This window comes from Lynx canadensis, chromosome C2, assembly GCF_007474595.2.
Source record: "Lynx canadensis isolate LIC74 chromosome C2, mLynCan4.pri.v2, whole genome shotgun sequence".
Lineage (NCBI taxonomy): Eukaryota > Metazoa > Chordata > Mammalia > Carnivora > Felidae > Lynx > Lynx canadensis.
This window is the reverse complement of record NC_044311.2, coordinates 56,698,086-56,759,033: the sequence shown is the minus strand read 5'-3', so window position 1 is coordinate 56,759,033 and position 60,948 is coordinate 56,698,086. Positions and strand designations below refer to the sequence as shown.

General features: G+C 34.8%; 1 pseudogene; it reads right to left on the bottom strand.

Moving 5' to 3' along the window:
* Nucleotides 1–1,702: 1,702 nt before the first annotated feature.
* Nucleotides 1,703–34,069, bottom strand: LOC115522840 (annotated as a pseudogene).
* Nucleotides 34,070–60,948: the final 26,879 nt, after the last annotated feature.

Sequence of the window (60,948 nt, the reverse complement as noted above, 5' to 3'; positions counted from 1 at the left end):
TTTTTAACCCTTCATGAGAGTTTTATAAAATTTTAATTTAAGAAAATGTTATAGTTTTTAACTGGTGCTTAATAGTTTTAGTTGGTCTTTCTCAGATTACTAAAGAAGTTGAATAAATTCTGATATATTAGTAACCAATAAGATTTCTTATACTATATATACATATATAGTATGTATATATATATATATATATACATATTATATACATATATATACATATATATACATTATATACATATATATATATTTCTTTTGATGATTTGTAGAAGTTATTTATATATAAATAAATACTTGATAGTAATTATTTATTTGTTTTATTTGTTGTAAATAACTTTTCATGGCTAGGATTATCTTTCAAATTATTTTTGGTAATTTTTTCATTTTATAAAAGATAATTTAATGTAAACAAATGCCAGTATTTATTTTTCTGGATTGTATTTAATGTTAGGAATTAAAATCACTAGCCTCCACACAACTTGATTATCAGGATTAAGAACCAAGATCATCTATGTCAACATGACAACTATTTGTTTCAGAAGATTCTTGCCCAGAAAGCTAAGGCTATAAAGGAATAAATGACTTTATTGTCAGAAAACCAATTTGTGTAACTGGAAAACTCTCTCCTGTTAGAAGAATAGAAAGCTAAGCTAAGCAAACAATTCACTTATGAAATAATTTACTTATCAAGATTTGCTTCACAAACCTCACTTCATAGTGCCCATCAATTTTACATGATTTTGTCACTGACTTGGCCTGATTATACTCAATTTCTCACCTTGAAACCTCTTAAACCACTTGAGAACAAACTCAGAGATGTGTTAATATCTTCCACGACCAACCAATTTCTTCTAAGAATTACTAAGACTGTCAAAATGGTGTCCTCTCTTAAAAAAATAAATAGAATAAACTTAATTTGCTTTAGTGATCACTTATGTTGTGTGGTTTTCTGAAGGAACCAAACAGTTAACAATCCTGGAATTCACACTGAGATCCAATCAAGACACTCTTACTCCTATACTTCAAAATTCCCAACTTGGAAACTATACACCTCCTTTCAGAGGTGCATCCAAATGCTGATAGTGAATTAAGTGTTGCATTGTGTCTGACTCCAGTTCCTTTTGTCAAACTTGCAAATATTTTCCTAGGAAAGGCAGCACTTTTAGGAATCCTTGATTACCTGATAAGATATAAAAAACTCTTGTTCTGGGCAGAAACCAGCCTTATTAGTAATAATAGGACTGTCTATGCTTGCCATATTTCAGAGTGAGTCATTAAGAGGAATGTCACACAGAAGAGGATGTACCTAGGACCAATATAGCTATCTCTCAAGCTGGATGTAAAAATTGATGAATTTAGATTTCAACAGAGCATTGTTCTTTACAAACAAATTTCCCCTTGTGATAAATCTCCCCAATCTCCTCTTGTTTGTCCCTAAGAGTCTGGACTGGAAGTGGCCTCTTATCTAAAATTTTTGTCTGCCAGGAATTGAAAATTTGTCAGGTCTGCAGCAGAGGAAGCCAGCCATATTCAGTTAAGAGGCCTGAGAAATAAGGTACACCAACAACATAGACAATGAATAATTTCTAGACCCTCATAGGCGTGTCAGATTGCTGCCTTCTTTAAAAATTTTACTTATTTATTTATTTTAGCATTTCACTGAAAAGTTTTTGTCGGTCTTGGTCTTCTGGATGGAAATGGAAATTTATTTTTCAGGAAGGAGTATCCCATCATGCTTCATGCTTCACCTGTAACCAGTGCATGGCCTCCTCTTTGCTGATCCTGTTTTTGTATTTGGCCACAATGTAGCCTGCCCTGTGCTTCTTGTCTGCAATGCTGAAACTTGACGTAGAACCACATGGAAATCTAGGCTGTAGTTACCAATGCTTGGATCATGTTTGATTCCCAGATTGATGTGTTCCTGAATCCCCAAACCAAGGATTCCAGGACTGGAGAAGTTAACTCACACTCCAGCACTTTTAGACCTTTCTCCAGGAATTCCTCTGCCTTGACCCTATGGAATGTGCAGTGGACAGCAATCTTTTCATTTCTCTTGATGCCAAAGGATCTGATGGTGTGTCTAGCTTTGGAGAACACAAAAGGTCTGGCCTGTCAACTGCCCCAGTACCTTAGCTGCCTGAGTCAGTCTGTCCATTCTCCTCCCACCCTACAGATACTGAGGCAGAGCTTGTAGATGGGAAGTTCCCACATGGAGTTCTCTTTTTTGCCTTGATCTGGTGCAATGATGGGGAACAGGAAGAGCCAGAGTACTGCTTGTTAAGTGTATTCAAACTATGGCTCTAATTCTCATACTTAATATTAAAAATGGCACAATATCAATGGGCCCTTGGGAAACTTTCTAAAAAAATTTTTTTAACGTTTATTTATTTTTGAGACAGAGAGAGGCAGAGCATGAATGGGGGGAGGGTCCGAGAGAGAGATGGAGACACAGAATCTGAAACAGGCTCCAGGCTCTGCGCTGTCAACACAGAGCCCGACGCAGGGCTCAAACTCACAGACTGCGAGATCACCACCCGAACCGAAGTCGGACACTCAACCGACTGAGCCACCCAGGTGCCCCGGGAAACTTTCAATATGAGCAAAATATTCATTTGAGAAGTATCTATAAGAATGGAGAAGGGGTATAAAATTCCATATATCCAATGGTCTGACTGCATTTGTACATCAAAGTTCTTACATTCAGATTCCAGGTTGTTTTGATTAAATATTCCTTGGCCAGAAAAATTATAAGTATACAAAGTTTTGTATCCCTCTGCATTACCCAGATCACCACTTGAACATAATGACATTTATGTTAGTGGCTAACATTCCACAACCCTCTTTATAACCCATTTTCCTTCCATTTTCTCACACCAGAAATGTTCAGAGCCTAATTGCTTAACATTAATCTTTTTGGGGGGCACCTGGATGGCTCAGTTGGTTAAGTGTCCAACTCTTCATTTTGGCTCAGGTCATGATCTCCTCGGTCAGCAAGGTGTCTGCTTGAGATTCTCCCTCTCTCTCTCTGTCCCTCCCCCACATTATATATAATAATATGTATTATACATATTATTATATATAATATATTTTATTATACATATTATTATATATAATATATATTATATTATATAGAATAATATATATAATATATATCATATATAATAATATATAATATTACATATGATATTATACATGTATTATTATATATTATATATTATTATATATAATAACATATATTATATATTTTCCCAGAGATTTACTTTATATAGAGTCATTTTCTAGAAACAGTTTTGATTATTTTGATCTCCTTCATGTAGTTATTTTGTTTTCCATGGTTGCCCATATTTTCTTTTATACATACTTAACACTTTTTAGATTCATAAACCTTTTACTCTGACTTAATGAATTAAATAAAGTATTAGGAACATGTTTAGAGAGAACAGTAAAAGCCATATAATAGTGTATTCAACTAAATAGGACTTTGTTTTTCCTTATTCTCAAAAAGACTGAAGATAGAGTAGGTACTATAACCAAGATGGCAACATAGATTGTTTCCAACATCAGACTCACTCGCAAACAGACCAACTAACAACTATTAATACACGAGATGCCATTTTGAAAGCCCCGGAACCCAGGTATAGGGCTGAAGCATCCCCCTAGACCATAATGCAGAGAAGGGCTGCATTAGAAGGTTAAGAGGAGTAGAACAGCTACACTGGACCATATCACCCTTTCTCTAAGCTGGCACAGCACTGCACTGAGAACCAACCACTCCCTGCCTCCCACCCCCAGCCTATGGTTTCTCCAGTGGGAGAAGAGAGTCCAAGGTGTATATCTAAGGTGCCCAGCAAATGGGACACTTCCCGGGAGGCCTATTTGGGTCTTGCCTCAATGAGGAATTCTGGGAATAGCCCACTGGATTGAGGTAGAGATGGAGAAGGTGGTGGGACTTACAGCAACCAGTGCCTAGACCTTGGAGGACCTAGCTCCCGCTTGTGGCTATGTCAAAGCAGAGACCCTAGCCAGAGGTTCCCAGAAGTGGGATTGCTGGATCACATGATGGTTCTCTTTCTAATTTTTGGTGCAGTCGCCATACTGTTTTCCACAGCTGTTGTATCATTTTATATTTCTACCAACAGTGTATATAGAGTTTCAATTTCTCCACAACTTTGCCAACTCTTATTATCTTAAAAAATTATTATCAGGCCTATGTCATGAAATTTATTCCCCTTTGCCTTACCTAGACCAGTGGAAGGAAATACCTATCTTCTTATGTATTTATTTATTTTTTTTCTGAAGGAGGGAAATCCTTCCACTTAGAGGAATTGCCAGGTATGATTCCCCTTCCTAGAATTTGTATCTGAGAAGATTTCTTTTTGTGTCAAGACTTAGAAGAAGGAGGCCTTGGGCTTTCTGCCCTAACCTCTACCTATTATTTCAATATTATATTACAGATTCCTGTCTCTTTCTTGGGGATGAGAGAGTCACCCTTAAGAACCAAAAAAAACGAATGGCTAGGCACTCTCCTTTCTGTTTTAACTAATAAACTGCTAACCTGAAATGCTCACATGTCTGGGAATAATGGAATATTCAGTCAAAACAAGAAGAAAATACTGCCATGACAGAGAAATACAAGTACTGTATGATTTCACTTACATATGCAACATAAAAAAGCCGAACTTACACAAACAGAGAGTAAACTAGGCAATTGCCAGTGGTACAGGATAAAGTGGGAATAATGGGTGAATGTGGTCAAAGGATATAAACTTTAGTTATAAAATAAATAAATTCTGAGATTTTAATGTACTGTATGGTCACTATAGTTAACAATACTGTATTGTATATTTAAAATTGCTAAGAAAATAGATCTTAAAAGTTCTTAACACACACACACACACACACAAAGTAACTATATAGATGATGGATGTATTAACTAACTTAAGAATGGTAATCATTTCACAATACATACATGTACCAAATCATCATGCTATGTACATATACACCGTATACATATACACAATTATATATGTCAATTATATATACCAACAAGGGAAAAATTTAAATAATTGAAAAAAAAGACCAGAGAAGGTAATTTCAGTTGAATCCACAGTACTTCTTATTTATCTCCAATGTGCATGAATTCTATTTTCCAAATCATCCCATCATCCAAAATAGATGCTAATATGAGCTGTTTCATCAGTGATACAGGCAACGGAAAGGAAGGTAACAGAAGAAATTAAAGACACTTCCAAGGTTTGCAGAAAAATTTAAATCTCAGTGATGAAAGTCATATAACTTTGCTTAGTTATGGCCAACAAATAAAGGTTTTCAGATATAATATGTAGTCTTCATGTTTCTAAAGTGTTCAGTTGCTTGTGGTCAATCAACCATCACACTCATTTTAACTAAAGCATTTGGACAATGCAGCTCTTCAATTGATTATTTTTGTGTTTCAACTAAAAAAGATATCTGTGATTTCACACATTTCTAATTTATGCTGAAGATCATATATCTAGCTAAATTTGGAAATTATATTACTGTGGAAGAGGCGAGAGACAGAATTGAATTGTTGGTCCTTTTTTTATATAATATCTGCATTTCAAGTTCATGTTCTGGGCTGAATTGTGTTGCCCCCATTATTTATATGTTGAAGTCCTAACTCCCCATACCTCAGAATGTAAATGTATTAGGAGATAACATCTTTAAAGAGGTAATAAAGTTAAAAATCAAGTTGTTTCTTTTTTTAAGGTGAGCCTCTATCCTATCTGACTGATCCTTATAAGAAGCAAAAAAAAAAAATGTTAAAAATCTAACATTTGTTGAATAATGATAAGAAAATGGTTTTGAATATTTCAGGCAAAGGGAAGACAAGGAGTAAAGGACTTGAGGAAGAAATGTGTTGGTAATGTGTGGGGAAGAGCAAGGAGACAAATGTCAAGCATTGAGCTTTTTATTTAAAGTTTCTAAAGTAGGGGCACCTGGGTGGCTCAGTCGGTTGAGTGTCCGACTCATCTCAGGTCATGATCTCACAATTCGTGAGTTCGAGCCCCATGATGGGCTCTGTGCTGACAGCTCTGAGCCTGGAGTCTGCTTAGGATTTTGAGTCTCTCTCTCTTTATGCTCCTTCCCCCCTCACCCTGTCTCTCTCAAAAAAAAATGAACATAAAAAATTTAAAAATAAAAAATTTTCAAAAGTATATATATATATATACATATGTATTTCTTTTTTACTGCTTTATTGAAATATAATTAACATAGAACATTGTGTAAGTTTGAGGTGTACAACATAGTGATTTTATATATGCATATATATGCAAAATGACTACCACAAAAAGATTAGTTAACACATCCATAATAGTAATATATATAGAATATTATATATGTACATATATATTATACATAATATGTATGTAATATATATGTATATATTATATTATTATACTATACATATATGTGTCTATTATATATATATTATATATGTACTTATATATGTATAATATATATTATATATGTACATATACATGCATATGTATATTATACATTATATATATTATATATGTAATAGTTGGTAATTGGTAATATATTACCTATATATATATATATATATATATGTTATTGGTCAAAAGATATAAACTTTCAGTTATAATATCAAAAAAAAAGTCTGGCAATGTAGTGTACAACATGATGACTATAGTTAACAGTACTGTATTGTATAGTTGAAAGTTTCTAAAGGAAGTAAATTAATTTTAAAAGTTCTACCACATACACACAACTATATATATTTTAATTGAATTTCTGAGTAGAAGTCTTTGCTTTCCTTTAGACAATGTAAAATAAAAAATAATATAGCCCCTTTCTTCATTAAGGAAAATATTTTTTAAAATGTAAATATTATTTTGAAATGAATATGCTTCTATTACAAAGAAGCTGTAAAGCAAATCACCTTGGGCTAAAAATATTCAGGCACTATGTTAAAATCCATTCACTTTGATCATAAGGCAAGCTAAGAATACATAAGTTTGTGATACAGAAAATTAACTAAAGAACTTGCCCCTATTGAAATTGGGAGAGAAATTTATATATAAATTCATTTCAATCATGATTGAAAGTTTTCTTATTTTGTTTTCACATGCAATTTAGTGTAAAAGTATAAGGGCTCTCTTACAGATTTATAAGACAACTACATCTTGAATTCAATTTTAAATCCACTGGCTTAAGGTATTTTCCTGGAGACAAGAAATATGTGTTTGTAAGAAACAAAAAATCCATAAAAATACACACCTATTGCCCATAAATAACAACATCATATTTTTTTCTTGTTTCTTTTTAAATCTTAAAATACATATAAGAAGTTACAGGAGGTTTTGGTTGTTGTAGATATCTATTATGATATTTTATACATCATTTGTTAAGTAGGTATTAAGACAAAATTATCAAAAGTGATTTTTTGAGTTTCTAAACATGGAATATGTTTTATACTTTCACATTAACTTCCATTATGACAATATTTTAAGGTTGCATACCATAATCATGAAAAATATTTTTCCATATTACCATTCAAAAAATGTATAGTCAGAACTCTTGTGCACTAGGTATCTCAAAAAAGAGAATAAAGCACACTGCTTATTCTCAAGAAGCTCACAGTCTAGCAGGGAAGCCATTCTAATAAACAGAATACTGCATTCAGTATGAGAGGTGAAATGATCGTTGGATGCCTAGGGTGATATGATAGACAATAGACAATATGGGTGGGGCAATAAATTAATTCAACAGTCATTCAGCAAATATTTCTTAACCTTTTACTATGTGCCAGACATTATTTTAATTGCTGGGGACATGGTGGTGGACAAAACTACATTTACATGGTTTACATTTCATCATGGGAGACAGATAATAGGCAAAAAACACAGGTGAACTTTACGCCATATAGTGGTAAGGGCTTCATGCCTCACGGGACTTCTGAATTTGAACTTGCCAATCATCCGAGTATAGGGAAGACTTGCTTAAGGTAACTTGACTGGGATCAGAAATCATGTCAGGTGTTATTCTCATTATCACAATATGGAGAGAACAGAAGGTAAAAAGTCAATGAAAATAATTGTTCTAGCGGTGTTCTGTTTCCGGGTTTGTACACACCGTATGGAAAGCATGATCAAGAATGACTACAAAGGAATTCAACGTGTGTTTGAATAAATGATATGTGGTATGTGGTAAACAGAGGCAAAGATTTGGCTACTGGGTAGCTCAAGTGAGTAGAAATAAGGTTTGGCATCAAAGGGTGAAATGAAGGGGAAAAATTTTAACCATTTTTAATTTTCCCCTCTCATCTTATACATATGGGGCATACTTTTTAACCTGTCCAGATACTGTGGGATGAGGTGGAATTAACGGATATGGAGGGAAACTTCTATATTTCTGTATGTGACACAAAGGAAAATGCAGCAACAACTTTGTGTGTGTGTGTGTGTGTATGCCGGGGGTGGAAATGGAAATTAAGAAAAAAGATAAAGGACAAAAGTCCATTTAGAGAAAAATATTTAAGGTCTTACTTGGAGATCAGTATTATAACGCCAACTCTTGTTTCCTCATGATATCTACATCTACGTCATGATACCCACATCTACCTTACTCCATAAGACTTTTGTTAATGGGTCTATTGCTTTGTTGAAAAGGCTAAACCACAATTATTCAAGAAAAGTCAATATATGAACTTTGGTATATAGTCAGTTTGACCCACAGGTACATATGAAATGTACATATGAAATATTTCTAAAATGGTTCTGTTACTGAATTTGGGCAGTATAGTAAAGCAGTCAGGACAAGTGTGCTGGCTATGGAGCCAAACAATTTGTGTTCACATCCTGCCTTCAGCCTTTACTGTGTGGCCTTGAGCATGATAATTGACCTCAGCGTGCCTCATTTTCTTCATCTGTAAAATAGAGAATATAAGTGTATCACATTATGATTGTTGTGAGGATTAAATAAAGTAACATGTAGTTTATCAGTACAAAGTCTTAATAAAGGTTAGTAATTTCTATCTTTAGTTATCTCAATAGAAAATACTTATAACTTCTTAAATCACTCTCTTATCTTGCCTCATTTGCAACATGAAAGAAAAAGGTAAATTATGTATAATATTACAACTATTATAAAACTATCAGAGAGTTAAAATAAAAAAAAATAATAGAAGATTAAGTAATTCAAATAATATAACTAGATTTTTATTTTTGGTGGAATAAAAAAGTTATATGTGTCTAAATTGCAATAGGAAGACTAGGACAACTGAGTCTATTTCAGTTTAGGACACTGAGTATCTGAAATTATGTGAGGATTTCAAAGGCAGTGTCAACCATTAAGTGTATATTGTTGTTTTTTAAAACTTTGTTTTCACAGTAAACCTTTATGGTAAAATAATATTTTTTGGAACCTAATAATTAAAAAAATGTATTTGTAAGGTTATGTGTGGGTTTGACACCATTATTAGCTCCTGTTGTTAAATTTAAGCATCTTAATTAGTTAGAGATTGCATTTTTACTGCAAGTAAAAGAGAATATAACTAAAAAACGGCTTAAACAAAGTTTGCATTTTCCTTACATAAGAGAATTCCAGAAGCAAATACCCCAGGACAAATATAGCAGCTCTTTTTGTTATAAAATGCCCACACCTTTCCTCATGCCCAGTCATCTTTATCATATGGTTTGTCACCTGATAGTTATGAACAGGGGTTCTATATCCAGTATCAGGAGAGTGTTACAAAAGAAGGATAGAACAAAGAAAGGGCAAAGAACAACTGCAGGTTTCAATTATTGTTTAAAAGTGTTTTTTGAAAATCAGTATCACTAATTCTCACTTATACCTATTTGGCCAGAACAATAAATAAAGTTCAAGTGGTAAGCTTTCTAAGAGAGAAGGGGAAAACTGATGTTTTGTGAGTAGTGTCTACCTGTCTAAATAAAAACAAATCTGGAGTCAAAGAATAGTGATTTTTATTTTATTATTTTTTATTTAAACATTAAATTTAAATGTTTGTTTATTTGTTTGTTTATTTATTTATTTATTTATTTATTTTGAGAGAGAGAGCCAGAGAGAGCAAGAGCAGGAGAGAGGCAGAGAGAAAAGGAAAGAGACAACCCCAAGCAGGCTCCATTCCGTCAGTGCAGACCCAACGCTGGGCTCAGTCTCACCAATCCTGAGATAATGAGCTGAAATCAAGAGTCAGATGCTTAACCAACTGAGCTACCCAAATGTCCTGCCATTTTTTATTTTAAGTAATTCTTTTTAAATTGCTGCTCTTTACACCAATTGCTTATTCTGAAAAAATCCAATAAATCAATGAGGTTTAACAATTTGAATATATAGAATAATTATATTTTAATAATAATAAGCAAATGTTTTCTTTAAATTTAATAGACTAAGAGAAACTCTTAAATGGTGATCTCATATATATATATATACACACACCATGGGCTGTACAGAGTAGTTAAAATAAATATCTATAGGGATATTTGGAAATCCTTCAAAACATGTTATAGAGCTATTTCTTGATAGCCTTTGGGAATAAATAAATTTCAATTCCAGATAATTTTTAAATCTACCTTTCTATCTGGTTTCTCATGAACAGAATCAAGCAAAAATATGAAACACTTTAAGATCATCACAAAGGATGTGAAGCATCATAAACCTGCCCAATGACCTTGAGATATTAAATACTTCATGCTGAATTAGGAAATGCATTAATATATTTATTCAACACATATTTACTTTGAACCAATTAAGTATTACCCTATGCACAGTGCAATGGTAGTATTGAGATTCTATGATTCAACTTAACGTTTTGAAATGTTTTATATAATTAACTGTTTTGTGGATGATCAAAGGAAAAATAAGTTAAGTTCTTTTTTGAAAATATTTTTTCTTGTTTTATTAAAAAGCTGTCTTTGAACTGTCAGCACTAAGCTTAGTATAATTATCTTGATGATGCGAGGAAGCCCAAGCTGGTTGTAAGTCACAAGAAATGGCACAAAGCTAAAAGGAAGATGAAATCAAGTGAGTGGATAAAATATTCTTCTTTCATAGGTGGGATCTAAGAAGGGATGTACTTCACAAATATTCCTTTCAGTTTGAGAGCAATTCAAAAAAGGAAAGAGTCAAGAGCACCATTGCTTCAAAAGCTGACCTAGAATAGCTTTTCAATGTAACAGAAAATATTCTCACTGGGGAAAGCAAAGGCTGCAATAACTACATGATTTTAACCTAGATCTAGTTCATACAAGTGCCACCTCCTGGAATGGAGCTAGTTCAAGTGGTTACATCAAGTCAAAACGTGAAGATTGTAGGCACCTTTCAGAATTCTGAGTTCAAACTTCATTTGGTTGAAATAAATTGTGCTTCATCTTAATTTTTGTTTCAAGCCAGGATACACATGCTGTTTGATTTATTGCCATCAAGTGATAAATTTTCTGAACAATAATATATCCCCCCCCCACTTTAAAATAGCTTACAGGAAAAATGAACCAAGGAAAATTAATCCTATACAGAAGAATGCCATGATGAAAGTAATACAGAGAAATAAATTGTATTTCCAGATATTACACTTCTCACTCAAGATATAAGAATCCCCAAGAAGTTGGGAAAAAAGAAAATATTAGGCTCTTACTGGGTAATTAATATATTTTTTCTTTTTAAATTGTTATTATCAGTGTTATCAATGCTACAACCACTCCCATGTTCAGTGAGTTTCTCTAGGGAGAACAAATAACTGATTTGATGTTATTTATCTGACCAGCTTGTATTGGTCTAACAAATGTAATGATTTAAAATTTCTTGATCAGCCACTAGGAAACTTTACAAAGCTATCTTTAAATATATATATATATATATATATATATATATATAAATTTATTATTATATAAACATATTTTTCTTACCAATAATTTTAACTCTTCAGTCAATGTCAAATTCCACTCCCTACCTCTGGGAAAAAAAATAATCATGAAGAAACATATTTTTTGTTTGTGTGAATGATATGTTTGGTAAACTTATCGAACTATCATCATTCAAAACATAATCATGTTTTAATTATGCTTGAGTTGGAAACATGGATTAGTGATTAAAAATAAGAAGTTTATAATATCAAAGATTGATATCAGTGAATTATTTATTCTAATCATTAACATTAAACTTGAAATCGTTATATATGCAAAACACAATATTATGCCACAAATCCACAACAGTAGGCTTTTCAATAAAGATAACATTGCTGTCACAATTATAATAAATAAATCAGTAATATGTATTATTTATTATAAAAGCACTGAATGTACTTAGATGTTTATTTTAAAGTTATTTTTATCATTGTGGACTACCTTGACTGTAAGTCTTGCTGTTTTTATATGAGAATGACCAAGAAATAACACATGGACTATTATTTGCAGCAAAATTTAAATAGCTCCCATTTGTATTCTCGTATTTCATAAAGGTATGTTGTAATATTTTGGCAATAAAGCAGAGGAGAGGAAATAACTAGAAGAAATAAATGATAGATTAATGAAACCACATCAACTACTGATAAAAAAATATAGGCAGAGAAACTAAGGATAGTTTGGTTGCTTGCTTTATCTTGCTTTAGTAAGTGATTTTTACCTTTATATGATATAACAAACCATCTTTATATAGAACAGGATGCAAATTTTATATAAATTTTAAATAAAATATGAGTTTTCAGAGAAATTCTTTCTTTAAAAATATATTATTGGTTATAATTCACTAGACTCTTGAGGGACATGTTTACTTCAAATAGTTGTTAGTTTTGAGAGAGATAAATAATCAAGTGAAAAATACAAGTTACTTTAAAATGTAGTGTAATTGATATGCAAGTGTAGTATATTGGTAACAAGTAGTAAAGGTAAATATTTCATAGGTTTAAGGAGGAAATGGGGAGATGGCTGTGAATGAAGAAGATTTAAAATTTATAAAGAAAACAGATGTATGGTGTTCAAAAGTCTGTTTCAGTGTTTTATAGCCATAGCTTGTAGACACACTCAAACTCCCCAAAAGCTTTCCATCTGCCATTCTGGATGCATAGATCTATTCATTCAAATAAAAGACAAGAACTGAGATAGTTAATTTTTGTTTACTTTTTAGAAACCTTAGAGAAAAAATAAAACTTACATGATATGGGTGGCAGGAAGCCATGAGAATATGAGTGTGAAGGATTAGTCTTTGCCATTAATCTTATGAATAGAAGTAGAGAACAATATGGAAAAAATTCTATGCAAGGTAAAAGTCTTAGAAAAGTGAGGGTGTAAGGAGGGTACTGAATAGACCAGTAGAACAAAAGATCACTTATAATGTGGTATCAGGAGAAAAGAAGGGATTAATAAAAATAATAGGCTGTGGAAGGTGTAAAAGCTGAGTATGAACTTTAATACAGGCAATACAAAATAACTCGATGATACAAGGTTTTATTAGGAATTTTCTGGCAAATGCCAGATTGCTTCATGGAGAAAAGGACACCATTTAGAAAGCAATTTCAATATTATGAAAGTGAGGCAATGTGGGAGGATGTAAGAGGACATATTGGTTATGCAAAGATACTGGATTTTATCCAGAAAGCAATGAACTGTAATTTGCATTTTAGAAATTTCACTATGCAGTGTGGATAATATCCAGAAAGAAGACACAATTGGAGGTAGTGGGATAAATTGGGAGAATTCTGCTTGATTCAGAGAAGAAATAATTATGTTGGAGAGAAGACAATAAATTCAATAACTATTTCTGAGTTTAAATTGTCAGTACTTAACAACAAATTGAAAATGAGGCTGTTGATGGAGACGATGCAGTTAAAGGAGATTCATTGCTTTCTGGCTTGAGCAAGTGGAAACAGAGGGCCATTCTGAGATGTATCAGATAATTGGCTGGAGAAGTTTCATGGTATTGAGGGTGGCAATTAGTGACAGTTTCAGTTTACAACAAATTGGTTCCATTATCTGTGGATATCTGGATGGAGGCTGCATGACTGTCTCTTATGTTGGATATTTTGGGTCTGAGGTTAAGGAAATATTTAATATTTTCAGGGTTGGGGGATAATGTTAAAAAGAATGAGGATTTGAAGACAGAGAAAAAAAGAGTAAAACAAGGGAAAGAAAGAAAGAAAGAAAGAAAGAAAGAAAGAAAGAAAGAAATGTATAAATAACATATAAAAACACCCGAAAAACAAATAATCCAATTAAAAATGGGAAGGAGACATGAATAGACATTTTTCTAAAGAAAACACTGACAGCTAACAGAGACATGAAAGGATATTCATCATCACCCATCATCAGGGAAATATAAATCAAAACTAGAATGAGATGTCACCTCGCTCCTGTCAAAACAGCTAAAATAAGTAATACAAGAAACAATAGGTGTTGATGAGGAGGTGGAGAAAGGGGAACGTCCTTATGTTGTTGATGGGAATGCAAACTGCTGCAGCCACTCTGGAAAACAGTTTGGAGGTTCTTCAAAAAGTTAAAAATAGAATTACACTATGATGTAGCAATTGCAGTGATAGGTATTTACCCAAAGAATACAAAAATACTAATTCAAAGGGATACATGCACCCTAACTTTTATTGCAGCACTATCTACAATAGCCAAATTACAGAAAGAACCCAAATGTCCGTCGACTGATGAATGCATATTAGTCGGCCATCAAAATGAATGAAATCTTGTCATTTGCAATGACATGGATGGAGCTAGAGAGTCGTATGCTAAATGAAATAAGTCCACGAAAGACAAATGCCATATGATTTCACTCATATGTGGAATTTAAGAAACAAAACAAATGAATATGGGGCAAAAAAACAACAACAAACAAATAGAGAGGAAAACCAAGAAACAGATTCTCAGCTATAGAGAAAAACTGATAGTTACTAGAGGGGAATTGGGAGGAAGAATGGGTTAAATAGGTGATGGATATTAAGGAGAGCATTTGTGTTGAGCACCGGGTATTGTATGTAAGTGTTGAATCACTAAATTCTACACCAGAAACTAATACTACACTATATGTTAGCTAACCGAAATTTAAATAAACAACAAATTGAAAAAATAAAAATGCAAAGACAGGCCACAGAGTAGGATAAAATATTTGCAAAGGATATATATCTTAAAAGGACTATGATCCAAAATATATAGAAAACTTTTAACACTCAATGAAAAAACAACAGAGAAGTGTTTAAATATGGCCCAAAGACCTGAACAGATACCTCATCAAAAAAGATATACAGATAGCAAGAGAGCATATGAAAAGATGCTCCAAATTTTTTGCTATTGGGAAGTGCAAATTAAAACAATAGTGAGAAATCTCTACATATCTATTAGAATGGCAAAATCCAGAACACTGACAACAATAAACACTGAGAATATGGAACATTAGGAATTTTCATTCACTTTTGGTGAGAATGCATAATGGTACAGCCACTTTGGAAAGACAGTTTGGTGGTTTCTTACAAAACTAAACATACTCTTACTATTGATCCAGCAATCATGCTCTTTGGAATTCACTCAATAGAGAAGATTTATGGTCTACATTAAAATGCCCACAGATATTTATAGTAGTTTTATTCATGATTGCTAATACTTGAAAACAACTAAGATGCCCTTCAGTAGATAAATGAATAAACAGTGGTGCATACAGACAATGGGATATTTTTAGCACTAAAAAGACGCTAAAGAAACTTACTTGCATATTATTAACTGAAAGAAGACACTCTGAAAAGGGTACATGCTATATGATTCCAATTATGACATTCTGAAAAAGACAAAGTTATGCAGACAATGAAAAGTTCAAGGATTACTAGGAGTTAGGAAAGGGGAAAGAAGAACCAACAGGCAGAGAACAACGATTTTATGGCAGTGAAGCTATTCTGTATAGTAGTACAATGGTGGATATATATCGTTATACTTTTGTCAAAATCTATACAATGTACCATACCAGAGTGAATTCCGATGTAAACTATAGGCTTTGAGTGATGATGAGTTAATTGAATGTAATAACTATACCATTGTGGTGCTCAATGTCAATAGTAGAGGAAGTCGTTGGCAAAGTGGGGGAAGGGAGGGATACAGGAGTATATGCGAACTCTCTGTAATTTCTGCTCAATTTTGTTGTGAACCTAAACTACTCTATGAAAATAAGTTTACTAATTTAAACTCATACCATACACACATACAACTTCATGTGATATTGGTTAGTTTTATGCTCCGTGTGTATTTGTTTATGATAAGATTGCTTTACAAAGAAAGTTCAATAACTTGTAAGGATTCATGAATCTATATCTATACTTACATCTCATAAGATAGGAAAAAAGCAGAAAGAAAAGGTAGGGTAAGGACAGAGATTAGCCAATAATTAATTGAAGATATCCATGACATTTACCTTCATGCTTCAATGGACCATGAATTTGGCTTGAAGCTTGTTAGAAATGCCCATAAAAGAGGGTATTGTGATCATTTACACATTTTACAGTGATCATAAGATTAAATATGTTCTTGGAGGAAGAACAGTTGTTCTTTAAATTCTGTGCTAACATTGCTTTGGCATAGCTGCATTGGGGCTTTGCTTCCTGGGCAAATCTTACAGCATTTTCTTCCATTTGGACTGATAAGGAATTCTTCAGGAGTGGCGGGGTGGAGCAAGAAAATGCAACCTAGTTACTCTTTGTTGATTTTATGTAACATAGCAGCAGAACACAAGGAAATGTATCCTATTTGAAGGACTCAGTATACAGATCTGACAATGAAACAAATATGTGCTCAACCAAAGTTTCCAGTGTAATTCTCTGTTGAACACAAAATGTGTCTGCATATAGTCATCCAGGCATTCAGAGATGATGAATGACTTTAGCTTGTCTTAAGCTTCTACACCCTAGGTTGCATATGCATGCTGTCCATCAGAGAGGAATTCATGCAGTGAGACATGGAAAGAGAAGAGTAGACTAGGGCAAAGGAGATCAGTGTGCTTCAAGCTGAAATGTTTTAATGTTTTTACAATTCCTTTATTTTTTTGTGTGACCTAGTTTACCTATATGGCTTTTTGGAAAAGTGCTCTTTGTTTATATCAAATTGTAAAAGTATTGTAAGTTATAAAACACTCAAACAATTTTACATGTAAAAATATATGTCAGGTATAGATTTGAGTCCATAAGCCAATTCACTTACTTTGAATAGGAGTATAATAAACTGTGGCAAGTAAATAAGATAGAGAAAGCAAAATATGCTGTGATGCACATGTAAGTGTTCTGTGAAGAAATATTTCAGTGTTTAATTGTAACCTCAAATTTCATTTCATATAAGAAAACAGAATTTCTCGCTAACATACACTTTCAATTCATTTTCTTATTTTACTATCTTTCTGAGCAGCTTGACCACAAATAGAAATAAATAAATAACTTCTGCCTTAAGAAACACACACAGATAGTTACAGTATTTTAAGAATTAGAAATCTTAGAACATCATAAACTTGATAATGTAAAGATCAGTCTTGTTAACAACATGTCACTACTGCATGACATTATTTTGGCCAGTACAGATTTTAAGTTCAAATGCCAATATGGTCCAAGCAGATATCCCAACTGGTAAATTTGGACAGCTGAGATCTGTGGTGACAAATAAAGCAATGCCATCAGTCATTGGTGTCCTGAAATAAACATGAACCTGAGTTATGCACATCTCCTGAATTCTGGAGAAGTACAAAGCAAACTGATTCCATTCATGTTCTGGATACACACACACACACACACACATATACACACATACATACACATATACATATATATATATACATACACATATACATACATACGTATATATACATACACAGGATATTTTATACATTTGAAAAATAAACTATTTTTTTCCTTCCCACCAACAGTGAACAAGGGGTTCTTTTTCTCCGAATCTTTGACAGATGAATGGATAAAGATGAATGGATCAAGATCTGGAATATTATTCAATTATAAAAAGGATGAAATCTTGTCATTTGCAACAACATGGGTGGATCTAGAAAGTATCATGCTAACTGAAATAAGTCAGTCAGAAAAAGATGCCACATGATTTCACTAATATGTGGAATTTAAAAAATAAAACAACTGAATAAAGGGAAAAAAAGCCAAACCAAAAAACAGACGCTTACCTATAGAGAATAAACATATAGTACCGGAGGGGAGGTGGGTGGGGGGATGGGTGAAATAGGTGAAGGGAATTAAGAGTATAGTTATCTTGAGCACTGAGTAATGTATGGAATTGTTGAATCACTATATTGTACACCTGAAACTAATCTAAAATTTTATATTAATTACAGTGGAATTAAACTTTTTAAAAAGGTAAATTATTTTTATTAATAAGAAAAATTTTAATATTGGCATAATTATATGTTGAATAAATTGCTATTTAAAATATAGAAAAATGATATTGTCAATAAATAACTAAAATAGTTTTTCTTTCACTTTTAAGAATATTCACATTTTTAAATTTTATATAATATTATTTCATTGTTGAAAATACTGACAAATACATATGTAAATTAAAAACATGCAGATCCACCAAAAAGAAAACCAGTATTAGAATTTTGGTGAATTCCCTTCCTGATATTTTATTCGAGTTCCATGTAACTAACAGAAGAATTAGGATAACATATCATTTGTAGGTCTATGGTCTGCCTTGTGACTATTATAATGTAACAATTTTTATACCATTAAAGTCTTTAAATATTTACTTTTAAATGGCTATGTGATATGCATCATATAATTGCACCATAGCTAATCAAGCAAAACTCCTAGTGTTAGGTATGTGTAATGCTCCTAACTTTTTCACTATTATGAAAAATTCTATCTATATTAAAAAAACACAAATATATAGGGACGCCCAGGTGGCTGAGTCAGTTAAGCATCTGACTTCAGCTCAGGTCATGATTCACAATTTGTGAGTTCGAGCCCCACGTTGGGCTCTGTCTGTGCTGATAGCTCAGAGCCTGGCGCCTGCTTTATATTCTGCGTCTCTCTCTCTCTCTCTCAAAAAAAAAAAAAAAAAAAAAAACCCAAAACCCAAAATTCTTCTTATTGCCAGAAGACTTACTACCATTATGTAAAAATTTCTATCTCTGCACAAACCTATCAACTATTAATAGAAGACAAAATTTTGTCAATTTGATTGATAAAAATAACGTGAAATCTCTATTCTTGATTGTTTCCTAGTAGGTATACGCATATTTTGCTGTTTGCTGACAATTTTTATTCTCCTACCAATATATTTTTTTAGATTTATTCAACTTTTTAATGGGAAGAAAATGACTGGTTATAAAAATTCAAGGACTCATGTATTAAGGATAATAATCCTTCTCTAGCATAACTGCTGCAATTATTTTCCTATATCTTCATTCTTTAATATTGTTTATTAAAGGAATATATAAGAGATTGTAAATGTCCAATATTTATAAATCTATGTAATTTTGCAACATTTAGTAATATTGAAAAAAGGAAAAAGCTAAGATATTTATTTGTATATGCCTTAGATATATAATCATCTTTCTATGGATTTACTCTCACTTTTTAATAAATTCTATTTCTTGTGTCAAATTAAGAATGGGAAGTCATTAAATTCTTCTGTCTAGACAGAGTAGATAACAGGATTGGCTTAATAGCAAACTAAGTAAAGTTAGGCAAATTAACATTTTTCAGATTTGACTATAGAACTGAGGAAAAACTGCCAAATGTAATTATGAAGATTTCTTTAAGTAATCCTTTTCTCACTTCTCTCAATATGATTGAATGTGTGCTGTTGTATTCTGTAAATTCTTTGTAACAAAAATATATCTTCATTCTAGCCCCAATATATACTCCTGCTGTATACTTCAATATTAAATTGGATCATAATAAAAATAGCTCCATCAATATTTAGAAAGAAGAATTTTAAGTGATCTTTAGTCCAAGTAGGAGAGTAGAAAATGACCTTAGCCATCAAAAATCATCTTTAACTGATCCCAGTTAACTGGTCCCAGAGGAATGAGCATGCACTTGTGTTTGTAGAAGAATCCAATTATGTTGCAGACATGCATTTTTTTGATTGTGGATTTGCAGTTGGGAACTTTGGAAGTTGGAAGATTAATTGATACAATGTCATGTTAGCTATAACCACAGTATAAACCAGAGTTTTAAATGGGTGCCTCCTGTGTATTTTATCCAAATATGTGCATCGAGATCATCCAAAATACAAGAACGCATCACTGAAATGGGTTTTCTTGAATAATATGTGAGATATTTCCATGGTATCCAATTTAAAAATAAATCACTTTATACATCTTAACCTTTGTCTGCTGAGGACTGCATTTTTGACACTGAGCAAGAGACCTGGATAAATAAGCAATTAAGGTGGTGTATAAGCAACACAAGAATGTGGGATTCCTGGGAAGAGAAAGGCTAGGTGATGAGTTATTACTATTCTATTTCCGTTCATATAATAAAAGTGTATTGTTGTTTAAATAACTAATCCAAATTGTTTTTCTATCAATCTGAAGAATAATGTATGCTTAGTCTCATTTTGAGATCTAGAACACTTTATAAATGTTAGTACTTCATTTAACTTTGAATAATATTACCTTTAATTTAAACAGTAGGTCTTATTTAAAACACATAATATTCATTAAGAAAAGAATTATAAATTTTGAACCAAACTGAGAAGCTTCCTGACCTTTTTATGTTTTATATATCTAACCATGGAATATCAGTGGATAAATTATCATTACAGGAAGCAAGAATGGATCACTGACAAATCATCTCCATGAAAAAAGTTACGAGTGATTAATTATTAATGATTAAAACCAATATAATCATGAAATATATCACAATGGATGATTTAATTTAACACTGAGTGATAGAAAGATGATGAAATAGAGTCAGGTAAATTAGAATCAAGTAGATATAAATTAGGATCTAAGAAATAAAGGTCAAAGATAGTAGAAAAAATTGCCAACTTTATTTACATGAAACATTCCTGGGACTATCTCATTCAAGCTAGCTGAAGGAAGAAATAAACCTATAGAAGCAGAATTGATCCTAACTGGCAGGAGTTAAAAGTAGAGAAATGTTTCTTAGGGAAGAATGAGAGCAATAGATGGCACCTGACACATATTAGGAGTTTAATAAATGGTAAATAAAATTTAAGACTGAAAATAGGTGGAGAAATGAGGATCAAACGTCATCTGCTTCTGATAGGTGTTTATTGAATGTCAAATTTAAAATAGCTACTCAAAAAATAAGATATTTTAATCAATTAATCGACACCTAGTTTGATATTTATATCTTGCTAAGTACAAATTAAGCACCTGTACATACTCCTGAAGGTTAATACATTCATATGAATGCAGTTACAATTTTAGTATTTATGAAATTCTAAGTTAATTAAATGGTACAAAGAGTAATTCACTGCATATATTTAAATGGGTCTTTCTATGTATTGCTATGACTCTTTCATTTACCCATTATTTTTTATTTATTTAAATTTTTAATGTTTATTTTTGAGACAGAGACAGAGCATGAGCAGGGGAGGGGCAGAGAGAGAGGGAGACACAGAATCTGAAGTAGGCTCTGGGCTCTGAGCCATCAGCACGGAGCCTGAACATGGGGCACAAACCCACCAACCGTGAGATCATGACCTGAGCCGAAATTGGACACTTAACTGACTGAGCCACCCAAGCGCCCCTTACCCGTAATTTTTAAGAAAACCATTTCCTCTGGGTACATTTGCACAAAAAATATATAATATAATCACACTCACTGGAAAAATCATAAAATTGAAATTAGAATTTGCTTGATATTCAGTGTAAAAAAATTGGACTGGAAAAATCTTCATTTAAATATTGAGAAAGTTAAAATTTGAAATACAATATTGTACTTCAGTTAAAACATCCATACTAAAGGGTAATGAGTCTGAATGTGCATAAATTTATAATTTTATTTATCAGTTACTCTTAAACAGACAATTACCAATATTTTAGGAGTACCAGATGTCATTTAACTTTGGCATGAGTAAGTTTTATGTAAAAATATTAAAGCCACGAGGTGGCAGAGAAGCAAAAATAAATGACCTGAATAAATTTTAAATTATATATGAGTAAATTATGGAAATAGCCCACATGTCCATTGACTGATTTTATATATATATATATATATATATACACACACACACATATACATATATATGTACACACATATATATACATATATATATTAGTCAATTGTATTACTCATTTGTAATATTACTCAATTGTAAATTGAATATCACTCATTTGTAAAATAGAAGGAAATCTTGCCATTTGCAATGACATGGATGGAACTAGAGAATATTTTGCTAAGTGACATAATTCAGTCAGAGAAAGACAAACACCATGTGATTTCACTCATATGTGGAAAATAAGAAACAAAGCAAATGAGGAAAGGGACAAAACAAAAAGAGAGTGAGACACACACACACACACACACACAGAGGCAAACCAAGAAACAGACTCTTAATGAGACAGAACAAACTAATGGTTAGTTACCAGCAGGGAGGTGGTTGGATGGGATGGGTGAAATAGGTGATGGAAAGATTAAGGAGTGTACTTGTGATGAGCACTGGGTGTTGCATGGACATGTTGAATTACTATATTGTAAACCTGAAATTAATATTATGCTGTAAGTTAACTAACTAGAATTTAAATAATGTTTTAAAAAGAAACAAATAAGGAGATGAACATTTATTGAGTGCCTAGTATATTCCAGAAAATGTGCTGTGTGTTTTCACACTATTTAATTTTCCAAAATATCCTGGTATTTTTATCCTCGCTTGTTCAGTAAATGAATACCTTTTGATGAGTTAAAGGAATGAATTGTGATTCTCTCTTTTACAGTGAAGAAACTGAAATTCAGGATGATTAACATATTTTCTAAGAGTATGCAGCTAGGAAGTGACAAAAGTGTTTAATCTTAGTTACACAACTTATATTTTTACCATCACCTCATCCTATATTTTAGTATGATAGAAGTCAAATTATTCCTGAATTGAAAGAAATCTTTCCTAACTTTCAGAGGCTATATATTATTAATTACATCCATCAAATAAATTTACACTGCCCAGAGTCAGTTCATTCACCCTGGGGATTCTGAGATATCACTATTTAGACAAAAATTTCTACTGCAGCTCCATCAAGGTTTTGTCTGTTTCAGGACAGATAAAGAAATCATTCACAAACAGCAACATTTTAATTACAATAGACCTAAATCTAAGTGAATCTGAAGATTAGGTCAGGGATATCCCATAAACTCAAAAGCTATCACTATATAAAACAAATTTCCAGAGAAAGTTCACAGTTCTCATATTATGAGTATTTCTTTATCCCATGACTTTTTACTCTTAGTGGTTTAGTGGAAGTTAAAATAACTAGATATAAAGTAATCAGAGAAAAGTTTCTTTGTAAATCATCTGTTCACAAACTGGCAATATTTAATAATTCTATATATACATTTATCCTTTAACCAATTAATCCTCTTCTATAAATGTATTGTTTACAATACAGTACTATTTAACCTTGTATGTAAAATTCCAGCTATTGCAATAAGACAAGGAAAAGAAATGCATGTATATGTATGTATACATATGTTTGTGTGTGTGACTAGAAAAGAAGAAATAAAACTTCCTTAAAAAATATCCATTGGATATTCTTTTTAAAAATTTTTTAATGTTTTATTATTTATTTTTGAGAGAGAAAGAGCATGAGTGGAGGAGGACAGAGAGAGAGGGAGACACAGAATCTGAAGCAGGCTCTAGGGTCTGATCTGTCAGCACAGAGCCCAACGTGGGGCTCAAACCCACAAGCCGTGAGACCATGACCTGAGCCAAACTCAGACACTTAACCGACTGAACCACCCAGGTGCCTCCCATTGGATATTCTGAAACAATCACTCTTCTTCCCAAAAGTCAGAAGAATATTCCTGGAACTAATAAGCAGGTATAGCAGGGTTTTAAGATACAAAGTTAATATACAAATTATTTTCCTATATACCATCAATGAATTATTGTAATTGAAAATTAAAGGAAAATACCATTTATTGTGGCCTCAAAAAGTAAGCACAAATCTAACCAAATACATAGAGAATCTATATATGAAAAACTACACGGTGCTTATGAAATAAACCAAAGAAGTTTGAAGTAAATGGAGAGACATTCTATGTTTATGAATTGGAAGACTCAATAATTTTTAAGATGTGAATTTCTTCCCATATTAATCAGTACATTCAAGGAATTTTCCATAAAAATTTCAACAAGGTATTTTGCAGATATCAACAAATTGATTCTAAGATTTATATGGAGAGGCAAAGACGTAGAATAGACAAAATAATGGTGAAGAAGAACAAAGTTGAAGACTTACACTACCTGATTTCAAGACATAACATATGACTACAGTAATCAAGACTGTGGTATTTATTGATGAAGAAATAAACACATAGATCAATTCAACAGAATAGAAAACATAGAAACATATTCTCACAAATACAATAAACTAGTATTTGAAAAAAGAGAAAAGGCACATCAGTGGGGAAATTATATTTTTTTCAACAAATAGTCCTAGGAAAATTGGACATGCATATGAAAATAAATGAAACTGTATACAGAACTTACAACCTTCACACACACATAAAAATAAAAAATAGACCTAAATATAAAATGCAAAACTATAAATCTTCTATAATAAAAGAGGGGAAAATTTATGAGACCTTGGGTTTGGTCATGAGTTACTATATGTAAGAACAAAAGCATGATACATAAAAATAATTGAAGTTATTAATTTAATAAATATAAAATAAAAGAGCCTTATCTGCAAAAGACACTGGAAATAGGATGAAAATGTAGGCCACAGACTGGGACAAAATATTTGTAAAGCACATATCTGATAAAGGACTTGGTTCCAAACTATATAAAAAATTTTTTTAACTGAACAGTAAGAAAACAGATAACCTAATTAAAAATGGGCAAAAAACCAGACAGTCCACCACATAGAATATACAGATAGAAAATTGCATGTGAGAAGATAAATTTAAATATAAATGAGACACCACCAACACTCGTAAGTATGTCTAAAATCCAAATGTAACATACTAATATGAGATGTTAATAAGAAGCAAAACTTGGGTGTGTGGTATATAGGAACTCTCTATACTATCTTTGCAATCTTTTCATAAATCTAGATCTACTGCTGTAAAATAAAACATTTATTTAAAAAATAGAAAAAAAGGTAAATATTCATGCTTGAGAGATTAGCCAAATAAAGTAGGGTACCTCAACACAATAGAGTACTATACAATTATAAAATAGAATACAGAAGATATCTTTAAATTAATATCGAGTTATTTTTAAGATATATTAGTAGATGGTGTAAAGATAGAAACTTGCCAGTAGAAAGTATTCTAGAATATTGTTCTTTCAAAAATATTTTAGCACTAATAATTTTTTGGGGAAATAGCAATTCCAAAATGACTAACATATCCAAAAAGAAAATTGAAGGTACAGTGCAGATCAAAAGACTATGGAGGTGCAAATGGAAGGTTTGTTTATATTCTTATATTTGCTTTAAAAAAAATTTTAACTGTTTATATATTTATTTTAGGAGAGAGAGAGCACAAACAGTGGGGAGGGGTAGAAAGAGAAAGGGAGAGTGAATTCCAAGCAAGCTGTGTGCTGTCATCTCAGAGCCTGATGTGGGGCTCAATCTCAGGCCTGTGAGATCATGACCTGAGCCGAAATCGGGAGTCAGATGCTTAACCAACTGAGACACCAAGGTGCCCCAGAATGTTTATTTTTAAAGACAATCCCTTAAACATTCCCATTCTTCAAATTATTCACTGTTGGTTATACATTTGCATATCTCAATTGCATAAGATTTGTGGAAAACAAATGTGATATAATAGAAAACATTAAGAAAATAGTAGGCATCAGCATATTCACATGGATTTATTTATGTAGAAACCAATGTTTTATGATCATAGGCTGTACGATTTTTCTTTATTCTTTCCCTCACCATTTCTCACCAGATATGCTTGAAGTACTCGTTGAGTGGCAGACTGTTCTAAAGAGAAGGCTTGCAAAACATAAGAGACTCTTAAAAACTGAGAACAAACTGAGGGTTGATGGGGGGTGGGAGGGGGGAGGGTGGGTGATGGGTATTGAGGAGGGCACCTTTTGGGATGAGCGCTGGGTGTTGTATGGAAACCAATTTGACAATAAATTTCATATATTGAAAAAAAAAAAGAGAGAGAAGGCTTGCAACATTGATAACACCTTTGAGACTTGTATTCTAAAAGTATTTATATCCTAAAGTGGGATGAAGCTTGAAAGAGACAATACACAAAGAGAAAAATCCAAGGCTGTGAGAAGTGCTAAGAAGAAAATAAAATACTAAGGGAAACCATCACATGATCAGAGAAACCCTCTCTGAGGAGTTTATATGTCACCTAAAATGGGAATGACAGAAAGGAGTCTATTCTACAAAAATTGGAGGCATGATATTTCTAGATAGAAGAAATAGCATTGAGATCAGGGCAGGAATCAGCTTGGTCAGTTTACACAAGAGAAAGTATGTGAGGGTGGCTGTAGTACGGTAAGTGTAGGGGAGATGGACACAAACCACTGTCTGTAAAGGAAGTCAGGAGATGGAATACAGCTTGATTATGACTGCACAATGGTCTTGTATGGTTTGAGATTTTTGTTTTCTATAGCAAAATAAATGATAAGCTTCTTGTGGCTATATATCAATTATTCTCAACTGTAGAGGTTGAAAGTTTGTACCTATTGAGACAATCAATTTTGGTGTGGGGTGATAGGTGGGGGATTTCCCTGCACCAAGAACATAAAAAACATTTTGCTGTGATGTGTGGTCATAAAAGGTATTTTTATTACCTACACTGCTTTGGTTGGCTTTTAGTCATAGTGCATAATATGTTGTGAAATGCCACAGTATTCATGCGTGGTATGCAATTCAATTTTAAGGCTTATGAAAAAGGCACATGGATTTAAAAAAGGTGAGACACCACATCATAGTCTACTATAGACCATAGAAAAAGCACTGCTCTTTATAAAAGATGTCTAAATTTGTTTGCTGTTAGTGATATTAGCATCGTAAACCGATGTCTCATGGGCAACAGTAGTGAGATATATATAGACAGAGATAATGGGAGAGAAAGATCTCTTGATGCGATTGGGGGAAATCTATGTTAGACATTATAACAGAGATCTCTGGATCCATTTGGAGAAATCTGAAAACATTTATTCTACTTTAAAGATTTAGCTGCTGGTGCTTAGGAGGCAGGATTTGAAAAACACCAAAAGGACAAATTGATCAATCTGTTAACTGAATAGTAAGCAACTCCTTATTTTCAATCTTATTTACACTAAAACAAAACAGCACTAAATTAAACTAAATATATTTAAATATTTTAATAGTCAATAAGATTTCCAAACTGTTTTTGACTTTCCTTAACTGTATGGAATAACTGCCATTACAACAATTCATTTGAAGTTATACGAACTAAGGCAACAAGAAAACTCGCTCCCGAGCTATGTGCAAGTGTCACAGAATGCTCCATCTACTGCAAATATTCTTTCAGTAAAGATGTGGTCTCTGTTTTGCCTCAAAACCTAAACACAGAGTTTTTATTTTTTAAAATTGAGCTATGATAGAAAGACCACATCAAAATATCGAATGTGGCTCTGACACAAGGATATGTGACTTTGCACAGCTCTTAATGGTTCAATGAAAGTGTTGAATTTCTGTGAATCCATGTGCAACATTAGGTTAAAATTAGCTACCTCATCAGATTGCTGTGAGAAGCATATAAGAAAAACACAGTTGTCCACAAGCTAACTCTCCTTGTATTCCTTCTTTGGTCTGTAGTAGGGAGACATGCACCCGTTCTGTAGTACGGCTGTCCCTACATTTGCAGGGCCATAGCCAATGTGGTCTGATTGGTCCTATTAACCCGAGGGGATGTAGACATTTCCAGAAAGGCGCTGCAAAGCAGCAGGCTGCTGAAGGCCCAGGGCCTGAATCGGGGCTCACTTGCCCAGGTCTAAGGAGGTTCTATATCCAGTGCTGGGGAGAACTTTGACCCTGCCCCTACTCCTTATTCCCCATCATGGCCAAAGGATGTGAAATGATTTATTCAATGATAAGTTTGATGAGAACAATTAGGCCTGTGTTCTGTCCCAGGATCTAACAAGAAGACCTTTAGAAGAGGTCTCATAGGTGCCAGATGTGCTTCATTTGACCTCAAGATAAATTTTAATTCAAGAAAAGAAAACTGTACTTATTGAACATAAAGCCATCTTTTGTAATCTAGTTTCACTTTGATGTGTCACTCTTGTATACACGTGTGTCCATTTTTCAATTGACTTTGAATTTAAAGAGTACGTATTGTTAGTGTGTGCAGAAGCCCTAATACTTACAAATAGGACCTGCAAACTGTAACATGGCACTCAAATACAATTTATGACTACAATCATGTATTCATATATAATACCATTGTTTGTAAGGTACAAGCGTACAACTGTATATATATGGATTAGACAAGCTACATAAATGTCTGGGTCAGGCTAAGTATAAAAGCATAGACAGTGTGGTGCCAAGAAAAGATTGGTGAGTGCATGACCTGTGCAGAACATTCACATTCAGTAATTTGAAATTCTGCAGCTAAAGACAATAGTTGGAAAATTGGTTTAGCCTAGGGCTGCTGGTGTTAGAATGCATTTTCTTTGAGGTGAGAGATTGATTGTTGTTATTCCTTTTAATACCCCCACTACCCGTCACTGGACCTGGTATTCTCTAAGTACCCCATGAATAATTCTTCATTTATTGAATGAATGGGTGAACAGCACAATTCTCTCAAATCTATTATTTATTGTCTTTAGCTCAAATTGCCCCTGTCAAATGTCCATCTGCATTTAACATTAATAAGGCTCATTTCTGTGTGCCAGGTTGCTAATTGAAAGTAATTTAGACACTTATATATGCACATACACACATGTATGCACATACACACACTCAAATTATTTAACACAAAATCAAGAAATGTGAAGATCTGGTATGGTTGGGTATCTCACGTGTATAAGGTGTTGAAATATTTTTTTTTTCTTAAATAAATTTAGTTTTAGATTATAGGTAAATTGAAATCAATAACTTTTCTAAAAATGCATGTTACAAATACATGGGAATATATTATTGAATGAAGAAGACTCTGAATGTCTATTATTTAAATGTTTTCAATATTGAAATACACAAACCCCCATCATGGTAGGTCGAATGCTTTCTTCATCAGTTTCTGTCAATACTTTCTAATAGCTCTATCATTTCCAAGAATATTTGATTTTATGTTGGCAGATCTGAACTATAGGGACAGTTCATCATTTTCAACTTTATAATGGTTGCTTGCCATAAGTGATAATACTCCCTACCATAAAGTGCTCAGAATCTATTGATTTCTCAGTTCTTTATCTACACACATGCATACTACCTAAAATCCAGATGCAAACAGAAATATGTCACACTTTTATAGATAGCATAAAAACATGTGATAAAAACTATAAAAATTATTGATATGTAAGTGAGCCAAAGGAAACATTTTGGATTTAGTTTGAAATATAGCTAAATCTGAGTTATTATAAACACAGTAGAAATAATCTCCCTTGGACTGGTTTCGAAAACATATTGAAGGTTGAGGATTTCAAATTACCAAACAAAGTTTTCATTCTCTGATTCACATTTCATGGACCAGGCTTCCATATGTTCTAATATTGCTAGGAAAATAAGCTATCATATTTTAGTGCTCAGGAATTTTTTATTCTATCAGACTATGTGTTCACAAAAATTAATAAAATGTACCACCAAAATTATGTTTCCCCTTTTCTGCCCCCAAATATACATGTGTGCAAACACTACCACCCACACATGCTGAAGCATGTATTTTTAGTTTAAGGGCGTTCCTTCTTATTTCATTATGAATTTGAAGCAATTAAATGGGAACTTCCATCATCTCTCAATGCCATATCTCCCTGCCATTCATTGTCAGAACTGCATATTCTTTCTTTCTGACTATTACCAAGGATGAATTCTACATGATCCTATATCATTGCAATTTCTCTATGGCACTAAATCTACCCTGCCTCACTTACCTAAGAATATTGCCTCTGGCAATTTTTCCTCCTTCTCTCTGCTACAACAAAATTTACATTTTACTGGATCAATGATTTCTTCCATTAAAAAAAAAAAAAAGAAAAAAACACCTTTCTTTTGATCACCCATATCTTAAAATTTTTTTTTTAGTTTTTTAATTTTTTTGTTTTAGAGAAAGAGAGAGAGGAGAGTGGGGGGAGAGGGGCTGAGGGAGGGGAAAAAAAAAAGAGAGAATCTTAAGCAGGCTCCACACTCAGCGTTGAGCCCGACACAGGGCTCAATTCCACAACCTTAGTTAGGATCACGACCTGAGCCAAAATCATGATTTGGATGCTCAGTTAACTGAACCACCATGTTCCCCATTGATCACACATATCTTTATAAGCTACCATTTGATTTTGCTCCTCAAAAGAGTTGTGCACATATGCTATCTTCAATTCCTTTTTGTCCATACTGTCTTTAATCCATTCTCCAGCTTTCACTCCTGGTACTCCAACCAGTTGCTTTTATTACAAAAATCAATGTTCCTCACATTGTTGAATCCAATGATCAGTTTTTGGACCTTATTTTCTTTGAGCTACCAGCAACATTTGGTGCAGTTGTTCATTCCCTCTTCCTTAACGTCTTTCTTCACTTGTTTTCCAGGATAACACACTTATTTTGTTTTCTACCTATATTATTTATCACTCTTTCCAGCACCCTTTTACTAAGTATATATCCATTACAATCACCTTGGTCGCAGCCATGATCGTCTCTTTCCTAAACTAGTACAATGAATCCCTAGTTGCAATGTCTGTTTCTATCTTTGCTTCTCCCTACCCCCCATTCTTTAGTCAACACAACTGTCAGAATGATCCTTTAAAAATCTTAATCCAATCATATGCCTATTCTAATCAAAATCCTGCAATGTCACCCATACATTTAAGAGTAAACGGTTAAGTCCATAAATAGCCTACAAGGCCCTACATGACCCAACCTCCATCATTTTGCAGAGTTTATTTCCAGTATTCTTCCCCAAATCACTTTGCTGCACTGAATGTCTTGCTGTTCCTTGAACACATAAGTCTCCCCTGCTGTAGGGTCTTGTGGTGCTGTAAGTGCCACAAAATCTTGTCATTTTTATGGCTAAATCTATCATCTTTAACATTTGCTCAAACAGTGCTTTAAAAAAAATCCAACGATTATCTCAACCCCGGAATACCCAGTTTCCCTTACCATTAGCTGTATTTTTCCCCCATAAAAATCACCTTGTGGCATACTACATATGCTGTTGGTTCTCTATTGCCCCTTATTGAACTATTAAACTATAAGTCTACAAATTCAGGGCTTTTTATTTTATTAGTTCACTGAGAAATCTCACATGTTTGAAACACAGTGGTTTCTCCAACAATACTTAGTGAATAAATTAACAAAAGTTCCCATAGCATGACTTCATTTATGTCATATTCTTATGAATCTAATTCCACCAAGTAGCACTTCTGGAATTACTGTGTGTGTGTGTGTGTGTGTGTGTGTATTTTATTTATTTTTTTTTCAACGTTTTTTTTTTATTTATTTTTGGGACAGAGAGAGACAGAGCATGAACAGGGGAGGGGCAGAGAGAGAGGGAGACACGGAATCGGAAACAGGCTCCAGGCTCTGAGCCATCAGCCCAGAGCCCGACGCGGGGCTCGAACCCACGGACCGCGAGATCGTGACCTGGCTGAAGTCGGACGCTTTAACCGACTGCGCCACCCAGGCGCCCCTAAAATTTTTTTTTCAACTTTTTTTTATTTATTTTTGGGACAGAGAGAGACAGAGCAGTGTGTGTGTATTTTATAATCTGCCTTATGCCAATTGTTTGCGTGTTGTAACAGTGATGTTTTTCCTATATTGTGTGAAGCTATGCTCACTAGGAAACTCCAGAGCCGACTGTTTTTTACCAGCTAGCTGCATTATATACTAAATGACACCTTCTGTGATGTATTTATGCTTCATTTTTAAGGCTACCTATATAATTTCTCATGGAATTTTGGCCACGACATTTATGTGCTTTGACTCATGCCTTATTGAATTGCATTGAAAATGGCTCTTCTATATCTGTGCTCATCCTGTATCCTAATTTTCTACAAATTTTTCGTGTTTTTCTATGGTCCTACACATAGTGGTCAAGTGTAAACTCTAGAATTAGATCACTAACTTACATACCAGCTCTCCTTTACTAACTGTATGTCCTTGGACAAGCTACTCAGTATCTTTATGCCTCAGATTCAATATCCAGAAATTAAAGATAATAACTGTATGTATCACAGGATTTTGTGAGGATTCAATAAATTAGTATGTCTAAAAAACTTAAGAGGAGTGCCTAGGTGGCTCAGTCAGTTAGGCGTCCGACTTTGGCTCAGGTCAAGAACTCATGGTTCACAAATCTGAGCTCCATGCCAGCTCTGTGCTGACAGTGCTGAGCCCGGAGCTTGCTTCCGATTCTGTGTCTCCCTCTCTCTCTTCACCTCTCATTCTCTCTCTCTATCTCAAAAACAAATAAGCATACAAAAAAAGACACACTTTAAAACACTTAGAAGTGTCTGGCATACAGTAAGTGCTAATTTACTGTGTCACATTTCTGCTGGAGTGTCTAATTCTTGCTTCTTTTTAAGTTTTTCTCATTAAATTTCATCCCCCACACCCAACCCCCCCCCCCCCCCCACCCCCGACCTGAGAGCACTAGCTCAAAGCAAACCTATAACAAGTAAATCTTCGGACTTATAATGGTAGAATTTACTTTCTGTTTGATAATTTAAAGAAATGTGACTTACACTTTTGTTATGCTATTGGTCTCTCTCTCTCTCTCTCTCTCTATCTCTCTCTCAAACCTATGCACGCTGTATTTACCAAGGGTGGTTTTCTTTCATGTCTATATATTTTTCATCAGAATAATAATTTGTTCAGATACTGTAGTTACAGACAGAGAATTTTAAAGCTGGCTGTTCAGTGGAGCCTTCTTTGGTGTTTCAAAACAGACACAAATCTCTCAGTGCTGAGAGATGTAGGCACCTTAACACCCGCTGTGGAGAATCACCAAGCTTCCTAGGTAGTTGTGACTGAAGGCATAATTGTTGAATTATATCACACCTAATATCATCAGGTTACATCCATTAGGTATAAAGCCACACTGCTATAATTGTTTGGGGGTTTCTGCAGTCCTTTCTTATGCATCAGATGATTGTCCTATGAACAGGTTTTTCCAATGGTATCATTCCTCAGAAAATTGACAATTTCCTCATTAATCCCACAGCTATGTTCTCCATAAGTAACCAAAATATCTGTGAAACTTTCAGAAATTAGAGCTAGTATTTGAAGCTGTATTTTACTAAATTTTATGGATATCATAAAGGACATCTTTGCAATTCTAAGCAACGCTATGCTGGAGCCAGCTCACATGCTTCCAAATCTCTTATCTGTAAAGCCTAAATATATTCCTCTGAAGAAAACCTCTTCTCCACTTTACTGAATGTGTTCTTTCTCTGTCACAGTTCTTGACTGCAAACAGACACTGGTTCAAACAGATTTAAGTGCAAAAGCAGTTTATATACTCACAGTGATGCAGGAAAAACTGGAGAACCAGGCTTGGAAAACAGAGGGAAACAAAAGAGGCCTTAAAATCACAGCTGAAGTAAAAATTAAGCTTCAAAACCATTGGGTGAGCACATCACTTCCACTGCTACTGAGCACCTGTGTCGGGATCCACCGTAGGCAGAACCAGCATTGGACAATGGAAACTGCAGCTTCTACTACAACTGCTAGTTCTACAAATGAGACGTCGCTTCTGCTGCTGACTCAGAGTTGATTCACCATCCTCCATGTTGCTTTTTATTAAAGTATTTCAATTCAAAGCCTGGAAATCTGGGTGTGACTTGCTAAGCAAGAGAGGCCTAAAAAATAAGTATCTGGTCTTTATTGCTTCCATAGTTGAAGGCAAACTCTTTTGAGCACTACATTTTGTGAAGTGGTTAACTTCCTAAACATATGAAGGAGTTCAGAATTGGTTACCAAAAATAACCAAGTTTGGTTCCATTTCTGCTATTTTTCCAATAAAATTAATACTTTAAAATTAAATTAAGAGATCTATGCATCCTCATGTTCACTTCAGCATCATTCACGATAGCCAGGATGAGGAAACAACTTAGGTGACTGTTGATGAATAAATGGTTAAAGAAAATGTGGCATGTATGTACAGTGGAATACTATTGAGGTGTAAAAACGAGGGAACATCATGACAACTTGGATGAACTTTGAGGACATTATGCTAAGTGAAATAAGAGAAAAAAAGACTGCATGATCTCACTTACGTATGAAATCTAAAGAAGTTAATCTCATAGAAACAGAGTAGATTAATGGTTTGCCAAGGTCTGTGAAAGAAATGGGGAGATGTTGGTTAAAAGGTACAAACTTCCAGATTAACACGTTCTGGAGATTTAATGTACAACATGGTGACTATAATTAGCAATAGTGTAGTATACACTTGAAAGTTGTTAAGAGAGTGGATCTTAAATGAGCTCATCATACGCACACGCACACACACACGGTAATGATATAAGATGATGAATGTGTTGACTGATAGTATTATGACAATCATTTTGTAATATATATAAGCATAAAATCATCACATTGTACATGTAATATGTAATCTTTATTACTAACCTAGCATCAGTTTCTAGTTGCACAGTCCCCTTTTAGGGGGATGAATCTACCCTTTTCCCCTGCAGTCATGTTCCATAAGAGATTGATACCACACTCAGCTCCAATTTTGGGTGATATAACAGTGACCCCATCTCTATTTCCTGGGACTAGTAAAAGAGGGACATATACAATACATATATAATTCTTTAATCTGGATACGATTCTATGAATGTTTCTCATTTGTTTTAAGATAGTGAGCAATTGTAAACCACTGATAGACATGAGAAAATGGATGTAGCACTGATATCACAAGTAGCAGCCATCCTAAAATGAAAATTTTAAAAAGTTCTAGAATGAAACTGAAAGAGTAAATTGGAAAATAAAATCACTGGAAAAATCTGGGCTTATTAAAATATTATTAAACTACTGGATCAAACTAAGGCAGAAACTTTTGGACTACATTGTATATGATCCAATACATTACCTTGTGGCATAATTTAGTTGGATCCTCCATTGTTTGCAGCTCAAAAAGCCTTAACAATTGGAGCAAATTAAAATATACATACACACAAGAGAAGATCATACTATACATATGTTTTCAATATTTAAACATTTTAAGTTATTTCCCAAATTTCAAAACAAATAACACATTAATTAATGTATTAATTTAAAAATGTATAGTTCCAGGGGCGCCTGGGTGGTTGGTGTTGGTTGGTTGGTTGGTTAAGTGTCTGATTTCGGCTCAGGTCATGATCTCATGGCTCCTGACTTTGAGCCCTGCGTAGGGCTCTGTGCTGACAGCTTGGAGCCTGGATTCTGTTTCAGATTCTGTTCCCCTCTCTCTCCGTCCATCCCCTACTAGTGCTCTTTTCTCTCTCTCTCTCTCTCTCTCTCTCTCTCTCTGTCTCTCAAAAATAAGACATTCATTTTTTTTAATGCATAGTTCCAGTTTCCATGAATTTTTAGCCATGAATTCTATGGATATATGTCATTTGATTTTATTTCACAATGTCATTATGAATGGATGCCTAGAATATTTAGGGTTTTGCTTTATTTTGTTTTTCTACTATAATAGATGTTGTAGAGGTAAAAATGGCATGCCCTTGTGCAATTATTTTATTAACTCTGTAGGATCGTTGCTAGAAATTTGGCGTGTAGGTCAACCAATATACATATCTGAAATGTTCTAATTTATAGCAACACTGCCCTCCAGAAGTTTATAATGACTTATATCCATCTGTGCATGAAAATACTTATTTCTCCACATGCTCATTCAGGCTTGGTATTGAAAATTTTGTTAAGCATTCCAATGTAAGAGGAGAAAAACACTCTATTATTTTTTTTCAATTTTTATTTCTCTCATTGTCTATATAAGCCAGTGCCAATTTTTATATTTGTTTACCATCATTACTTCTTTTACAAAATGTTCATTTACGGCTCTTATCCACTTACTCCTTGAGGTGTTCATCTTTTTTCTTGTTCTGTAAGTGCTCAATGCATGTTGGTTATATTAACACTGTATTTCATGACTTGAAAATATTCTCCCTATTGTGTGTAAATGTGTTTATTGCTGCTTTATATACATATAATCTTTATATATTAATCTTCCTTTTATGGATTTTAGTTAGTGTCATTCTTAGTTTATTAAATTTTGGTGTATCACTTTCCTCCTCTAAACTGTGATTCTCAACTGTTTTCAGTCCATTGGGCATTTAAATAAGTGTGAAAATTCTCTATCACCCCAATGATAATCAAGTGAATACCAAAAAAGAAAATGTTAATTACCGTAATTAAACTTGATATAAACTTCCATGTGTTTTCTACGGTTCTAAAAGAGTTAAGAATGGACTGGTGTGTCGTGTTTATAAACTCATGATTAATTCTGCCATAATTGAGAAAACAGTATTCATCTTGGTTTTTGATTTGTAATCTTTTAGTATCTTCATGTTTTAAACATATTTTAAAATACATGAATTTTATTGTTAGGAAAATATGGAATAGGTTTATGATTGTGGAAAGACAAGACTATTGATATGTATCACATGCAAAACATGCTTAAAGTAAATAACTTGCAAACTATAATTCAAAGTAACATAATTTTCATTCTTCTTTGAAGAACTTATATCCATATTGTTATATTTCTATATCGTCTTAACATAATTCTTACTAGTATGCATATTTCTGCATCTTTAAAAACAAACATTTGTCATAAGTTTATATAATTAATATCACAATTTTGATAGGTATGATGACATATTAATATAGGAAACTAATCTGTGAGTTTTCAAGCATCACTTGTAGTTACATAATATTTTATTGCAATAAAAGAAAACATCAAAGAGGAAATTATTCAAGATTATTTAAATTTATTTTAAATGAATAAATTAGAAAATAGAAACCTTAGATGAAAATAATATGACATTAATCTAATAAATTTATTCTAAGAAATAAGAATGATTTTTAATGATTAATTATGTGGGATCACTGGGGTTATTGTCTCACTATGAATGAGGTTTCTTAAAAATAAGCTGGATGTTGATGCCAAACTATATTTTCTACTCCTGCATCCAAATTTTCCAAAGGTGAAGCAACTATCTATGTATTCCCCATACCATTACTATTTTTTTATGCGGCAAGTACTGTCTTTATTTTCATGAGATCAAAATATAGCATTCAGTTATGACATTTAAACATCCTAGGAGTCTTGTCAGCACAAAATAAGAGCTAAGCAAACTGAAAAATCAAATATTTTTCTTAGATTCATCAGAAAATTGAGGTTGCAAAGCAAAATACCACCTTGAAATCTGGAAAGATGGGCAATGTAAGAGAAACACAGCTAACCTGGTGCAGAAGCTACCAGAACCATAAACTGGTTGGAACACTTAAATGATAATTTTGATGAATGGTTGGATGCCAAGTTGGGCTATTTTGAGAGTAAGAAACTCCTGATGTGATTCAGTCTTAGTTGGGGCTAACACATTTTTTTTGCGGGGGAGGGTGTGGTTTAGCTCCAGGAACCTATAAGTTTCTCATATTGAAGAACTTAGAAAAGTTACCTTCTTCTGTCTTTGAAAAGCAACCATTGTGAAATATACATAGCATGTACTCTATGAAAAAACCTAACTGCCAGTGAAAAACTTTATCAGAGCCTTATCTCACATAGGCAGAAGTGCAATTACCTAACACAAGCACTCACTAGCCTTCCAATATTACATTAAATGGGAGGAAAAAACAGAACAAAACAAAGTAAAGGAAAGGAGAGAGGAGGACAGGAGAGGAAAGGAGAGGAAAGGAGAGGGAAGGAAAGGATAAGAAACACTTGTGAAGATCACAACCAAGAAGCACAGGCTCACTAAAAGACTAAGAATTGATAAAAAAAATTATTATAGGATACTTATCTTCCCCAATTCCAATATAATAACTCCAGAATTATAACTGGAAATAATGCAAGGCACAGACAATATTTAGGAAGAAGTTTTTAGGGAAAAACAAAGACAATGAAGGAGATAAAAATAAAGACACTGGAGAATTTCGAAGCCCCTGACACCTACCATAACAGGAAACATTAGACACAGCCCAACTCCTGAGGTTTAATATAAACCTCACACTAAAAGCATATTTGTCCCCAGTTCCTATTGCCTGATATATCATATCCAGCTTTCAACAAAAGTAATGATAAAAGTCAGGAAATAGCACACATTGAAGACACAAAGAAAGCCTCGGAAACAGATTCAGACACAGCACAAATTTTGGAATGATCAGAATTAAACAAACAAACAAACAAACAAACAAAACTATGACTGATGTACTTATGACTTTAATATAAAAGGTAGGCAATTTGGAAGAGCACATGTATAATATAAATAGAAAGATGGATACTCTAAGAGGGAATCAAAATGAAATGATAAAAATCAAAAATGCTGTGACAGAATGAAGAATGCCCTGATTAGCTTGTCAGTAAATTAACACAGCTGTGGAAAAAAATATCAGTGAGCGTATTCCAACAGAAACTTAACCAAATTTAATGCAGAGAAAAATAATTAAAAAAACTAAATACTATGGGAAAAATACAAAAGATTTAACTTGTATGTACTGGAATTATCAAAAAAGAGAAGAGAGAATAGAGAAGATAAATATTTGAAGTAACAATGGTTAAGAATTTTCCAAGCTTAGTGACTTATACCAAACTATAGATACAGGAAGTGCAGTAGCACCACACAGGTGTAAGTACCAAAAATCTACATTGAGGCATATCATATTCAAATTCCAGAAAAGCAAACAAAAACATAAAATCTTCAAAGAAAACAGAAAAAACAAAACACCTTGTCTATAGAGGTGCAAGGATAAGAATTAAGCAGAAAGTCTCTAGAAACCATGCATTTAAGAAAAGAGTTCAGAGAAATATTTGAAGTGTGAAAAAAAACCCATCAACCTCCAATTCTATATCCAGCAAAATTACCTTTAAAATACAAAGGAAAGACAAAGACTTTCTTAGACAAACAAACACAGAAAAATTTAACCTCAGTAGATTTGTCCTGTGAAAAATGGTAAAGGAAGTTCTTCAGGAAGGAGGAAATTCTGTAGGTCAGAAAATCAAATCAGTGTTTTACAAAGGAAAAGCAATTTAAATGGGAATAAATGAAGGTAAACTATTGTATTGTATTTGATTGTTCTTTTTTATTGAAGTATAATTAACATGAAATATTATATCTGTTTCATGTGTACACAATTCTGTATATTATTCAGTGCTCACCATGAGAATTATAGTCACCATCAGTCACCAAAAAATATTATTATGATATTATTAACTGTATTCCCTGTGCTGTACTTTTTCATCTTCATGAGTTTTTAATTTAATTTTAAACTGAAATTTTGTACCTCTTAATCCAATTGATCTAATACATAAGCATTCAAATAAAGAGTATTAACAAGGAATTGTGTGATTTAGCATATGGATAATGGTGAAACAAATGTCAACAACTTTATAAAGGAAAGGAGGGAAGAATTGTGAATACTTGCTTATAATATACCTGCACTAACCATGAAATGGTATAGTACTATTTGGAAGTAGATTTAGAGTAGTTGTATATGTATACTGCAAACTCTAGAGCATCCAATGAAACAATTAAAGACAAAGAAGCATGGGGGTGCCTGGGTCACTCAGTTTGATTAAGCATCCAACTCTTGGTTTCAGCTCAGGTCATGATCTCCCAATTCATGGGAAGGAGCCCCACAGTGCAAGGATTCTCTCTCTCCCTCTCTCTGCCTTTCCTCTGCTTGCATTCTCTCTGTCTCTCAAAAATAAATAAATAAACTTAATAAAAGAAGCATAACTGATATGTTGAGAAGAGAAAAATAGAGGGGCACCTGGGTGACTCAGTTGGTTATGTGTCCAACTTTGGCTCAGGTCATAATCTCATGGTTCATGAGTTGAACCCTGCGTTGGGCTCTGTGCTGACAGCTCAGAGCCTGGAGCTTGCTTCGGATCCTGTGTCTCCCTCTCTCTCTTCCCCTCCCCTGCTCACACTCTGTCTCTCTCTCTCAAAAATTAATGAACATTAAAAAAAAATTTAAATAAAAACAATTTTAAAAAAAGAAGAGAAAAATAGAATCATATAAAATGTTTAACAACATAGAAGATGGAAAAAGAGAGGGAAGAAAGAGAATTAAAAGAACAAGTGTGATGAATAGAAAATAGTTACAAACATGGTAGATGAAAAGACATGAATGAAACTTAGGGACACATTCGTAAGTCAAAAAAGCCAGCCTGGAAAGTATATTTACTGTATGATTTCAATATAACTTTCTGAAAAAGGCAAAAATAAGAACAGTAAAATGTTAGTACTTGACCAGGGTTCAGGATGGATGATTGAAAAGGAGAAGCATGGGGAATTGTTATAGCAGTGAAACTATTTTGTATGATACTATAATGGTGCATACATGACACTATGTGTTTTTCAAAACTTATAGAAATTTAGAGTACAAAGGATGAACTTCAATATGTGCAAATTTAAAAATTTCTTTAGGTTTGGAGGTTCTAGGGAGGAATGGCAGCTATGACAAGAGAATATAACTATATCACAAATGTCTGAAGCAATTTCAGTGAAGGAGATGGGAGATAAATGTGCTGATCTGAGTAACTTTGGAAATAAGTGGAGTGTATAAGACTCAAGGCAATAGAAATTGCACATAAACACTGTATTTCACTGAAAAAAATTTTTCCTAAGGGGATAGAGATTGAGATTCTGATACTGCCATAACATGTACACTGGAACCAAACAATTTAGTGAATGTACGGTTTAAGTTAGCAGTCATAAAGATGTATTTCTTATTTCATTAAAAAAAAAACTGTCTAATACCTCCCCTCTCTTGCGAACAGTTCCAATGTAAAAGTCTTCAAATTTTATGCATTTTCCGTTTTCCAAATTTTATGCTCATTCTTTGCTTCCTCATCATAAGATTCATCTTTGGAAAACATGGTTTTTGGGCCAAATCCAATCTATGCTGGAGAAACCCAATATGGGTCGTCTTGGGCTGATTTAGCATGCTGCAAAATGGCTTCTCTGGGATGGCTGTTACCAGTTTTGTCCAAAGCAATGTTCTTCACAAGTTATGGTGACAGAGTGCTCCCATGGGTTCCAACCCAGCCACTATGACCTGGGCCTGCTACAGGAGGATCGGGTTTATCAGAGTTCAGGGGATCAAGTCTGTCCTTCTCCCGCTGTTTCCTTGCATTCTGTTGGTGGGGCTCAGGGAACATCAGCATGGTATGAAGGGATGATGTAGTCCTGGGTTAGAGTCTCAGCTTGTTCAGCCTTCTGCTGGGTTTTAACCAAACATTATTTTTCTCCCCTTTGACTCTTGTTGGGATTATAATAGACTTTAGCCAATACATTTCCAGTTCATACCATGATCTGGTTCAGCTTTCGGTGCCACAGGCAGCAGACAACACTTGCATTTGTGATGTCTATTTTGTACACTCTTTGGAAAGTCCTGCACTCAAAGAAAACAAGTTTTCCGCTGTTATATGTAAGTGATGAATTACTAAATTCTACTCCTGCAACTAATATTACACTATATGTTAGCAAACTGGAATTTAAATAAAAACTTGAAACTACAAAAAAATAAATTTAGGGGCACCTGGGTGGCTCAGTCGGTTAAGCGGCCGACTTCGGCTCAGGTCATGATCTCGCAGTCCCTGAGTTTGAGCCCCGCGTCGGGCTCTGTGCTGACGGCTCAGAGCCTGGAGCCTGTTTCGGATTCTGTGTCTCCCTCTCTCTCTGATCCTCCCCCATTCATGCTCTGTCTCTCTCTGTCTCAAAAATAAATAAACGTTAAAAAAAATTAAAAAAAATAAGTTTGCAGTGAAGAAACCCGATAAAAACTCACTTAGCCAGATGATTAAGGTCAACATCAACAGTGATAAATCATGTTGATATTAGAGTCCTGGATTGAATGAAAAAAAAATGGTACTTTACCTCTGTGATCTTCCTTTCCAAACCCATAACCCCAGTGTAATCATGAGAAAAACAATCAAACAAATTTCATCAAAAGGTGCAGCCCACTTAAAATACTTTTTTAAGTTCATTAAAAAAAGGAAGGTCTGAGAAACTGTCATCATTAAAAAAAAATTAAATATTTTTAAAATTTATTTTTGGCAGAGAGAGAGCATGAGCAGGGGAGGGGCAGAGAGAGACAGAAGCACAGAATCTGAAGCAGGCTCCAGGCTGCTGACAGCTCAGAGCCTGACACCAGGCTCAAACTTGTGAACCACGAGATCATGACCTGGGCTGAAGTCCGATGCTCAACCTACTGAGCCACCCAGGCACCCCGAGAAACTGTCATCTTTAAACTAGGGCACATGAAAATTAAATGTAGTAAGGTATCCTAGATGGGATCCTGGAACAGAAAAAGACACTATGGAATCTGAATAAGCTGTGGCTTTAGTTAATACGGATACTAATAATACTCATTTTACTACTAATAATAATTAGTTAATAATATCAATATAAGTTCATTAATTGTAAAAACTGTACCATGATATTTTAAGATGTTAATAACAAAGGAATCTCAGTGAGGATATACATGAGAATGTTGTACTATTTTCTCAATTTTTCTGTAAGTCTAAAAATGTTCCAAAAAATAAATTTATTTTTTTAAAATATAAAGGTCAACTGTCTCTTATTAAGGAGCTCAAATTCAATGAAGTTATTTTTATTTGCCCTCATAGTCATGTCTGATACAGGATCAATTCCCTGTTTCAGTAATTTGCTTCTACACTCTCTTTGTCTAGTGTATTTTGTATTAAAAACTAAAAATAATAAAATCTGACCTTTAAAAAATATTATCACTATTTTTGATAAGGGAACTAATCCATTATACTACTTTAGTAATAATCTTCTGTACTTCCTTTTTTCTCAAATGTTATTTTTTTCTACTCAAAATTTATCTCTAAGTACTCTCCTACATTTTAGAAATGTTGTAAGCCTGAGGATTTGGAGAATATAGATCTATATTATTTCATTGTATTATATGGGGAAAGTTGTTCCTATTTTCTTTTTAAGGAGAAAGCTATTTCCCTTTTCGAAAGCTTAGTATCATAGAAGAAATACATAAAAATGTTTTCAGAAGGAAGTGGCCACTGGTTCCAGTTATCTACTATAAATGAAGCTATAAGAAAAAAGTACAAGCCATGAGGACAGTGAGCTCATATCTTCAAAGTCTACTTGTAGATCTATAAGTAGCAAGTGATCCTCTCTCTTGTGTATTCACCCATGTATCTTCTATCATCTAAGACAAAGAAAGAATGAATTAAAGCTTCTTTTATCCCAGCTGCTGTCATGAGATGTCTTGCTGTATATTTTGTTATATATATATATGTATATATATATATGTATATATATATGTATATATATGTATATACATATATATATATATATACATGCTTTTTTTACTCTTTGTAGCAGAAAATATTTTTTATGGAATTGCCATTGCCCGTAATTACTATGCAACTGAGATAATACCACTATTTTTTCTCTCTCTTTATTGAAACTATATAATCTTGTATATAATCTGCTATATACAAATAGTTCTAACATAAAAGAACTCAAATGTAATATGACCCTTATTGTAGTTTCCTATAAATATATAAATATTAAAAGAATCACTCAAATGAATCACAAAAAAATTATTCTTTTTTAAACGTCCTTTTTTTAAGTTAATTTATTTTGAGAGAGAAAGAGAGAGAGAAGCAAGCATGAGCAGGGAACGGGCAGAGATAGAGGGAGAGAGAGAGAATCACAAGCAGTCTGCACAGTCAGTGTGGAGCTGGAATTGGGGCTCAAACCCACAAACCACGAGATCATGACCTGAGTCGAAAACAAGAGTCAGATGCTTAACCTACTGAGCCACCCAGGAGCCCCTAAAAATTAAATATTCTTATTGGCCATTGTAATAGTTAATTAGTGCAATGTGGCTTATATGAGTTTAATAAGAGATTTAACCCAAGTTCATATACTTCAGTTAGCCTATTAAGTAAGATTTTTTGGTATGAAAAATACTTTCACATTCTTCAAAGTGTATCTCAAGTTTTTGTAATAAGTATGATCTTCCATTATGTTAACATGCTGGTACTCATGCGCACAATTTTACTAAGATATGTGGCATTGCCCTGACAAACTATACACTCTACCATTAAATAAAGATATGTATGTTTGTTTACTTAAAAATAATTTTTTATGTTTATTTTTGAGGGAGAGGGAGAGACAGAGCATGAGCAAGGGAGGGGCAGAGAGAGAGGGAGACACAGAATCCAAAGTAGGTTCCAGGTTCTGAGCTGTCAGCACAGAGCCGGATGCAGGGCTCGGACTCAGGAACACGAGATTAGGACCTGAGCCGAAGTCAGACGCTCAGCTGACTGAGCCACCCAGGCACCCCTGTCTGTTTATTTAATAAAGCAGGAAATAATTTTATAAAATTAGTTTTCTCAGATTTTGTGGCTTACAAATTTGAGAAAAAAAGGCAAATAAAAAGTAAAAACGTTCAGAAAGTAAACTACAATTTAAAGATTGCTCCTTTAATACATGAGTTATGAAAATCAAGAGTACATGTAGGGTACACATTAAAAGTAAAATATATTTTTTCTTTACTTTGAATGTGTATTGCCTTTTTGTCTTCCAAATAAACCCATCTGTATTAATATATAGTTTTCAACAATCAAGAAGTTCCATGGTAGAATGTCCTAGGCATTTAATAATTCAAACTTAAATATTTTTAATCAAGAAATTTATTCATTATTTTTCTCCTTTACTAATAAATTATCCCCTTATTTATCAAAATACATATTTGAGACATGATTATAACTGGGCCCTGCATACAACAAGAGTGAGACACGATCCTTATCCTTATGCTTAGAGTCTCAGAAGATTCTTTGTGTAATTTAAGTTCCTTATTTGAAAACAACAGAAACCAACTCCAGTTAACTCTGCAGCAATGAATTTTATTTAAAACATACATTTTAAAGAAAACATATGTTTCACGATTGGAAAATGGGCAGGAACAAAAAGTGGCTAGGCAGCCTGATCTACAAGTAATTCATACTAACGTGTCAGGCTGGGATGTCATCATCAATGCTGCTGAAGACTGAGAACCATGTTCTGCATTATCCCACTGGATCTGGAGGCTGCCCCCACTATCGCTGGTCCTGCTGGCACAGCTGTACCAGGCATTGGGTACTCCTCATGATGCAATGAACGTTAAAGAACCTTGGATTTTTTTTTTTTTTTTTTTTTTTTTTTGCATTGGTCTTTCCAAGTTAAATTCAGAGAGATAGGATTATCCTTGATTTAACTGTCTCTTTCTCTCATTCCACAACCAATCTTCAGGAAATCCTGTTGTCTTTTATTTCTGAATATATGCAGAATCCAGATACATTTCACCATTTTTGCTGTATCCCAATCTCAGTATGCTGTGATCTCTTGCTTGGATTACAGCAAATCTCTTAAATGGTCTTCTTAATTTTACATTTGATACACTGCTGTCTATCCCCAATAGTACATTTGGAGGGAAACTTTTAAATCCTAAATCAAATCATGCCACTCTTCTGCTCAAACCTCTTCAATGTCTTGCTAGTTCTTTCAGAGGACACCCAAAATTCTTGGCAAAGCTCAGTGACTGAGTACATGGGGTTAAGTAATCTGGCTTCTTCTAAGTCTCCACCCTTATTTGGTCCCTCTGGCCTCCTTGCTGTTCCTGCATAAAGGCAGGTAGAGCATCTCACTTACTAGTCTTGGCAAAAAGGCTCTTCCTGACATACATGTATTGCTAACTTCCTCTTCTTCTTCAAGTCTCTCCAGACCACCCCATTTGGAAATGCAAATATGCTTTTTCTCCATGTCATTCTCAATCCACTCACCCCACTCTATTTTATCCCAAGGGATACATCGAATAACAATTTATTCTTTTATATGTATTTTTCAATTATTTGCCTCTCCTCCTTTCTAACAACAAACCAACCAACAAACAAATGAATAAAATAACCTACACCAGGAGAGATGTTGCAGAAGGAAGGAAGGATGAATAGGCAGGTCACAGAGGATTTTTAGAGCATTGAGACTATTCTGTATGATACTATAATAGTGGATATGTGCACGTTATACTTTTCTCAAAATCCAGAGGAAGTGCAGCACCAAGAATGATCCCTAATATAAACTAGGGGCTTTGGGTGGTACAAATGTACCACCATGCTGTGGGATTGCCAGTGACAGAGGCTATGCGTGGGGCAAAGGGTATATGGGAGCGCTGTGTATTTTTCTGTTCAATTTTGTTGTGAATCTAACGCTGCTTTAAAAGAAAAAATTGTATTAATAAAATCTCTAAATTAGAACAAATATAACTGAAAATAGATTAAGCTCTAGAATATACCCAGAATTTCTAAATGTAAATCTGAAAAGATAAACTTAACAAGGGGCACCTGGGTGGCTCAGTTGGTTAAGCGTTTGACTCTTGATGTCTGCTCAGGTCATGATCTCAGAGTTTTGTGGGTTGGAGCCCCGCCCTGGGCTCTGTGAATGACTGTGCTGAGCCTGCTTGGGATTCTCCCTCTCTCCCTCTCTCTCTGCCCCTCCCCCACTCATGGTCTCTCTGTCTCTCTCAAAATAAATAAATAAACTTAAAAAAAGAGAGATAAACTTAATCAAGAATAGGACAAGACGTGAAAAGAAATTCCAAGAAATATTAATGAATGTAAAAATATCCTGTATCTCTGGGGAGCCTGGGTGGCTCAGTCGGTTAAGTGTCCGACTTCGGCTCAGGTCGGGGTCGGGCTCTGTGCTGACAGCTCAGAGCCTGGAGCCTGTTTGGGATTCTGTGTCTCCCTCTTTCTCTGACCCTCCCCTGTTCATGCTCTCTCTCTCTCTCTGTCTCAAAAATAAATAAACGTTAAAAGAATTTAAAAAAATCCTATATCTCAAAAAGAAAATGTGAATCGATACCACATTTTCTAAAATGAGTTTCCATGTCATTCATACACATTGATAATATTCATAATAATCATAATAATTAATTGAAAAGTATGTCGAGCAATAGTACCTAGTTTATATGTCTGTTGATGTCTAAAATGATATCACTGCTTGACATAATAATGTCACACTATCTACAGTACTGACTGTCTGTGTTTAAAATTCCTTAAAAAGTCTTGGTATTTCTCTTTCCCTAGACTTAGTTACTTTGTAGAATGTCCCTTGGTCACACGGAGTAAAGGCTAAGAGGAATAACCAAAGTTCATACATCAGAAATTACTAAAGGAGAGTCTCATGGGGATATCTATTATGTAAATTGCTAAAATAAAACTGGAAATCTTTTGGTATAATGCCTCTTTTCAAAGCTTTCTTTAACTGACAATCTCTAGAAAATGTTAAGCTGTTACCTAATTTGATGTTTCTCGACCTTGGCTAAGTTTCAAAATCAGCGGGAGGATTCAAAGAATCCTGATGCCCAGACCATTTCCCAAACTAAGCTTTGTTGGTATTCCTGGCAAGGGACACGGGTGTCAAGATTTTCTAAAGCTCCCCAGTGATTTCAATGCACAAACTGCTTGTAAAATGCTGCTTTAGACAGAGACTAAAGATGAGTGGTAGTTGAGGAACAAAGTAGGCTAAACGATGGCCCTTCAAAAAATGTGGCCAGGTTCTGATCCCCGGAACCTGACACTATTGCTTTAATTTTTTTTTTTTTTTCAACGTTTATTTATTTTTGGGACAGAGAGAGACAGAGCATGAACGGGGGAGGGGCAGAGAGAGAGGGAGACACAGAATCGGAAACAGGCTCCAGGCTCTGAGCCATCAGCCCAGAGCCTGACGCGGGGTTCGAACTCACGGACCGCGAGATCGTGACCTGGCTGAAGTCGGACGCTTAGCCGACTGCGCCACCCAGGCGCCCCTGACACTATTGCTTTATAAGGTGAAAAAAGTGAATATTGCCTTCCATGGAAAAAAAAAGTGATTAAAAGTCTTTAGAGAAGTAGCATGTCTTGGATTATCCAGGTGGCGCCTAACTGTAATCATATATATCCTTACAAGAGAGGAAGAGGAAGCATAGGGACAGAAACATGAAGGAGAGGACATCCTCAGAGAATAAGGTGATGTGAAGGTGGTGGCAGAGATGGGAGACATGCAGCTAAAAGCCAAGGGAAGCAAGGATTTCTTGCTGACTGCCACCAGAAGCTACAAAGAAGCAGAGAGTGGATTCTTCCTCAGAACCCTTGAGGGAGTGTGGTCCTATCAACACCTTGATTTCAGATTTCTGGCCTCTAGAACCAAGAGCGGATAAATTTATGTTGTTTTAAGCCACCAAATTCATGTTATGTGTTAAGGAAACCACATGAAACTGATACAAGGAGGAATGAGATATAATTTTATTTTTCAGGGAAATCCCCAAATCTGTAAGGCAGGGAAGCTATAGTCTTAATCAGGTAATGGCTAATAGGACACATACATAGCGTATATGTTGTCTTTGGTGCTGTCTTGTGGACTTGCCGGGCAGTGGAGCAGGGACACGTGCACCAATAGCAATGGGCAGGATATCCATATATATCCAGCAGAATGAGCATCTCTCCATCCTTTCTCCAATTGTACAGTGTCGCATTTTTGCCTGTGAACAGCTGGCTAACCCATGGGAAGAGCTTCAAGAGATAGATTCTAAGCATGGCAAAGGGGGTAAAAACAGGCAGCCAACCATGTAATAACAGAAACCTCTGGCACAGGAAACAATCTTCAGTGACCTGAGGAGCTCAGCCAGGAGTTTACATATCAATGACAGTGCTGTTCATTAAAGTCCCTGTTGAACTAGCCTTTTTCTAAATGATCAAACGGCGGATGTGTGGTGTCTGTGTGGAGGTGAGCCTCCCAGGTCATCAGTTTATCTCTTTTCAGCACCTTGTATATTTTAAACTGACTCAATTCACTCAACAACCCTATTTCATAGTTATTATTATCCTCATTTACAGATGGGGAAATGAGATTCTGAATCATTAACTTGTTCAGTGCCATGAAAATGTCAATGGCAGAGCTGAGATTTGTGCTTTTAACCACAAGGCTACACTACAGCAATGGGGTTTGGAAGTTTCAACATATCAGATGTGGTGAGCCAGAGCCACTTTCCGGGGCACTGACCTATGTACTTGCACAGAACTCCACACTTAGAAGGGTGCCATAATTGGTTTAATTCAATTAATATCTTAATTTTTGAACAGAGGGCCCCATATTTTCACCTTGCACTGGGGCCTACAAATTATGTAGCCAGTTCGGCTCTGAGTCTTTGGGAATCTCATAAATACTTTATTTCTATTCTCAGTTTTCCATTCCTTACTAGGAAAAGTGCCTAAGAGCACATGACATCTAGTAACAGATTTTGAAAAACTATATTTCAGAGATTCTCAATGCATCCTTTAATATCATTTTTAACATCATAGATTTTCAGATGCACCTTTAAAAACCTAGTGTTGCATTCACTATTGGTCAGTGGCAGTCCTGATTTTGTAGCTATCACCTACACTTGTGCAAAGATAATCATTGCTTTTGATAGCATCATCAGATCAAGTTATCTACATTGTTGGAATAGCACATTGTGTTTAACTGCCACTCAAAATGTCTTCAAAAAGATTAAGCTAAGATTAAAAGAAAAAAAACACCTAAGAATTATTACCAGGCAACCTGTTAAACAACAAATTTGAGTTTATTTGACCTCACTGTGCCACCTTGGCAAAGTCTTCGAACTGTCTTGGGGGAAGTCAGAAGTCAGATATATATAAGCAATAATATACATATATATTATTTCTTATTTATTATATGTGATATAATACATATTTATATCTATATATTTGTATATTAGTATATTTATAAATATATGTTATATATTTCATTCTAAGAAACTGTCTCATGCCAATTGACTAAAAGTCCCAAGATCTACATTTAACAAGATGAAATCCCAGGCAAGCCCATGATATAGTTCCAGTTGGAGTCCCAGTCTAAAGGCAGGAGAAAGCAGATGTCTCAGCTTTAAGACATTCAGGGAGAAAGAATGAAGTCTCCCTTACTTAGTCTTTTGCTTTATTCAGTCCTTCAACAGACTGAATTGAGGAGAGTGGGGCTCCTGGGTGGCTCAGTCGGTTAAGCATCTGACTCTTCTTTTCTGCTCAGGTCATGAACTTAAGGTCCTTGAGTTTGAGCCCCACATCAAGCTCTGTGCTGATAGTGCTGAGCTTGCTTGGGATTCTCTCTCTGCCCTCCTGCTTGTGCTCTCCTCCCTTCTCTTGAAATAAATAATATTGAAGATATCAAACTGATTTGCTCAGGCTGCCAATTCAGATGTTAATCTCATCCCCAAATACCCTCACAGACACACACAGAAGAATGCCTAACCAAATACCTAGGCACCCTATGGCCCACTCAAGTTGACACATAAAATTAAACATCGCACTCATGACAGATATGCACTGTATTAAGGTACCACAGAAATAAAACATCACACAAGTAAAAGAAGCTGTTAACTTTTGGCACCAAATTAGTACAACAGGGTAGCCAATCAAAGTAAACATAACACAACTGGAGGCAGTAGACTGTAGAAATTGCCAACTCCTTTGTAGGAGAGGGACTAAATTTTAAGGAACCAAGAAGTTAGTAAGATAGATTCATGTGACAGGCCAGTCTATTGTTCAATTGTTGACACTCAATTTGTCAGAAAATTTGCATTTTGGACAGAACTGTTTAACTTCCATGTGATTCAACTGAACAAATGAATAAGAGTTTAATACATGTAGAACAAACTAGCATCAAAACTTGAATAAGAGTGTCAGAAGCTTGGAAGAATACCCTAGAGCCATAATAAAACACTTTAAAAAAAGAAATCCTGCTGCACCATCAACAGTATTAGGGACACAGAGAATATATTGCATGGAAAAACCAATGTATCAATGATTCCAAGTTGAAAGCAATTCGAAATTCAGACATTAAATTTAAAGACACTTTAGTAATGCCTTAACTAGTTTGTTTCACTACTCTTTCCATTATAGATTATAAGAGTGATGAATACATGATAAAATTTTGTCTAAATAAACATATAGTTGTCTAATAACTATGAGACAATAAGTTATATTAAAATCTTATGTCTTAGCTTAGTTTTTCTTCTTTTAAAAAAAATTTTTTTTAACATTTATTTATTTTTGAGACAGAGAGAGAGAGAGAGAGCATGAACAGGGGAGGGTCAGAGGAAGAGGGAGACACAGAATCTGAAACAGGCTCCAGGCTCTGAGCTGTCAGCACAGAGCCCGACGCGGGGCTCGAACCCACAGACCGCGAGATCATGACCTGAGCCAAAGACGGACGCTTAGCCGACTGAGCCACCTAGGCGCCCCTAGTTTTTCTTCTTAATTATAAAACTGTTTTTGTAGCTTCTTGTAGCAGAACTGAGTTTGCAATGTCAGGTCTATCTTAGGATCCTCAGGGAGGAGCCCCAAGGGCCAAGACACAGGGGAAGGGAGGAAGCCACTTCAGGTAAGGTGACCGTCCCTAGGAAGCCGAAATGTCCCCAAGAGCTCTTGCTGTGCCACCCTGAAGGGGGCCAGAGGCTTTGGCCAGGATGTTCCTGAGGCAGAAGATACTAGAAGATACCATAGAGGATGGGCTCAGTCTTTCATGTTCCATCACTTGAAGGAAAGGGTTTTTGACACAATGCATTGCCAACGTGCACTCCCTGGGCTGAACATGGTAGGTGTAGAAGTTGCTTATGAAGGTGCGGTGGAGGCCATGTGTGTCCATCTGGGACTGCACCTTCTCCAAGCAATATCATCCACTGATAATGGGCCTACCAGGCTTAGGAATGCCCAGGTGCATCCCTAGTACTGGTTGCTAACCATGTTTGGGAAGAAGGCTTTGACCCTCAGTTTTCCCTTGAAGTTCCCCATGAGCTTGAAGAGCTATGCGATATTGATGATATCCTGCTCCATCAGAACCAGTGCCAGCTTCAGCATTCTTGGTTCCAGTCAGTGCAGCCCTCCATGTATGAATTATGTTCTCTCAGTTTCTTGTTTGACAGAATATCCTTTTTTCTGCCATGTGTATGTATTTAACCCCTTTGAACAGCAGAGCCTCCCTTTGGCTCAGCTGCTCCTGCAGCAGTTGGCTAGGAGCAGCTGAAAGCCTTTCCTGCTGGGTGTGGGAATGAATCTCGGAAACGTGGGCAGTTGGCCCATAAATAGCCAATTGGAGACGTGCTTTATAGGGGTGTGTACCTGGTGGGTTTGAGAAGGTCCTGTAGGGTCTGGTGCGGTTTCTCTCCTGTCCGACGAAACTTCTATTCCCAATGAGAATTCTGACCAGTGAATCTTTCTTCCCCCTGACTATGACTTTGGAGCATGCTTCCAGGTTCTCAAAGGAGTTGAGGTCAGTAATTTATGTTTCTTTTTTCATAGCGGTATATAAAGTAATACTATATTATTTTAATAGTTACTAGTGTCTTTGATTTAATGAAATGGAGTAGTAATTGCGAGAATCATAGGATCAAACTTTTCATTTGCTTTCTTTACCCTGAAGCTACATAAGATACTCTTTAGCAGGGTTACAGATAGTTCCTGGGCTGATGAATAATATAAGGATTGAAGCATGGTATTTTCTTTCTCTGTGTTTTCGATGTTACTGGTGGCAGTCAATCCCCCAACCTGCAGTTATTAAATTTCTCATGTTCTTCTCCCTATTTTAGGTAGTAGCTACCCAAAACCCCATAGGCTACTAAGCACTTCTTTCTAGTAAATTATCTGTATTAATTTAATTAGTTCTTTCATTAGTGCATGGCTTGGACTGCCAGTTTCTAATACTGAAACTAAACATGTACTTCATTCAGTCTGAATTAAGCAAAATGCCCAATCTCAAATAGTCTCTACTTTCTGAGGCTCTCTTACCAGAAACTTGTACCTTATTAGTAATATTTATATAGGAGATCTTGGTTGAATATATCAGAAATCAACTAAAGGTAACTACGGAGAGCATGAACATCTTAGAAATTTATTACCTAGCTAATGTGGTTCCATGTGCATTGTTATCTGAATTCAAAGTCCCAGATAGTATACCAAATTGGCAAATATTAAGTCGAATATTGTGCAGCTGCATCCTAGCAGACTTTAAGCCTAGGGTGGGTGATGGTCTAGTGAGGCCAAAAAAAAAAAAAAAAAAAAGACCCAGAGACAGCAATTGAGGCATAGGATTATGGGAGGAACTTATGCACAGGGAGTCCAGGAGCAATCAACTGGACAAAGCATCCTCTGCTGGGATCTATGTGCAGCAAATTTTTACATCATAGCAACTTTACCTGGTAACTGTCAGTGGTCCTTCTCTTCTTTGCAAGGCTTGTGTTTCCAAGGGGATCAAGGTCTGCCACCTGGCAGACTCTTCATTGCAAGGGAACGGATCTGAGTTGGCTTCCCCGGGTGCCGTTGACCTTGAATACTAAATAACACCTACTGCTGCACATTCTGCTTGATGGGAATATAGAGGGAAGACAGGATCTCCACAGTTTCAAGATAGTGATCAACAGGGGCATTCGGGGTATACTTGAACAAACTATATATGCAGAATGTACCATACACATACCGATCCATACTCTACACATCAGTTCCTGAAGGGGGAAAATTGTCTAACATCTGAACCATTTGGCTTTGGTAGTAGAAAGCAGAATACTGCTTCCTCATAAGAACTATACCTTGCTATGTTCCTCAAATACGGGAAGCAGTTTCAGGTGCAAATCTGTAGGAAGGATTCACAGGGTATTCAAATTTACCTAAGAATTTTCTCAGGTATGTAGGGATACAGCAGAGTATAAAGAGTATTCTGGTCGTTGGGAATGAGCTATCAGGCTGTACACATGTCAGAATTAGAGTTTAGGATTCTAATTTAAGATGGGAACTAGCAAACATTTAATTCTTTCACCAAAAATCATGCTGAAATGACCCCTCAAAAAGAGGTCAAATTAAAAGGCATAATTCCATTGAGAATAGAAAGAGGAGAAACAGGAGCCTTTCCTTGTTGTTAATACTGGAAGGCAGAAATCCCACTGACCAATGAAAGTGGACAAAGAATGTGTGAATATGTTTGGTGTGGAAAGCAAGAAAGTGTTGTGTGACAGAAATGCAGGGTATTAAACAATGGACTGTATAGTGAATAGCAGAGTTGGATCTTTCCCCTTTTCAGCATTTCCAGGAAAATAAAACCACTGGGAGCACCAATATTAATTCCTAGGTTAAAACCATAAAAGACATGATTGCCTGGAAAGAACTTGAGCTCTGTGGTATTTATTACTCAGAGAAAAGACATCCTTATTGTAGCACTAAATGTCTTTACTTAAAAAAAAATTACCAATCTATTAAGTTGCCAGTCCATTAAGTAACTCCTCTATTCAGGGGACTTATCCTTTACAGAAAAAGAACTACATAACTGATGATGAAACTCATGCTGTCAATCCATACTAATAAAATTTTGTTTGTAAATTCAATGCACAACCAAGGGGAATTTGAAAGCCATTGGCTCAAACGTAAAAGACTTTTATGAGAGTAAACACTTAAATATTTCTGTACTTTGTTACTTATATTCCTCATTGCCTTAGGAAGAGTGTGTGTGCATGTGTGCATGTCAAGTGTGTGATGATTAAAACTTCTTGGTTTAATAAAGAAGAGAGAAGCATCACTCCACTCTGTCATCTTAGGGTGTCTTGAGAACACAAGATCTTTTGATTTCCCACCCTTCCTATCACTCCAACACAAGGTCCTGAACCTTCTGATTCTTGGAACTGTAAACATGAATCTCTAACATTAATTCAGAAGGTCCCCTGGGGAGGTAGTGGAAATAATCACCGGTGTATTTTCTATTTCACAAGTAATTGAGAAAATTTTTCATTTTTTTTTGTACAAATCACATGAAATTTTGTAGGTTATAGTGTAACTACTCTTGTTTAAATCAATTATACAGTTGTTCTCTGCTTCCATTTGTATTGGTGGAGAGGAGACTTTTGTTGAGAAGATTATTTTTCCCAATAACTTCTATGTTAGACTGGCTGTAGCCACTTGGACTACTGTTTCTAGAAGTAGAACCTTGACCTCTCAATCCATTTCTAAGAGTTTTTTACTTAAAGTATGCATATAGGGAACACTGCACACAAACACAAAAAGGTGGAATTTAAGGTAGCATTTCAGCATGTTGTGTGACATATTTGGGGTAAAAAAATTCTTTAGAGTTCCTCAAACCATGCTTATACCTGAAATTGTGCAATTTCTAATCCATTATATGGCCACATTTGTCTATTTCATTATTTCCTGTGGCACACTATTACGTACATCAGTACTAGCTGCAAGAAGTGAGAATGAAAATGAACCTGTTAATCTGAGGATAGCATATTTTGTTCTGTTTTTTTCCCAATTGAAAATATATTCAATGACTCAAGTGGCAAGTTGCATTTCTGTAATACAGCTTTAAATATGCTTAATTCTGCTCATCTGCCTGAAATATTTTTACATAATGTTTAATGAAGTTACATCCTAATCTGTGTTTAGAAAACGTGTGCTTGCACTGTTATATTCTATTTTTAACCTTATATCTAGAACATAAAGTTCTACTACAATTACATAGAGGCCACTTTTACTGTAATTTTGAATTTTCATCGGTCCATTGGGAAAGCTTAAGATGTGTGTAATGATAATGTGAATTTTATTGAGCCTCCTTCCTTAGGAAATAACCACAGTAATTATTTTCTACTGAGTGTACATGCTGGTTGGATTGTCCTGCACCTCCTTCAGTGTGAATGTATCCCCTCGCTAGATGCTATATTACGTGAAACTTCATGCCTGTGTATCGCATTTTTTAAGTTTCTTGACAGTGGTGTTGCCTAGGGCTCCTTGTGTACAAAACCAAAAAATCCCATTCCCAGAATAATTGTGAATTCTTGTGGGAATGACTTGTTACCACTTCCAGGAGGGAGGAACCTTATAGAGTCAACTTGCCACCATAGGGATGATTTGTCTTCCCAAGTAAAAGTACCATACAGATGCTTCCAATTTGGTCTTGCTTTCTGGGAGATTGAACCTTCTGAGAAGACAGAAGATAGATTGTGAGAGCCATGCTGTTGAGTTCATATGTGGTTCCCATCTATAATCCAGTGATTACTCCATTCCTGACCTGTCAAGCTCAGAGGCAGCCCATGACAAAGGCTGTTTATCAACCGACTGAGTAATTTGTCTATGTGGCTGGTGAATAGTCTCTAGTGGGCATTTATATCTGACATGAAAATTTTCAGTTGACATCCATTTGCATATGCCCACCCATGTGCCTTTCCCCTAGAACTCTTCCTATCTGCTATACCAGTCATTTAACTTTCAGATGATTTGCTGCCCAAATTCCACATAAATTCTCATCCCTGGCCACCTCTGTTTTCCCATAAAGTAAATGAACAAGTGTAAAAATACAAGTTCTGTCTGTTAGAAAAATTTTCACTAACACACTATCCTTCAAAGGTACCACTGAGTATGACTACAACGTAGTCTCCATTTGTGGGTTGTTTTATTTATTCGGTTTGCTTTGTATACGGAGCCAATCTATCCATAAACCAAACGTGGAATGTTTACTTGTATTCCCTCTATATACCCATATATACAAGATGAGGGAGGGATGCACATATGGGGGTAATATGGGAATCTAGGTTATGTGTTCATGCAGTTGTACCTTCTATGAACTGCTGCTTGATCTACCTAATTTGATTTTATGGGATATAAAAATGGGCATGTGTCTGAGTTATCTAGGAATTTAAGCTTCTATCTCCATCTGGCTGCCAGAAGAGAAGGGGAGGACACCTTTTGAGGGGGCACTTGTTGCTTTGCAGGGAAGAGGCCTTTGCAGCATATTCCCACATTGGCTAGTTGCTAGTACTTAATAGGAAAGTGTGAGTTCCCTCTGGAGACTGAGGATTCAGAAGAATCCACAGCAGAGTTTCCCATTCTAAGCTTCAGTAACCCAGATTTTCTCAAAAAGGCCTCTAAACATCTCCTAGCAAACATACCTAAGCTGAGAATTCAGTGACCTGTAGCTCAGTGATCTTAAAAATATCCTGCTCCTGCTCCTCAGTTGGTTCTTCACACTGCAATATATAAGGGCCTTTTTGTAAACTATGGTGGTGGCTCTCTGATTTGTAATCATAGCTATACACAGTTCATCAGTCTTCCTCTGTAGTATGTCAGTGTAACTTTGTAAATACCAGCCAATTCCACTATCATTGCATGCATTGTTCTTTTCAACTTTTCCAAACCTTATTTATTACTCTGGACAAGGCATTCCCCTCCACCTTTGTACCACGACCACCCTCTCCCATTATTTTCTAGGATGTTCCTAGCTTTACCTCAAAAGCTTATGGAGTTGCTGATAGCCCTTAAAATAGGAAGTAGTCAGGGATACTTTTTTTGTGGGTGTGGACATTTCTCTCTTAAAAGGAGATATGAATAACTTCTGCCCATGACTGAAACCACTGATAAATTCTGTGCTTCCTGTAACATAATATATGTGATTAACGGGGTGCCTGGGTGGCTCAGTTGATTAGGCAACTGAGTCTTCATTTTGGCTCAGGTTATGATCTCAAGGTTTGTGAGGTCAAGTCCCATGTCAGCCTCGGTGCTGAGCCTGAGATTCTCTCTGTCTCTCTCTCTCCCTAAAGTGTGTGTGTGTGTGTGTGTGTGTGTGTGTGTGTGTGAGAGAGAGAGAGAGAGAGAGAGAGAGAGAGAGAGAGAGAGAGACTACCATGAAAATGTTCATTTAACACTTAACTTTCCATTAAAGACCGCTGTGCAAAAGTTATATGATGTATCATCCCTCAATTTATCCTTAGAATGGAAATTATTATGCACAAATACCTGTACTTGGTTGGAAGAAATTTATCCTGAGCAACATACTTAGGAAATAAAACCCCATATAAGAGATTAGTGAAGTTAGAAGTCAAATCCACTTGAAAAGAATTGGAAATTGGCAAGATAGAAGTGCCATTTAAGCCTGAAATTCAAATAACCATAAAGGTGAGAAACCATCCCAGAGATCAGGGAAAAAATGAGTAAACCATAAGCCTAGATGGAGGGAATTGTGGGGTACTTTAAGGGAAAGAGTAAGTACTTACACTGGGTGAAGTATATGTCATATAAAAGTGAGGCCTGCATGTGTGTTGGTTCTGCCACATGGCTGAGCATCTTCCAGACTAATCTTGGGGAAGTGCCAGCCTGGAGCAACTGTGGAGCCACGATTATTTATTTATTTATTTATTTATTTATTTATTTAAGTAGAAGGATTTCTACAGTTGGCTTTGGTATTTACTATTTTCTTATTTCATTAAGGGTTAACACTTCATTATGAAATCCATGGAGGCCTCATGTCCTTAGGGGTATGTATGTGTTTGTGGGGAGGAGTTGCTGTGTTTTACTTGGTTTTTCATAGATTCCACATAGAAGTGAGAAAATATGGTTTTTAATCCTCCTCTGACTTATTTCACTTAGTATAATACTCTCAAGGTCCATCTGTGTTGTTGAAAATGGCAAGCTTTCCTTTTTTATGGCTAATATTCCATTATTTATAAATAATGTGTGTATGTGTGTATATATATCACCTGTTTATTCATTCTTCCATCATTGGACACTTAAGTTGCCTCCCTGTCTTGACTATTGTACATAATGCTGCACTGAACATGGGAGTGCAGATTTCTTTTTTTTTTTTTTTTTTTTTAATTTTTTTTTTTCAACGTTTATTTATTTTTGGGACAGAGAGAGACAGAGCATGAACGGGGGAGGGGCAGAGAGAGAGGGAGACACAGAATCGGAAACAGGCTCCAGGCTCTGAGCCATCAGCCCAGAGCCTGACGTGGGGCTCGAACTCACAGACCGCGAGATCGTGACCTGGCTGAAGTCGGACGCTTAACCGACTGCGCCACCCAGGCGCCCCAGGGAGTGCAGATTTCTTTTCGAGTTAGTGTTTTTGTTTTCTTTGGATAAACTCCTAGAAGTAGAATTGCTATGTCATATAATAGTTCCACTCTTAATTTTTTGAGGAAAGTCTATACTGTTTTCCTTTCCAATTTACATTCTTAACAACAGTCACAGGTTTTGCTTTTCTTCACATCACTAGTACTTGTTTTGTCTTTTTGATAATCACCATTCTAACAGGTATGAGATAATCTCATTGTGGTTTTGATTTGCATTTCCCTGATGATTATTAATGATGAATACTTCTCCATGTACACGTGGGTCATCTGTATGTCCTTTTAGAAAGTCTATTCAGATCCTCTCTCCATTTTTTTATTGGATTATTAGGGTTTTTGTTTTGATTTTTACTATTGAGTTATAGGAATCCTTTATATATTTTAGATATTAGCCCCTTAATAGAAACATGATTTGCATAAAAGTTCTCCTACTTGGTAGGTTGCCTTCTTGTTTTTATTTTTGGATGGTTTCTGTTTGGTATTGGCATATAAAAGACACATAGATCAATGGAACAGAGTCAAAAACCTAGAAACAAACCCTCATATATAATTGATTAGCTTACGACAAAAGAGCCAAGGCCATGTCAAACTGTTTGGATAACATAGTGTTGTCATATAGTTTGAAATCAGAAAGAATGATGCCTCTAGCTTTGTTAAGATTGCTTTGTTGAGTGTGTGTGTGTGTGTGTGTGTGTGTGTGTGTGTGTGTGTATGTGGTTCCATATACTTTTTTGGATTATTTGCTCTGTTTCTGTGAAAAATATTATTGGAATCTTGATAGAGATTGTATTGAATGCATAGATTGCTTTAGGTAGTATGGACATTTTAACAATATTGTACCAATCCATGAGCATTAAATATATTTTCAAACATTTGTATCTTCCTTACTTTCTTTTATCAATGTTTTACAGTTTTCAGTGCATTTTTGGGTATCTTATTATTTTGATATAATTGGAAATGAGGTTGTTTCTCTTTTTATTAGTTATTAGTATAAAGAAATGCAACAGGTTTTATAGTACTTTTTGTATCTGAAATTTTCTGAATTCTACGTTTTTGTTCTTTTGTTTTTGGTTTTGGTGGAATTTTTAGGGCTCCCTATGTGTAACATCATGTCCTCTGAAAACAGTGACAGTTTTACTTACCAATTCGGATGCTATTTATTAGCCTAATTTCTATGGCTAGGACTTCCAATACTATGTTGAAATAAGATGGGTGAGGGGATGTATCTTTTTCTTTTAGAGAAAAGACTTTCATTGAACGTTAGCTGTGGGTTTCTCATATATGACTTTTAGTATATTGTGGTATGTTGCCCTATGCCCACTTTGAGAGGTTTTATCATAAATGATGTTGAATTTTGTCATTGTTTTCTGTATTTGAGATTTTTTTATTCTTTATTGTGTCAATGTAGTATATCACATTGATTTTTATGGATATTGAACCATCCCTGCATCCCTGGAATAAATTACACTTGATCATAGTGCATGATCCTCTTCATTGTTGAATTTGTCTTACTAATAT